This window comes from Strix aluco, chromosome 10, assembly GCF_031877795.1.
Source record: "Strix aluco isolate bStrAlu1 chromosome 10, bStrAlu1.hap1, whole genome shotgun sequence".
NCBI lineage: Eukaryota > Metazoa > Chordata > Aves > Strigiformes > Strigidae > Strix > Strix aluco.
The window spans coordinates 6,453,413-6,525,501 of NC_133940.1; the positions used below are offsets into that span (position 1 = coordinate 6,453,413).

General features: G+C 40.9%; 1 protein-coding gene across 2 annotated transcripts; it reads right to left on the reverse strand.

The window, feature by feature from the left end:
• Positions 1–17,569: 17,569 nt before the first annotated feature.
• SLITRK4 (SLIT and NTRK like family member 4) lies at positions 17,570–30,258 on the reverse strand. Of its 2 annotated transcripts, none has more exons than XM_074835129.1 (2): positions 30,165–30,258; positions 17,570–27,779 (listed from the first exon to the last, which is right to left on the reverse strand). In XM_074835129.1, exon 2 carries the CDS (start codon positions 27,727–27,729, stop codon positions 25,216–25,218), a length of 2,514 nt encoding a protein of 837 aa, XP_074691230.1. In that variant the 5' UTR covers positions 27,730–27,779; positions 30,165–30,258; the 3' UTR covers positions 17,570–25,215. The 2 variants fall into 2 exon arrangements, with proteins under 2 accessions (XP_074691230.1, XP_074691229.1); XM_074835128.1 differs by lacking the exon at positions 30,165–30,258 and adding an exon at positions 28,115–28,132.
• Between the last annotated feature and the right edge of the window lie 41,831 nt (positions 30,259–72,089).

Consider the following 72,089-nt stretch of genomic DNA (forward strand, 5'->3'; position numbering starts at 1 on the left):
ATTGTTATCAGTCTAGATATTACAGTGCCCAAATGCCACCTCATCTAATAGGGGAGATGTTGGAACTGTGAAGCTTGGGTTTATTTTTACTGTAACAAATTAGTCTGTTTCACACGAACGCAAATCCAAAGCAGGGAGTCTTACAGCATGCAGGTAATTCAGTCTCACAGAAACCCCAGGTCAGCACAAAAGACTGGTATCAGTGGAGCCAGTCCTGCCTCACGCCTATGCTTTAATCAGTGACTAAGAGAGAAGGTGACTTCTCCTGCTGTTTGCACAGCTTCACCCCCACTGCTGTGTCTCGGAACCTGAACCATCAAAATAACTCAATATCGCAGAAGTGGCACGCAGCTCCCAGGGACGGGGGTCCTGTGCTGCTCAGCTGCCCGTGGCGGCTGCGACGTGAGGCAGGCTGCGGCGGTGGGTGACGTTGCACGGGCACTGCACATCTACAAAGGCTTACTACACAGACCTGCCCATTTAAGAGAAAACTGATATCCATGTGACTTCTGACTGTTATAAAACAGTAGATTAATGTTAACTATAATAATTAGGTAATATAGCCCTATTTTCAAAGGTGTGCTAGCCACTATTTTTAGAGCTAGGTGCTTGATGCCTGCAAGTACTTAAAGCACTTTGAGGATTTGAGTCTTGGTGCAGATCCACACAGCTCTTTTGAAAAGCGGTCAAACTGATGCTGAGCTCCCTGAATTGCCAGTGAGACCCAAGTTCTTTTAAAAATTTGATCCCAGATGAAAAACTGGTTTTCCCTACGAGAAAACTCTATTGGCAAGCAAATGAAAAAAAAAATGTACAGAGTACATGCATAGTACAAGAACATCTTCCTGTCTGCCTCCCCAGTCACTTTAGGAAAGCCTGAGCAATTTGGGACAACTTGATTTCTGAGGCAGCACACCCTCATCCTAATCAAGGAGTCTGAATAAAACAGCAATGGGTGTACATCCAGATATACATTCCAGACCTCTATCAGTTCAGTTCTTTGTGTTTCTTAGTGACGAAACTATTCAACCATAAACTCAAAGCAGCAGATAACAACTTCTGGTTTTGCTATGATCTGTATTCTGTTACTCTTACATTGATTCTTTAGGTGTTACATCCTTACATAGCTGATACACCGTACAGGTAAAAGTGGATTTACTGATGACAACAGTATACCATATTTGAGTTATACTGAAGCATTTCTATGATGAAGAGTTCCCCATTCAATTAACACAACAGATTTCATAGTGCTGCTGAACCTGTGTAAAGTTGGCAGAATCCAGCTGTGGTATTGCCTCTGCCCACGACACTACGGAGAGTTGGGAAGGGCTGTTGCTGAGGGCGTAGCAGTTTATGCTAAGGGCTGAATACTGGATAATTTATGCTGCTACTTAAACGCAAGATGCTAGCGAGCTCTCATTCCCATGAAATCGTATGGTAGTCTGAGCATTTGAACCAGTCTCAGGCACAACTTCAAAACTCCAGCTGTTTTATTCTCTAGTATTTTTAATGTTTCCACATCTGCATATGCTTATGTGTCAAGCACACACATTAGTCTTATTAAAAAGGTGCTATATAAACCAGTTTCACTATTGCTACTGTTAAAAAGTATGAGTTGTAATTTCTTTCCTGAGGGGAATTTAACGCACAAGAAAAGTACCATTTCCCTCCATGTGGCTTGAAAATTTATAAGGACTGACAAGCTTTTGTCTGTGTATCCTTACATTTACAACAATGTGATCCGTTGCTCAGTACGATTAGCACGTACCAGATCTACAGCCCTGACAGGGCTTCTTTGTTCATTTCTTAGAGGACATAAACCATCACTAACATGTGACTTATCATTCTTTATCTGAGTCCATTTCTGTGAAGTCACATTAACAGCCACCCTGTATAAAATGCACCTAGCTACACAGATATAGGGGCTTTTTAGAGTCCCCTATGGTGCTGCATCTGACAGTCTAGAGGATGAGGAAAAATAAAAAACAAAATACAAAATATTGATCTATTTCTGTTCTTACAGTGTGTGTGTGTGTGTGTGTGTGTGTATTTCTTGGTGTATATGGATTTTTAAACCAGAATAATTACCTTTGTATGCAAAGGAGTTAGTACTCTGAATTCAAATGAGAAAGCAAAATCCACTCCCATTTAATTTACTAGGTGATGAAATTATATTGAATTATGTCAATTCCTCTTCTCCCTCTTCATTTCAAATAACATGTTCTGTTTTAATAGGGTCAAAAATGGTCAAACAGCCACAACTGGTACCCACTGCTAGGCAAATGGAGAGCAACAACGTGAGTGAGCTTGAGAGGTTAACTCTGGTTAACTCTCTGGAGTAGAGCGGGGTAGTGATTCGCGGAAAAAAGACTCTACAACTCGAATAGAGTTATAAAGCAGGTATGTTTACTGCGGCGCCGGGGTGCAAGGGGATTTCTCCACAAAGCTTGCACACCAACAGCACCTTTTACCAAAACCTTAAAGAGTGTGGATATACATATTCATTGGATTACATAACACAAACATACATATGCATGAGTAAGGCTGGGTTAGCTCTAGAGGCTGGTGTCAGCAGTTTATGTTCTCTGTGCACCTGCACATTGCCTCCTGGGGGGGGTCTTTGGGAGGAGGCTCGTAGTCTTTCTCACCTTGTTTTTTCCCCAGAGCATGCGCAGATTCTCTTAGCCAATTTCTTGAACAACAAAAAATATTTTTCAGCTGGTTTACTCATCCTATCTTATTTAATGGAACCAATGAAACTTCTACAATCCGTCTATAGCTATCTTTACTCATTACTGAGCCCCAACTAGTTAGAGCACACCTGTTCTTCAAGGACAAAAACATGATATTTTGCTGAACACTGCAGTTCTTGGTAGAGTTTCACAGTAAACTGCTTTGTTTTGATGGACACAGCAGTCCTTGGTAAAATTCCACAGAACAGTCTGGGCAAGCAGGATTCTTAGCAATATTCAAAAATACTATAAGTAATACTATAACTTGCTATAAGTAAGGAAATAAGTTGCTAAGGAGTTTTCTATAAGTAAATAAGTCTTAAAACAGTAGAGGTGTCAGTATCTGTCCTACATCTTAGCAATCACATAAACAGGATTTTGTCCACACTGAAGATGGCTCGTCTTTGTGTGAATATAAACTTGCCACAGAAAATATAAATATGGAAATGGGAACATGCAAATTTCCCAGTTATGCATGGAACAAGAAAACGTTTTTTGCGCACCTAAAAAGTGTGCAGTCTAGTAACTGACTTATAAAAAATGGTCCTACTTATCTAGTTTAGGTGCAGAAACAATACCACCTGATTACAAAGCACAGAGGATTAACACTTATTGGCAATCAGCTGGAAGGATAGAATTCATTCTCACACTTTCTCAGTTAACAGCAGTGAATAAGAAATACATCTGCAGAAAATCAAAGCCTGCATTGATAGGGTTCAGAAAAAAAGCTAATTTTATCAAGACAAATAATTATAAGTAGCTGTTATTTTCAGCAATCTACAAAACAACCAATACATTTTTAAAGTATATTATTCAGCATATCTCCTAACCCTTTCAGTAAAAATCTCGCCTCAATCTGTAAGAACCTTTTGCTCATTGGCAGCATCTTTAAATGACTAGCAATCAAGAAGGTTGAGCTACATTACAAATCTAGCCTTCTGGTTATGGATTTTTAATTACTCTCAATTACTCTTTCTCTTTTTTGATCCCTTATTACTTGTTTTTGCCAAACAGGATCCCAATCCAACAACCATTCAACTCAGCAGGAGTCATTCCATTAATGAAGTTCTGATCTGTAGCAGCTTCTTTCATTTGCCCTACAGACTATCAGGATCAAATCATAGCCAAATGATGTGGTAAAACAAATTGTCTCATGAACAGCAGAAATTATAAAGTCTGGTTTCCAGATAATTCCTGTCCTACTACCACCCCCACCGCATCTCCCCCAATAACTCCCGTTTCCCCACAGCTCTATCACAGTGGCTCTGCCCTGCACATTCCCAGCCCCACTGGTATTATTCTCCTCTCCAACAGCAGCTCGCTTTTGTCCCCAGGCCCTTCCTCTACTATATTCTACGTCAAACCAGTCATCCTGCCATGCTGATAGCTCTGCCTTGTGCTATGCAAGCGAGGAGTTGCCTGAAGGGTTAGTGGTTATACAGCTGCTATAAACCCAGCTGAGAGCAATGGAGTACTCCCTGCTTTTCTCTCACTAAGGGCTCTTTCCCATTTATCCAGCTTCCAATTTTAACAGAATATGTAGGAACTTAACATCTTCCAGATCTCTCTGTGCTATCAGATTAGTTGGTATTTGCAAATTCGGTTGGAGTTTGCCAAAAAAATCAAAAGCTGCTAGCAAATAACTGACACAGAGACGTGGACAATGTCATCATGAGTAGTGTTTCCTTAAAAAGCTAGACTAAATGTTCCCAGACGAAGGTTACAGTCTTATAAAATCACAGACCAGGTATGAATTACAGTGCACTGGCAGCCAAATCACTTATTTTCAAGAATAGGGTCATAAAAGAAGAGTTCATTTGCTCACGAGAAGTAATTCTGATGTACATTTGCAGGAGAGTGCGTAAAGCTCTCAAGGTTACTGAATCTGCAGTGGGGGGAGACTTGTATCCAGCTCCCAGACAGCAGGTCACTGCAATCCCGAGCAAGTAATCACAGTTAAATAGCTAATCCTGTTTATTCTAGAGTTTAGCTTGAAACAGAACAGAAAATCTCAACTCCCTTGAATTTTGTACCTGGAAACTGAGCTGAACATTACCATGTAGGCATATGTCTTGCAAGACTGAATTGCATTCTGAAACCTGAAATGCTCTGTTTTAGGGGGAATAATTTTCATTTTATCTCCAAAGTTTACTTCCCCCTTCTGCTTTTGTAACAGGAAAAGAAAGTGAGCTTTGCTCACCAAGAGACCTCATGCAGAAAGTCAAACCATTGTCCTCTAGCTACACATTCAACAGATGTTTACATCTGCAAGTTCCACTGGAGAAATAAAGACACTGAGCACAATGTTGCCATCAGTTAAAATACCATGCTGTCTCTTCACAAGACAGACCGTGCATGGCTAAGCATCAAAATATGTTCCCGGTACTCTTATTATTACGATATGACCAAATAGTCTTCACATTTTAATGATGTTATCTTCTAGAGCGATGATAATAATTTAATCTGCTTCAGTGGAGACAATAAAAAGTCTTGTACTTTTACACATCTCCCTGCTGTCAATATTGGAATTTTTCCACATTTTTCTTTATGTAGAATGAGGAATCATTTACCAAACACAAATAGCAACTAGCAAGATGAGATAACCCCCAACTAAAAATGATTAAGATCCTTGCCTTTTCCTCCATGTCCTTCAAACAAAAACTCTTAAAAGTTAACAAACTGAATTGTCTTTCTGACAGAAACACCAAACAATGCCTGAAACACTGCCCACATCTGTGAAACTATATCTAATCAAATTCACGCCTGCGCTGGTTGCCTGGGTAACAATCAGACAGTCACTCATAGGAACAAACTGCAAACAGCAGAAGGAAATGTGCTTTAAGTGGAAGCATCCACTTCTCAGAGCTTGAGCCTTGTTAATTTATGAAATAATCATATAATATGATCTTATTCACAAGGTAGTGGATGAATGAAGGGGGAATATTATGTACTGATTGGCTCGCTCATGAGGATAAGGAAGACGTGAAAGGTTGTGAGCAATTGAATTTAAAAGCACAGTTCCATTTTTATCATTCTTTCCTTTTCTTCTCTCTAAGAAGCACAGCATGGCATTTGGATGTAACTATATGCCGCTGCATAAAAGGGTGATTCATTACTTGTTTTTCAGCACATGGTTTAAGTTATTGTCTACCTTTTCCCCTCATAGCACAGCTCTTAATTGATCTGCTTCGTTTTAGACTCCTCCTAATGATATACAGAAGAGATGGCTCTTCTGAATGTATATAGATGCAATAGCCATTGCAAAGGCCGTCGTTTCCACAGCAACAGGGACCATGTGGGAGCTCTGAGCCAAACTTCATCTTCACCCCATCCCTCCCCCCTTACATCTGACCACACAGGTTTCCTTCTTCACACTTACCACAGCCGCTTCCGGGAGAATCCAGCTACATTTGGGTGGGTGAATGTCCCTCATACAGTTAAATGGAGGAGTTGTATAGACAAGTATTGGCTTCGGGGCTTATATGATTTTCAAAGAATTCTAGTTTGTTGACTTCAAGCATTCAAAAATTAGGTTTTAAAAAGTAAGATTTACTTAAATAAAATCTTGAGCCTTGAATAATGAATAACTTTGCATGCAGTTTAATTTGACTTCTGGGTTATAAAACTTAAGCCTCTTTTCATACTGAGGTTGGCTTCAAAGTTAGAGGGGCATTTATTGGTGTTGTTGCTTTAAATTAATAAAATGTAAGCTTCTTACAAAATAACACACCCATGACAAAGAGGATCTCATGTAAACAATCATTATTATAATATTCATACTAGCATGCTATAAATTAAGCATATTACAGTTCTGCTGTAACACTGTTTTTTTAAAAAAAAAAAATAGCATGTTCAAAGTGATGCTCCTTATCAAAACCTGCATCACTTGCCTGCTAAAAGTAAATACTGCAGAGAAACATATTTTTACTGCAGATTCCCCACACTGCTATGTACAGCATAAAGCCCCTAAATAGTGTCTTACATCATGGGTTTCAAGTTGGTAGGTGTAACTGTAAAACTGAAATCATCAGTAAAAATCAAATATAAATATGTTACATGGAAGCTAAGCTGACATCCTGGTCACAGTAGCAGAGCTAACAGAAACAAAACTAGTGTGGGATGGTTACTCACTCAGCCAGTGAATAAGCCTGTTGCAGTAGCAAGGATCAAATGCTGGCTTTTCTTCACGGTCAATTTTCCCACCAAGTTCACAGCTCTGTTTATTCTGGGGAGTTTGCTTTGCTCTTAAGCAAGCAGTAGCCATGCACTACATAATGCTGCACTGTTTATATGGCACAGATTAACAAAAACCAGCTGTGAAGTAAATGCTTTCTTCCCAAATCTTTACACTTGTCACGTTTGTATGGTAGAGAGTAGATTTTTGAAAAAAAAAAAAAAGGCTTCACCTCTGTGCATGGGTCTGCAGGCATGTGTGCACACGTGCGCCTCCTTCTCGGTACAATCAGCTGGCAGGGAGATCCCAAATTGCTTAGACCCTGGTGTAATTCTAAGTCAAAGAGAGCTGCTGATCATATGGCGTTGAAATTTAACCAGAGGGACTTTCTAAAAGGCCGATAAAGCTAAGGGGAAGCTTTCTGTTCCATCAAGAGCTCTGAATCGGGTCCATGGCTGGGCGCTAGAGGAGAAGGGGAATTTCTGTCTCCTGGTGCTTCAGTTTAAAATTACTTTTTTTTTAAGATAATGTCATGCTTTTAATCAAGAGCAACTGTCTGACAGTCCCTCATCTTTTGCCTCCTTTTCAGACCACAGACTACTTATGTGTACATTAAGCAGATTGCAAAATAGCACGCCCAGGGTCGGAACAGCAGCAAGAAATGTCTCCTGCAGCTACTGCAAGCACTGGCCTCCGGCTACTGCAGTTCCAGCTTTGATCAAATGTCTTGGAACAGTTGACTTCTGTGGCTGATAGCTCATATGCTTTTCCATATCAAATTAAATACTGAGGAAAGCATACAATATAAAGTTTGAGCATGAACAAGCAAATAAGGAACACGCCATAAATTCAAGAGTAGCCCACAAATCCTCAGTGTTGGAGCTCCACCACATATGCCTCTGCTGACCTTACCTAGAGGATTTTGCTAGGTAAGATGAGGAAACTGCCATCTGTGCGCACTGAAATCTGTAACATACTGAAGTGTTACAATTTTTCAGGACTGCTTTGTTTGGTTTTTCTTCAAACTCTGGAAAAATGCGGAAAATCTTCAATTTCATAAAAAATTTCCCTATGGGCTTTTGCACATATATCAACCTGAAACAGATTACTTGGTTTTCAGCAATGAAAAATGAGATTTTTTCCCAGTGGTTTAGCAATACACTTAAACATTATTTAAAGCTTATTGCAAAGCAAAACATTTTAATGTTTAGTGTAGTTTGTGGAACATTTTTTTCCTGAGATACATATTTTTTATCCCTTCCCTGCCCCCATACCATGGTTTTCCAGCTCGAGGAAAAAAAAAAAACAAAACAGGTTCATGATGATACTGGTAACTCTCTGGGAAAGCATCAGGAAAATGAAAGGATCTGTTGCTTTGTGTGACTTTTTCCTAAAAGGTCTGGGGTTTTTTGTTTGTGCATCTTTACTTATTGCTGAGGCACTTCATAGCCTTAGCTGGGCATCCTTTCTCAACTAGTTTGAAACCAAATGGTTAAAATGAATGAATGAGTGAACGAATGAAGAAGACATTAACCTGGGAAGTCGAAACTGAGGCAACCGTATGTTGTACTCTGAAGGAGTACAGGAAGAAACAGATGGCAATTGTTGATCCTAGAACCAGTCATTTTGTCTGAGGAGAAGAAAAAAAAAATCTCAACATACTAGTTCTAAATGAAAGATACCTTTAGCAAACAGCTATGTAGGGAATTGTTTTAAAATACAACAGGCATAAAGAGATAAAATACAATACACATAATTGATAGCATGCTATGTATGCATTTATTTTTGCTTTAAAAATAATATTTTTGTGGTTGAGTGTATTATTTGCACTTACAATAAATAACCCTGGGGCATTTAGTGCCTATATTACATTTTTTTTAACCAGTGAACTCATTAACAGCCTCTACAAAGACAAGGTTCTATGTCAGCAATTTGTTGCCCACTCCACCTGACATTAAATACAAAATTCAGCCATCAAAATCTACCACAGCCACCAAAGCCACAAACCCACAGCCATAAATGTCTACTATAGTCACAACAGCTGAAAGTAGAACATCCTACAGAACGCTTTCATAAAAGTAGAAAAGCATTATTTTTACTTTTCATGTCCTGCACATATGTCCTAGGGAGAACTCACAATCTGTGCTTCCCATTTCTGGAAACAATGCACTAAACTTTGTAAACACTGGTCTTATGCATCATTTAGGTATCCGTGGTTACACGGATGTAAAGAGCTCTTGAATTACATCCTGCCTGTTTGCTAATTTCTATGCCAGTGAGAGTTGCTGCAGCAGCAAATACCGTGGGTCTGAACCAGAGTCTACCATAGTTGACAAGAAGATGTCATTAAATTACAAATCTGAATATCTAAATAAATTAGGCAGCTGGTACAACCCTGGTTGGTCTCTGTTTATATGCAGAGTAAGCAAGAAGAGGGGAGAACAGGCTTTAACTAGTATAAGGCATTTTATAATTTCAAATCATGGTATCCACTGGAAAAAATGACACTTCTTCTACCACATTGCAGTTCCATGAACACCAGTGACACTGTGGAGCCTAGCTCCATTGGTAAAAGTCATCCTAAGGCTACTCAGGTCAGTGGAGTTCTGCTGACTCCATTAGATGCAGGAGATGGTACCAGAGGGTTACTCCACGCTCCCTGCTAGTGAGGGCTGAGTTGACCTTCTCCACCCCCACAGTGAAGGCAAGGCTGAGAACATCCTCAGCTCTTTGTCAGGGAGCAGTTGGCTCCCTGTTGACAGAGCTGCCCAGAGGCTGAGTATCCTGCAAGTCATAAGATACAAGCAGACTTACTACTGATGTCAGCGAAGAGCAGGCATGTTTGCCTTGATGATTTTTATTTGGCAATGGTTGGTCTACGTGCCCTCGAAACAAATGGTCTCTCTGTTCCTGCCCCTCAGTTGTACTCTCTGCAGAATGGCAGTTTTCTCACACCACTTCCAGCTAATAGTGCAGGATCTGCTTGAAAGTCAGAGCTAATGCTAGCACTAGCACATAGCACACAGAAACACAAAGCACACAGAAAGAAACAGGACAGAGCCCCCAGCACCTGGTTCTGCAAGATAACACAGATGTCAATCTTCTTCCCTTCCATTGAACTATCTGTATGAACTCAGTGCAACAAGCTCTTTCCTGGACACATTCTGTGCCTTCTGCTAGACATTTCAGATCAGGCGTTCCTGAGAAGTCATCACAGAATGGTTTGGGTTGTAAGGAACCTTAAAGATCATCCAGTTCCACCCCCCTGCCATGGGCAGGGACACCTTCCACTAGCCCAGGTTGCCCAAAGCCCCATCCAACCTGGCCTTGAACCCTTCCAGGGAGGGGGCAGCCACAGCTTCTCTGGGCAACCTGTGCCAGGGCCTCACCACCCTCACAGGGAGGAATTTCTTCCTTATATCTAATCTAAATCTGCCCTCTTTCAGTTTAAAACTGTTACCCCTCATCCTATCCCTACACTCCCTGATCAAGAGTCCCTCCCCATCTTTCCTGTAGCCCCCTTTAAGTACCAGAAGGCTGCTATAAGGTCTCCCCGGAGCCTTCTCTTCTCCAGCTGAACCCCCCCAACTCTCTCAGCCTGTCCTCACAGGGGAGGTGCTCCAGCCCCCCGAGCATCTTCGTGGCTTCCTCTGGACCCACTCCAACAGGTCCATGTCCTTCTTGTAATGGGGTCCCCAGAGCTGGACCCAGCACTGCAGGGGTGTCTCATGAGAGTGGAGTAGAGGGGGAGAATTCCCTCCCTCGACCTGCTGCCCACACTGCTCTTGGTGCAGCCCAGGACACGGTTGGGTTTCTGGGCTGCAAGCGCCCATTGCCAGGTCACGTTCAGCTTCTCATCAACCAACATTGCCTAAACTCTGCAAACTGACAAAAAGTGATTTTTTTTTTTTTTCCCCTGTTGCACCCCTTCCCTTCCCCAGTACACATCCAGTGACAATTGGAAAGATGTCCACTGCTGTCCTCTAAGTGGTTACAAAAAATGGAGGATGAGACTAGCATTCCATATACACCCTTTGCTGCTCACTGCATTGAACCAAGGGACTTCACCATTCGCATACCAGAGTAAATTACCTAAAGAGAATAAAGTGCTGTGAAGGGGCTGACATTCACTGTTGTTACAGCGTTAGACATGGAGCGGCTCATTTCAGGCTACGGTGTGCTAAAAATGAAGGTGATCTGTGTTCTGCCACCCCATTCTGCAAATTGCTGTTTAGTCTTGGATCAGAGAAGAGCTTGACTACACCTTGCTGTAAAAAATCAAATGATAGATTTGGGTCTGCATTTCACAGTCCCACACACTGATCTTTGATATTTCTTAGGCAAACTTTCTGTTTGAGGTTTGGAGATGTTTTTATTGTTTTTCCTTACCTAGCAAAGATTTGTTGCTTGTATCCAACCCCTGAAATCTCTTGCACACTCCCTGTCATACTTTTTTTAAAAACATCACTTGATCTTGCAGAATAAATAGTATAAATAATTCATGAGAAAGGCATTTTAAAGTCCAAATTCCAACCTTCCTTTCTTCCACGTACATTTTCATTTGGCTTTAAAACTATCATAAACAGGTATATTTTGGTAACAAGCTAGCCTCCCTGTGGATAGCAGGAGTATCATCAGTTACAGAAACCGAACCACGCACACAAAAACCCTTAAATAAAACATTGGAACAATAAATATTGCCAATGCAGTATTGATTCAGCCTATTCTTGAATTATGCTAAAGCTTTTAATTCCATGCTCACTTGCTGTTTTTCCTTAAGACCATGTTACATTTAGTCATATAACCTTTTTTAAGACCTTATACTACAGTCAGGGCATTTGAACATGAATGTCAGCATTAGCAGCGTTTTCAGGTTTGTGAATAACATTTACTTTAAAAACACAGGTCCACAAATCTGCATTCCGAGGCTAATAATTTGTTTCATCAATATGTTGCATAAGCCATTATTTAATACTTTTAAAAGTATGGGACATACTGCAAAGCCTTAAACTTATCATATTGTTTCTTGAGTGATGGACAGTGGTAAAACATTTTATACCAAATTCTAAGGTATTAACATCTGTCTCCAAAATCTTTCAATCCCACAGCATGGCAAATTATACTGGCTGCTCTTTAGTAAAAGGGAACAGCTTTAAGGATCCATCAGCAGTTTTTGTCCCCTCTGGCTCATTAGGAATGCCATCAGAAGAGGAGTACACTTCTGTTTCAAACATCCCACAGCAGAGACTGGATAATACGACAGAAAAAAGAGCCCTGCTCCCTGCATACAACCCAGCTACAGCTGTTTCTTGGTGACAAATAGGGGACGACTGCTGTTCCTTAGCTCCCTTCCTTGTAGGTACTTGAGACAACACTAGGAATGACTAGGTGGGGTGACACTCCTTACTGAGAGGGTGATGCTCTTCCCTGGAAGAGGGAGAGGAGGGCAAGCACCATCCCCAAATCTACAGCTTCCCAGGGAACTCAGAGCTATCTTGTGGCCTGGAACTGCTTAGATCTGCCCCTGGCTTGCTTTAGAGTACACCTTTTGTGTAGATTGCTGCTCTTACAGCTCTCCTGAAGGCTCACAGAAGAACATCAGGGTAAACTAGCCCATCTGTTTTCATTTGGCAGGGATTCAGCAAAACACAGTTTAGCAAAGTGCTTAAACAAATGCTTAACCTTAAGCTTGCTGTTAAGGACCTAAGAAAATGCTTTACTGGTTTAAGAGCAAAAACTACTGGAAGAAGAAGAGGGTGTTCGTGATCTTGTTGCACAGTCGGAGGCCTGAGAACGGAGAGGGAGACTGCTTTCAAGATATGCCAGGATTTGTGCATGTGGTATGGGACATAGAGGGTGAATATGGTGGCCATGCGTGACCACAAAACAGAAGAGGAACTGTGGCATGGAGCTTTCACACGCCATTTTCCTGAAAAAAATAAAAGGGAAAGATTGCACAACACTACTTTTTGACAGTGTTTCAGCTCTAGTGGCTTGTGCCTTGGGCTGCTTCACCCTCTAGATGTTAGTGGCACAAATCCCAGGGATTCACAGAGGCAAAGGCCTTAATTCCCAAGAGTGCAGAGACTTAACTGCACTGCCCATCAGTGAGGGGGAGCACAAGCACGAGGATGCTGCGTAGCCCCTGTGTCTCCCTTGCACTAGGGCCTGTGCTAATATCTCAACTCCTCCCATAACCACTGCTCCGTCAGCCATGGAGGTAGAAGCAAACAGCTCAACTTTTCTGTGATGATCCAGGTGGCAGTTTCACTACAAGTTCATAACAACTCTCCCTTTGCAATAAAAATACTGCCTGCTGGTGTTTATTCCTGCCTTTTTCTAAACCGAGACAACACATTTGCACATGACTATTCTCTTCACAATGCATTTTACCTCCTGCAAACTGGATATAAATATAATCATTTTTCAAAAGACGGAGACATCTGCCAGATCTTTATATACAGGTTCTTGTAGACAACAAAATCCATCACCTTTCCATTAAAGAACTATACAAAATTAAATATTTAATAAGTGATAAATTAAATATTAATGGCCAATGCATCACAGAGATCTCTAAAAGTTTACATGAGTATGTAAGTTAGAGTGCTTATTTTTGTAGCATCTCAGCCTGTTCCCACCTAACTCATTAATTTGCTTGCTACGTGCTTCACGGGCCTCTAAGCAATCCCATGGCCCCAAAGTTGCCTCTAAGCAAAAATACCAGCTGTAGACCTCTAAATCCAAGTTGTTTCAGTTCCTCCTTCAGCGTCTCTCAAATATTGCCTTACCTAACCATGAGCTTCTTGGCTTATTTGTGTCTGTCTCCACACTCACATTCAGTTTTACTGTAGTTGAAGGTTGCGGTGGCACAAATAGAAATAATTAACCCCTGGTTTCATTCACACCAGAACAAAACCAGCATCCTCCTCTGCAGAGGGAACTGCAGAGCTTTTCTAGGAAGTTTTGAGCTGGCAGAGGAGGGGAGGCTGAGGAAGATGCAGAACTCAGGCAGCTGGAAAGTGCTGTGTGCAGGGAGAAGCACCCTGCAGGGGTAATTAAAGAACTACTACTGGATTTATTCCAAGATCAAGGCCCTAAACATATTTACTTATTTAACTCCCATATCTTTGAAGAGCTGCACACAAAGGACTTCTGAAATGCCTGTTCCGGGGGGGTTGCGGGGGGAAGAAGACCCCAAGCCCTAGCCCCAAAAGTACTTGCTATGAGTCCCAGCAGCTCTTAGGCCCTGCACCTACAGTGATGCTGCAGAGCTGGGGTTTAGCAGCTCAGCTTTTGGCCAGTGCCTGAGGACGGTCCGCACACTGGCTTCCACTCTGTAGCGCCAATGTGCGATGCAGCCAGCTCCAGTTTCCCAAACAAGCATTTCTGTGTCTATTTCTTTGTGTCCCCGCTACAAGCCTCTCATGTAACATCTCTCCCTATGCCCCGCGTGGCTGTCATCCTTCCCACTGAGCAACACGAGCAAAGACAGCCTGAGGAGGTTAACACCACTCATTAATCGATCAGCGGAGCCAGCGCCAAGCGAAGCGAAATGCTGTTTTCCCTCCCGCCCACCACGCCGGGCTGAGGCTGCTGCTTCTGAAAAAATCCCTACTGGGAGAAGGAACAGGGACGCCGATGGATCGAAGAGCCCACAGAAAGGGATGCTCAGCGGCTATGGGGTCGGGCCCTTAAACTGAAAGCAACACCTGGGCCTTTTGCAGAGGTTTTTCTAAAGCTCCGCAATACGTGTCTGGCTTTGCATCACCCCTAACAGACAGAAAAGCCGAGCGTCTCTCAAACAGCCTAAGCATTCCTCTTTCTGCAGCCCTGGCATATTAAGTACATATTCTGGGAGTTTTGAAAAAGTCAGGCACCCTCACCCCGATTTGGCTTGCTGACAGAGAGTATTTGGTCCTTTGGGGCAGCTGCTGTCTCTCGTGGAAATCAGTGGGGTTTTAAATCCTGCATTTTTTTCTCAACACCTGAAAAAAAGCCCCATGGTGGCAGTTCACACAAATAGTTCCACTGAGTTCTCAAGAGCAAGGCAAATCCTAAAAAGAATGTCAGGTTTCCATTTTTAATCCTCTGCAGAATAGCTTAGGTATGTATGATGGAAGTAGCTGTGAGAAGTAATTGCTGCACAGGGGCCCAATTACATATTGCAAAACAAACCAAAACTCCCACCTGGTATGAGTGAAGGGCTTGAAAAGACTGGATTAAGAAATGGGTAAAAACATCATTTCAGACCTATATAACTGTCAGTATAAATTTTTCTTTACTTTCTTTACTTTTCATTACTTTACTTTCTTACTAAAAATTACCATTAACCTAACTATGACTTTACCTGTCACTGGTATTCTTTGTATGTGTGTGTTTGTTCATTGGGTTGGATTTTTTGTAACTTGAAGCTCCTGTTTCACATGAATAAAAGCCTCCAAACTCTACAGGAAACTGAGTTTTGGAAGGTTTGTATAATGCAACTAATACCATAAAGCCCTGCCCTGGGGTCCAGTAGGTGTTTAGAGACCTCCTGCAGTGTTAACGTGCCTTAATATGGCCTGTAAAGGTTACAGACAAGGAGAAGGGATATCCTTAACAGAAGGGATTTTGTTACCTTCCTTGGGTTTTTTTTAACAAAAACACTTTCTGCAAAGATCAGTTATAAACTATTCCATGCAGTTCGGGTTGAGTTGGAATCTCCTTGCAGATAAGTCTAAGTGACAGAAACACTTCTCCAGCCTTAATTACAGTAGCAGTGTCGGGTGCTGCTGCATTAAACTGACCTTTGGCTTTATGTTAGCAGAGCTAAATAAATAAAAAAATCATAAATTCCCAGCAACAAACACAAGCATATCTTATCATTCACAGTGTGAAGTTGTTACTACAGTGCCATCTTCAGTGCATTACATAAAGTGGAGTTTTCCTGTAGCGGATTTTTCATTGTTTTTTATGGGTTGGAAATGGATTAAAGGAGTTTCTACCGCACAGAAGAATGGGGGGAAAAAGGTGAAAACTTTCTTTGTTAATGAGAAACAGAGCGATGTGATTCAGAAAAGAAATAAATTATTATATCAGAAGCATGTGTAATTATCAAGGAAAACAATCTGAGTCTGGCCACCACAACAGGATTTGAGGTAAAAAGTGGTTGTCCCCACCTCCTGCCAGTGACTCTTAACAATACTGCATGGAGATGAGTGTTGCATGTGAACATGCATTATGGGTAGTACATTGCAGAATCGTTAAAAGTTGTTAAAGCAAGCTTGACTGTACACTACTTACAGACAGGGAAAAAACCATACCTCTCCACAAATCTGCCAGAGGATCTGATCTAGTTGTACTGTGAAGGACAACAGATTTGGTCAAACAAGCTCTTCCAGTCTCATCCCAAACTTCAGAGTTTAGACTCTAGGCAGAATTGAAGATGGCTTTTCCTGTTGCAAAACAGACTAGCCCATCTATTGAAGTAAAAGTCAAAGAGAGTCTTGCATTCTTCATTACAAAGCTACTATGCTGTTCTGGTACTGTTACTTTGCTTCCCTGCAATGTCAAAACAAGGATGTTACTGAGCCCTGCCTTGTTCCTTGGCCCTATCCATGGATGTTCTGGGCCACGACACAGAGGTCTGCTCCAGAGGGTATAAGAGAAGACATTTTAGCAAAGGTCATTGCCATGCTTCTGTTGTCCCTGGGGACATCTTGTTTGTGAGGCTGGTGGCAAACGCCTGTATAATGTATGTCCACAACATGTATAAATACATGGTGTTGCTTCAACGCCATATGGCACTAAGAGACACTAGGCAAACTGACCTCATGCACGTGTCATGTCAAAAGGGGTATTTGTGTGCAGAAAGGAAACAGGAACCAACTCCAATTCTGCATCTCAGTCCCACAGTTTGCCAGCATAAGCAAAAACTGCCAGAGGTCGCAATGTTATTGAAAAATATGAGTGATTTTATTATTATAATGCAGATGTTCTCTTCGGAGGGAACATATTTGCTTGTCTTTCTCAGGCTTATATATTTTCAAGCATATGGCTCAGAGCTGTATTGTTCTGTATAGAGGAAACAAGTCTATTTAATGGTTGAAGGAGAAAAATTTACAGAAAGGAAAACCCAGCTTATTCACTTTCAGTGATATTTCTCAATCTGAACAATAGAGTACAATGGTATTCCCCTTTTGAAATGAATTGTATGCTGATAATACTCATCATTTGCATACTGCTTTCATTTTGAAAGCACATTACAAATGTAAGGGAATCCTTACCAACACACTTTACAATATGTAATCCTTACTATCTTTGCTGTCATATGCTGAAGTGGTATAAATTAGTTGACAAAGCTACACAGAGAATGCGTCACACTTGTTCTTGTTGACTGTTACTTCTGCTAGTTACTAACTGTGTATGCAACTACTGCAACAAAATCATAAAATCATGTTCGTGGCATTGCTCCAACTGCTAAAGTGAAACTCCAAATTCTCAGGGAAGCTACTTAAAAGATAAAACCTCTTAGTGCTTCCATAGCTTATATTCTTGAGAAAGGATTACAGAATAAGGACCTTATTTGTTGGCAGTATCCCAATTCTCTCAAAGTACTTTCTGAGTATTTCACTCAGTTCAGGCAAAAGTAATTTTCACTGAACAAAAAGAAATCTTAAATATAGGTTATTCATGATGTTGTTGTTCTTTATTTACATCTTAGAAAACCAAGAGAATTAAAAGCAAAGTTTTTTGCTGTACATTTGGATACAATCTCCTGATCACATTTGTAAAACTACCAATTTATTGAACTGATCCCAAAAGTAACAATCTTCATGAGGATAAAACAGTGCAACCACATGGCAATATTTAAGAAAGAAACTGTAAGAACCCCAATTATTTCAAAGTGTTAATCCCATCCAAAGACATCACCCCTTGTATGACATCTCGTGTTGCTAACTTCATCAAATTGTAGACACACCTCAACAGGAGCTTAAAGACTGGTCCTGAAGAACACTAACTGATGGAACTTCCATTCAAGCAAACACAGAGGGAATGTTCAAAATCTTGCATTTAATTTCTACCACACAAAAGGCAGCAAGACATTTAGGATGTATCTTTGCAGCTAAACTGTGGCCTGAGCTGCACATGTGAGTCCCTTGGCTCCCAGGGCATATACTAACCCAAGAATGGAACAAGTTGAAAAGCTGTATGCTAAAAATATAACCCCAACTGCTTTCTTTCTCTCTCTCTTAGTAAAATACTTCCTAAATTCAGACTTTCTAAATAAAGATATTGCCCAACAATGTGACCATTCTTTAAAATATCTGTATTTTTCTTTTTCAATCCTGAAAAATTCAGATTTGGGCCATTTTGCTTTTCAGAAAAAAATGAAAGTTCTTCTCCCACCCTTCTCCACAAAATTAATTTTGGGTATAAGCAAACACAGACTATACATATACCAGACTGGTGACCTGGAGTCTTATTTGTGGCGTGGAGATAAGAAGAATACTCTGCTGAGAAGGACTCACAGTGTCTATGAGATCCTCCCAGGGAGCAAGGAAATCTGCTGTATGGTTCATCATTTCCTGTAGTTTCTTGCAGTGAAGAGCTCAAAATCTGTCAAAACACTCCGCCCTTTGTGACTTGGCTCACTGAGATGTAATGACTGTGCAGCATCTCAGCTGTGAGCACTAATGTATCTCACAAAGAGAGACTCTACCAAAGAAAGTGCTCAACAAACATTACGTATGGACTAACCTCCATACCCAAATAGCATCCAGTGTACACACAAGTGTATCCACACCTCAGTAAAAAACCTCGTTAAGAAATATGTAAAACAGCTGGTTTAACCTAAATAATTTGTCCAAGACTCTTCAGTGAATAGTGACACCAAAACCTAGCTTGGCTAAGTGGGTGCAGATATTTACAGGATTTAGCCCACAGCCTGACTGTCAGGACTGAATTAACAGAATCCCATACACTTCACACTGTACACCTTACAGTCGGGGAAAGCCACGATTGCCCAGCTTCAAAAGCCCAGCATGAATCTTCCGAACGGAAGCTTAAAATATTTCCTACTCCTCTTTGTTTTGGATTGTACATCATCTGACATGACTCAGAAACCATCCGGGACAGTCTCCTACAGTTTGCATTTTTCAGCTGGTTTTTGTAAATTGACAAATCCTACTCCTTTGCCTCTTTGGAAACTACTATTAATCAGTGTCTAGACAAACATTCAGCTGTAAGCGACTGGGCACGTTGAAGGTCAAGTGAGAGCATGAAATGGAAGGATGCCCTGGAAGGTCATTTCTAGGAAATTACATGAAATTAAATCAAGAAATTAAATGCTTGTGGATGAGGGAAACTGAGGAAGACTGCTTTGCTATTGTACATATGCAAGATGACTACTAAGCCATATAGAGATCCTTTTGTTTTCTGGTTAAGCAAAGACCAAAGGGACAATCAGAGTTGATTTACAGTATTTTAAGCCTTCACGTACACACATACAAAAAAATCAGACTTCGTATCAGCTAGGTCTCTTTTTCTTACCTGATTATTATGTGTGCTTTTAAGAAATTATTTAGTGTTAAATGACTACAAGAATTCCCAGCAAGAGAATGAAAAATCAACATAATACAGCATCAGTCTGTTACTCATAACTGGCATTTCAAGAATATGACTGCTCAAAAGGTACTGTTTTCAGACATATAAATATCTCAATATCTAATGAATATGAATAAAATTAAAAGTAAAATAAAGATATTTCAATAAAGTCCCTACTTAATGAGAAAGAGGAGCAGGGTAAGTTTGTTCCATTATAGGGAGAAAATAAATTGTATTGTTAAGATAGATTTTTTTATTTTATGTGATGTATATCCCAAGTCTATGTATGAAACCAGAAATACAGATAGTTTTGTATCCATAGTACATCTACAGGATGCCCACAGCTGTTGAATCACTGTAGAGTTCCACTGCCATCAGACAGACACAGGACTGCACCTACTCTATGTTCTGCCCTATAGTTATTTGAAACTAGTAACAGCTTTACCACACAAATCAATAGAGCATAAAGCAAGATTATATTTTATTTCAAGTAAAAAATTACTTATTTTTTATTTCAATAGCAGATAGATCAGCTCACCTAATATGGTAAATTTCTGCTTTTGTGTTCACTAGGGTAAGGCTGATCTGATTCCATTGAAGTCTGTTAAGTCTGGATTTACATTGGTAAATTTCTGAGATTAGTTTGTCCCTGAGCATTAACATTCCTATCTTTATTTTTCAACACAGCATCAATCAGAATACAGAAGGATGAATGTGCAATTAGAAATAAAGATTAAATAATGGAAAAACATACTAACAGTGATCAAGTTCCTCTACATCCAGGAAATCGGTGCACACACGTTATTTTCAAAACATGAATACTTAGTCTTCATTCTCAAGTTTTTCTTTAGAAAGAAATTCTATGGAATATATACATAGGCCTTTTCGAATTAATGCTGTGCGTTTGCTCCTAACGTTACACTGCAACTGGCAGTGAAAAAAAATAATCTGTATCAAGTCCTGATTTTCTAGTCCATATCACATTCTTATTCTCATTCACCACCATTATAATGCATGTTAAATCCTACACAACGGGGAATGTTTAATCTAGATGTAATTCTGTTCCTGCTCTTCTCACCTCCCATGAAGACTTTTATGAGGCTTTGTAAAACATTTTTACTACCAAATCTAAATTTGGGAGTTAAATTATCTAAAGACATCTTTTCAACTTTCATTTATAAAACTAACCTAACCAATTGAAATGCTATATGGATTGATATTTTTCTTTTTGCTAAGGATAAACAACTTTTCTTTCCTCTGAAAAACTGTCTTATCCAAAATGATTGAGAAGGGAACAAAATCAAAACAAATGCCCCTAGCATTATGTGATTGTTGCTCTAAGCACTTCTGTGCTGAAGATCTCCGAATCCAACTAAAAACTAAATTCTGCTTGTGTTAGTAATGCAAAAAAATGTCACTGACTTTGGAGGGACTACTTGTATAACATAGGCAAGGAGGATTTTGGTAGACAACAGAAGATGGGAAAAACTGCCACAAAAAATAATAACAAATTGTCAGGGTGATTAGAAAGCATTACTGTTTAACTACTTTATAGATTCTCTTTCATACATATACAAATGATCCAAAAGAGAATATTACAGGCACTTTAAAAAGTCTAATTTCAGAAATACAATAGTACCAAACGATTTTATTAATGTTTCATACAAATTTTTAAGCCGTTGGCTAATATTTTGATGTTGCTGAAGGCAAACAAAATTCATAAACAATAACTTTCTGTGTTTTACATTAAACTGGATGTTATAAGTAACTATCTTAATTATAAACTAACCTAGAATAGTAATGATCGAAGCAGGGTAAAACCAATACATTTTGTTTTCTTTACTTTATTTCAAAATAGAGTGATTATAAATACATTCTTGTTATATTTCCTTCCTAACTCTTTGGATGCAACCAAAAAAAAAAAAAATCTCACTGTGCTCATTTCATACAATATCAATGTACAAACCATGCAAGAGATATTATAGATAATATACCACCATCAAGTTCTGGATGTGTTTTGTTGATTCTGAAACATTTGTTAACATTATTCACAAGGCCATGCCTTTTATAATTTAAATTGTCATTATGGCTTTAAAAAAAAAAATTAAAAAATATTTTTGTACTAGATTTCTATATTATTGTCAATCTTGAACACTAAATGCAAAACGTAAATCATCTGATGGTCTTGCGTTCTTGCACCATGGTAGTTGCTTTCTGATAAAATTGCACAATTTTTTTCTTTTTCAAGGAAACGATTACACTTTATTGATTTTATTTAAAAATGGAAGCTTCTTTAGAATACAATGAAGACAACAGATTATGTTAACACCTTCACTAATGTAATTTATGTCTATGGGTCTTAACAGCCATTTTACAAGCATGGCCACTCAAACCAGTATCATGAACAGACGGATCTGTTAAGTCACATCCGAAGAGTCACCTTCCCAGACAGACTGACTATAGATTTGAATGGACATTACACTAAAACTGCTGTGCAGACACATACTCTGTTTCAAAACACAGAGGAAATAAAATGGCTTTCATTCAAAGTAACAATGTCACAGAAATAGAGTGTTTTGCCAATTTCTGCGTTCTTCACTCACACTATTATGCCTACGTATTGCACCATATATGTAAAACACTTGGGAACAATTTCTACAGGAAAGTCCAGATTGTGCAACCTTTACTGATGCTGGTGAACCTACACTCAACAGCATAATCCCAAAAGAGTCACTGGACTCTATGTGTTATATACAATGTTTTTGAGCTGGGCTTTTTTGAATTCAATGACAAAACTCTAAGCCCCACTCTTGGGCAGGTCTTTAATTATTAGCTCATGAACAGTACCTCTGCACATGATTTAGGTTGAACTTAAATGCTTTACTGGATTGGGACTTCAATGAGCAGGAAAATCTGACCCAGTGTAATGGCACAACATAACGGTTCAGTTCTTCCTCTTTTGATCAGTGAACAGAAGACCTCACCACCAAAAAAAAAAAAACCAACAACCCAACCAAACCATGACAGAAAACAAAACCAAACCCCTCAATTTGTTAGCTGAGGAAGGTATGATCATTTAGCATTGCTCTTTGAACTCAGGGCAACACGCGTCACAAGCACATCAGTTTTAACATCACTTACAAGTATTAGCTCATTTGCTATTTTCACTGTTTTTAACACATGCCTCTCAAGAGTGGGGTATGGGACTTGATAGTCTCTGACAATGTACTGAAGCATCAGTAGCTTTATGCTTTGCCAAATCTCAGTGAACCTTTACACATCCTCAAAGCCATGCAGCACTGTTTAGCGCCCCCATTATTCTTAGCCTACTGCTGGAGCCGCTCTAAGTCTATCATGTCAGCGCACACTCTTTAATCCACAGACTCTTGACACAATAAGCTCAAGTTCTTATTCAAATCTTGGCCATGTATTGCATCATTGGTCAACCAAAAACTTTTTATGCTAGAAACATGTATGGACGTAGAATCCATGTCCTGAAAATCCCTATGACATCCTGAATGAAGCCAATTATTGTGCATGGCTAGCAGCAGCTTTTTGAAAGAAACTCAGCCATTAATTTATCTATTATAATTTTATTATCTGAAATCATGTATATACTTTGTAGTATGGAGAAAAATAATAAAACAACCCTATTTTTAAGTTACAAGTGCATAAACAAATTCTGAAAGTAGAAAAATGTTGGTTTGCTTTCTCTTAAATATAGCAGTGCTTTTTTTTTTTTTTTTGTAAACTTTGCTAAAAAATATACTGCAGGCTGTTTGCCAAATATAATTCCAGAAAAAAAAAAAATTCACAGCAATGTCATAAACCCCTGAAATTAGAGGTTTATAATGGAAATAGCTGACACAGCCTTCTCCACAGTATTATTATTGGGTCTTGCTGTAATATTTGCTAGTTTCAAATTCATTAGAAACGTTCATGTTTATACCCTACTAATCTTAACTGATTTATGTATTCATTATAAAAGGTACGTGTGTGTGGGAAGGTTCTGGAAGCAAAGGAGATAGAGGGTCTTACACAAAACTCCTTGAAATGAATGAAAAATTTCCTTTTCAAGTCAAAGAACTTTTGTTAATCTCACAGTATAGATTTGCTGTATGGTGCTTTACCAATATATCTCCATTCTAATCTCAAGGTACCATCTATCACTGAGATACAAGTGTGGATTTTCCATTCTCCTACTTTTTTTTTTCCCCAGCTATTCAGATTCAGCTTTCACAAAGGCAAGTTTTACTCTGTAGATATGAGCTACACAATATTCTGAACTGAGACCACTATATTCATTTTACACTGTGATTTTAAACAGACAGAATTTGCCATATTGTTCACTGTTCTGATCAGTTTTTTCTGACTGACAGCAGCCAGACAGATAATAAGAACAGAAAACTTATGCATATACAATTAAAATATTACCCTTACCATGAATTCCTGTAAATACTTGAAGTGAAAACTATTTAGATTAAGCTGTAGAACCCGGAAAAGCAAGACAACTGATGGCAAATAATTGCCTGAGACACAATACTAAAAAACTAATGAAATCTATTTTAAAATGCACCATTGGTAACAAATCTGAAATAAGATAATATGCTAATTTCACAAGAATAGTACAGAACAATTTTATTATTATTATATCTGATCACTTAATTCTGGATAATTCTATACATTACAGCCCCAGTTTCTGTTTGGTATATTGTTCTGGTTTTATTTATACTGAATGACTAATGCATTGTGATCAGGAAAACAAGTCAGGCATATTAAATACATATTAAGGAGTACATATTTTTCCTATTTAGTATACAAAGTATTTCATAAATATGAATTATATTACAAAAATAATTTCTGCTACGCTCACACAGTAAGCACTTTGACAATTTTGGACAACCTGTTGGGGTTGCAAGTGTTTCACATAACTGAGAAGGAACTCTAGTTTTAGTTGGAGATAAGTCTTACAGCAGATTCTGCATAAACATCAAATATTTTCTTCAGATGCCACAAATACTGCAGAAGTCAGGTTGAACTACTTTCTTTCTTTTTTTCTTTAATTTTATGTATAGACATGTATGCTTCAAGTGGTCAAATTTATTTCATAGGTATGTAATGCATGGTATATTTTAAACAATATTTGCACAATTTAACATTATAATTCCAGTGGTTTCAAGATGCAGGCCATAAATGTAACCAATTTACACATACTATCGAATGTTCTCTCTTTGCATGCTTGTTACTTTCCAGATAATCTTTAAACAGTGCCATTACAACACCACAAATCAAAGGATTACTCCAGTTCCACCAACTTAAATCCACGTGCAGGATGAAGGACCCAGCTGAGGTACAAATACCAGTACCAGGTTTCTTGTGTTTGTTCTAACAAATCACAAGGAGACGATGGTTTTGCATTTAAGGTACAAAACATATATGCCTCTTGAGGTTAAATTCAGTGTAACGTGTATAAAGCATCCCTTTGGCAATAGAGTTTGCAGTATCCCTACAGGATTCCACAGGGCATGAGCTTTATGTAGAAATATCTATTAAGGAAATTCTCCTCTACTTGAGAAATCATATGCAGCTACAGTTAATCAGACACCCTTGGATACACCTGCCTCTATGCCTATCAATATAATATAGTATTTGGAAGTTAAAAGTCAACAAAAGGCACTTTCATCATTAAATAAATGTCCTCTGTAGGCAATAAGATTGTATGACCTATATTTTATTCAAAGCTGTTTGTTCTTCAAGGACTTGTAGGTAGTCTGGTGAACCTTGAAGTTTAGCTTTTAGTTCAAAATATTCACTTTTTCTTTGTTCTACTACAATTTTACTATGATTACCACCTATTAGAGACTTCTTGTTTTTTTTGTCTTGTAGTTTCTCTGGATAACGTATTTCAAAGCCACTGACCCCTATGCTGTTGTATTCTTTTTTACTTTCAAGAAAATTTTGAATAAATACATTGGAATCCCTCCCAGGGAATAACTCATCCAGTTCATCGATTGTGCTAAGTCTTTTTCTGGTATCCACATGCAATAAATCTTTCTCCTTGTCATTAATATTTCTCAGAATGACTTTCTGCCCTGGTGGGTCAGCAAACGTGAAGCCCGTTTCAGACTCCTTTAAGCCACAGGTATGACTTTTGCTCATCTGCTCAATGGTTTGCGGAATGAAGGCCTCTGCACCTAGTCCATCTTTTTTGTTTGACTTGTGATCGTGCTTTCTTAGCTGCAGTTGCATAGAACTGCATTCTTGATTTCCAATCCCTTCATGCTTTACAGTTGGTTTTTTGTTGCGCCGAAGCACAAAAACAAGAAGACAAAAAGCAACAAACACTGTTAAAATAAGCACAACTAATATGCTTAAGATTAGGATGGACAATGGAACTGGGCCACCAGGAGGACTCCGAACTGGTCCCAGTGGTGTTGTAAAAGTAATAGGGGGCATAGGACTGGTGAACAGAGCAGATGGCTTGTTTAGAAGTTTAGGACAGAGGATCTCATTTTTCAGAGACTTAAGTTCAATGTTAGCAAACTGTACAGGCGTTTCACATTTCAATTCCTTCACTACAATACCTTCATTTAGCTTTTCAAGCCACAGTTTTAAAGCAACTAAATCACAAGTGCAGTCCCATGGATTACCTTCCAAATCAATTTGCGTAAGAGATTTTAGCTGATCGAGAACGCCACTTACAGGTAAATACATGAAATGATTGTTCCTCAGATTCAGCCTAGCAAGTGGTGCACCAGCAAAAATGTACGCTGGCAAGCTTCGGAGAAGGTTGTTGTTCAGGTAGAGCAACTGCAAATTTGGCATTAAGTCAAAGGTGCCTGCTAGGATTTCTTTGATACCATTGTATTCCAAATACAGATATTGCAAGTTGTGGAGGCCAGCAAACATTTCTGGGCTCAGACGCTCTATCTGATTGCCATTGAGATACAATCTCCGTAAATTTGTAAGGTTGCGGAAAACGTCTCCTTTTATCACCGAAATCCGATTGCTGCCTAAATGTAGCAAATCCAGCCCCTCAAACTCAATGAAATCTGTCGTGTCCACGTCCTTAATATAATTGCCATTTACGTGCAGTTTCTTGGCATTTAAAGGTTTTGGTATGAGTTCGGCCATTGACTCTATATTTCTTTCTTGGCAATTTACACTTAATCCCAAGTCTGAAGGATGCGTTTTGCAAACACAGGGGACTGGACAAGGAGTTAAAGGAGGCACCCTGGTCTGGTAAGAGACGATTTGACTGAGATTGCGATTAGATAGCGCTTTGCCTGCTACTATCCCCGAGATCTTCGAAGGATTTGTAGTCTTTGGCGGCTTTGTGACTAATCTGTGCACTGATGTTTGAGTGGTGTGGCCGTTCGGTGTGCTGTAACCGGGCTCCAGCTGCGAGGGAGGCAGAATGCGCACATCAAAATCACTCCCTGTCCCCATGGAGCACAGCTCTTGCTTGTTGGTTTCTTTCAGCAGCCTTCCGTACAAGTCACTGGGTGTCTCACAGATCGCTTCTCCAATGTAGATGTTATAGGGCATGTTCTCCAGCCACGCTTTCAAAGGCAACAAATCACAAGTACAATTCCAGGGGTTGTCTTCCAGCTGCAATTCGACGATGCGACCAATGTGTTCCAGAACTCCAATGTATGGAAGCTTCTGTATTCGATTCCCTCGTATATCCAGATGGGTTAGAGAAGCAAATCGAAAAATATTATCGGGAAGGAATGAAATCAGATTGTCATTAAGGATCAGGACTTTCAGCTTGTGAAGCTTATTGAAGGCTCCCCGTTCAATAAACTTGATTAAATTGTAGTCAGCTTGGAGATACTCCAAGTTCTCTATGCCAAGGAAAGTGTCAGCTCGGAGAATCTTTAATTCATTGTTGTTCAAGTGCAACTGTTTTAATGCACTGAGACCCATAAAGGCCCCTCCCTCAATGTTCTGTAACTTATTATTACCCAGTTGCAAGGACACTGCATGTGTAAAATTAAGAAAGGAATTTGGATATAGAATAATTAGCAGGTTGTTTTGAAAGTTGAGGTGGTAAAAATTAGACCATGGTGGTTTAAGCTGATTTGGTCTGTAGACTGCAACCTTCTCACAGTTGACATAGAGTACATTCTCAACTGACACACAGGAGCAAACATTGCAAATTTCCACAGATATATCAGCATCTGCAGTTGTAGAAGAAACTGGAGATGACAGAACCAGAAAGAGCCACAGAAACATCTTCTTGTGATCAGCAAGCAACCTTAGGCTCCTGAACAAAGATAAAGAATCTAAAGAAGAAAGAAGGAAAGAAAAAAAGAAAACGTTTTTCAGTTGTCATTGTTCCAAAACATCATTTGGGTTAAAAATTGTATTCCACTGAGCTACTGTACCTGCCAAGGATTATAGATAAACTACAAGCACTGAATTTAAAATAACATGAAAGATTTTAACGACCAAATACACAGGAGCTAGAGTGATTTCAAATACGGAATGTAAATTTCTGTAGACAAACACAAATAACTCTGAGGTCTGTCAAATACATTTCTCTCTCTCCTACATGCCAAACATGCATAACTAACAAAGTAAAATAACCAAAGGAGATTCCAATTTTATGCATATTTACTCTCCTCAGTCCTGCACTGCTCCTATGTTGCCGTGCATTTCAGGGGTATTAAACACAAATGCTGATGTTATGCATGCCCAAATGTTTGGGCTGGGATAGCACGATACAGAAAGGATGAAGATGGAGACAGAAAAAGCAATGTCAGTACTCAATGTATGTATCTACAGCACCAACACACAGAGATTATCACTATGATAATAGTGAGATTCACTCGAGGAATACACAGGCTTGCACACACATTGTTTCTGTCACTTACTATAGCTAGTTTAAATAAATAGGTGGTAAACTGATTGCAGAAATACAATGAACTATCCACAAAACAAGAAGATCAGTTCTGGGTGACCAATGGAAGCACACCGATACAGAAGAAGCATGCACAGGCATACAGCCCCATCCCCAGTAATAACAACAACACTCTGACTTGCAGGGCAAAACAAAGCCACAATTCAGCTTGACGTTACTGAAACCTGAGAGGAACTTTTTTTTTTCCCCAAAACATTATGTAATTTGCTCTTATCCCTGCACTGATATAGAGGTGGCTTTCAAGAACCCTTCATATATAGTCAGGCCAGCTGAGCTGCCATTTTTTACGCAGAACTGGAGCCACAGCATTTCCCCTGAGTTGGAAGGTAGCTTTTTTTTTTTTTTTTTTTTAAAAAAAAACAACAAACCAGTCAGTAATCAATACGTTGCTCCCCCCCACCTTCCCCATTCCCCCAATTTCCCAACTTGTCCCTTTCATTTCCTGCTGTGGGAAGCCACCGAGTTGGCAGGAGGGAGCCAGGATGGAAGTGGAGAAAGCAGGAGCCAGCTGGAGGGAGGAGAATCGGGCTGGAGGGAGCCGCAAGGAGGGGAGGATGCGCCGGGGGACCTGGGAGGGAGGGCAGAGGAGGAATGAGAGAGGAAGGAAGGGAGGACAGGAGGACAACAGCGAGAGCGAAAGCTGAGAGGAGGCAAGGAAGGAAGAGGGGAAGGGATGGCTGAAGGGGTCAAGGAGGCTGCGGAGGGGGGGGCACGGGGAGAAGAGGAGCGGAGCAGCCGCTGCTGATCCCCGCAGGCTCCCGACCCTGGCCGCGGCGAGCGAGCCCACAGGAGCAGCCCGGTGCCCCCGCGCCCCCACGGCTCCGTCTCCCACCCCCTCCCCGGCGCCGTCGCCCCGCATCCCTGCCTCGCCCCGGCTCGAGTCGCCTCTTCTTCCGCGGCCCCGCGGCCCCGGCCGCTGCCGAGCGGGGAGGCTGCGGGCGCTGCGCGGGGCTGGCGGCGGGTCGGCGAGCCCGGCCAGGAGCGCAGGCACTACCGCAATTTTTTGCCGCAGCCGGCTCGGCTGGTGCCGGCTCCCCTCTGTGGTGGGCGCCCCGTCGCCCTCTGCCTCCCGGCGGGGGAAAGCGGGAGGGACGCGGGCGCGCACACTCCGCACGCACATGCCGGTGGGAACGGGCACGGCGCGGCGGTGCAGCCCAGCATCCCGGCCACCCCCCCTCCGCAGCAAGGCACGACCGCGTTCCCAGCCGCCAGCTGCCTCCCCCCCACCGCCTCAGCCCCTCCACCGGCACCTTTGCAAAGTCCAGCCCGCAACACATTCACGCACCCCCAGCCCCACTGCGAAGATCCTGTCCCCCCCCGTCCCTCCCACACCTCCACCGGCTTATCCGGGCCGCCCAGCCCCGGTCCCGGTGTCCCCCCCCGGCTCGCCCGGAGAGGCTGGGGGCGGGCAGCGCTGCGCCGGGTGCCGCTGGCCCGGGGCTCCGGGAGGCGACCGGCTGGTGGGGAGAGGCGAGCGCGATGGCAGAGAGGCTCCGGCAGGAAGCCACCGTCGCCTCGTCTCCCCCCCCCCCCCCCCCCCCCCGCGTCACCCCCCCTCCCCTTTTAAAATAACAGCAGTAATTATTATCGCAATGAAGAAACCCCACCTCCGGAGTAATTAAAAGAAATTAAACCGCCAACGTAACGGCAGCCCCCTCCCCGCCCGCACTCACGCCCGGCGGGGCGGCCGCGCGCCCCCGGCGCTGCTCCCGGCGCTGCTCCGCGGCGAGCCCGGCACCGTCCCTACCTCGGCGGCCGGAGTGGCCGCGGCCCCGCTCCGCCGCGCTCCGCCGCTCCCCCGCGAGGTCTCCGCGCCGGCAGCTCCGCGCCCGCACCGGGGGTCGGCCCCCCGGGCGAGCACCCCCGGCCGCGCTGAGCGCCGAGGCGCGGAGCCAGGCGCAGCCCGGCGCTGCGGCACCCCGGCGGGCTCCGCCGCAGGCAGCGACCGCCCCGCTGCGCCCTGCCCCGCGGTGCCCCGCACGCCGGCGGGGAGAGGATCCCTCTGCAGCCGGGCGCCCGCTCCCATCGCACTGCTCTCGCCCACCCCCCGCACGCAGGGAGAGCCCCCCCCGCGCCACGCGCACACCGCACACACATACGCGCACGCACCCAGCGCTGCTTGGGGGGGGGGGGGGGGAAGGAGGCGCCGCTCCGGGGGAGCGATCCCCGCTCACCGCACCCGCGGAAGCCTCTCCCGCCCGCCCCGCGCCGCCCCGCCGTTACCTTTCCCGGGGAGATGCCGGGCTGCGCCCCCCGCGGAGCCTTACGCGGGTGCGGCGGGGCGGGAGGCGCCCCCCGGGGCGGTGAGAGCGGCGGGGCCCCGGTGCCGCGCCGGGGGCCGCGGAGCTGCCATGAGCGGCGGGCGCGCAGCAGCTACAAGTGCGGGATGGGGCCGGGGGGGGGGTGGGGGTGTGTGTGTGTGTGTGTGTCCCCGCGTCCCCGCTCGCCCGGGTACGCGCCGCTCAGCACCGCGGCCGGGAAAAGCGGGGCGGGGGAAGGAAAGGGAAGAAAAGAAGAGACTCTTCCCCCCCACCCCCCCCGCCCTCCGCTTGAAACAAAAGTAGAGGTGGAAACTGAGTGGGCAGGATGGTAACATTTGCTGCATTTAATGCGAATTGCAATTATGGAACAAAATCGCTGCGAGGAGACATACCCGACCCTTTCTTAAGACAACACAGCTATTTGTGTATCTCATTCTTTGTGCTTAGGTGAAATTCCTCCTCTGCTTAGGTAACAGCTGCAGTCTGCTGAAAAAAAAAAATTCTCTAATGTTATGCACTTGTGCAAAACAGATTCTCCTAATTAAGAACTCCTATTTACTCTTACCTTTCATAATATACTTTAAAATGGTAATGAATACCCCTAAACAAGGTGACATCTCTCTCCGAGGCAGAAGGGTCAGTTAACCAGATGAAATCTTCCAAGGGGAGTTCAGCTGCTTGTCCTTTGCCGTGAACGCTAACAAAATTCAGTTAGAAAACTGTTTATGTGTTGCACGCAGACCAGTTGTGAGTGCTCGTTCTGGGCGGTAAACATCAGGGAATGGAAAACAGCAACTGCTTTCTTCATTTACAGAAATCAAATAAAAAACTTGCTCCGAAGGCTGACTGCATCTAATTGAAATAATTGCAGAATGTTATTTTGCATTATGCGGATAGACTGATACCTGAAAACAAATGCAACTGAGACATCAATAATTTGCATATTACAACAGAGCTGAAAGTGATCTGTGATTAATATTCAACCAATTAAAAACTGAAGTCTTTAAAATGTAAACTCAATTATTGAATCATTAGCAAAGTACTGTTCACATAAAAGGGAATGCATGTATATAAAGACCCAGTTTAGAAGGACTTACATAGAGTTTAAGCTGAATTTTTTAAATTATATTTAAATAAACTTACAGAATAGAGAGTAAAGGTCTAGAAAAAAATTAATTTAGGAAGATATCTGGTTTATAAATCTATTTTAACAACAGGCATGGAAAGGCAGGTGTAAAGATCAAGGTGACAATTGTGTTTAACCAGCTATATTAAGCTGGATGTTAAACTAATTCCTTGCTTATTTAGTAGGTGAAAGATCAGATAGACAGTATCAAAGACAGATGACTACTCCCACCACCGTTCAAACAACTGCTTAGAGACCGAATCAAAAACCAAACAAGGAGCATAATAAAAGATCATATTTTAACCAAGTAAACTGTGAAATGAATAAGTATTTAGGAGAACTGAAATTGTACTGTAACTAAATAATTCTTGATGTTTCTATTGTAAGTGGCTATTAACAATGACGTATGTTTATGGTGTTGTAGAACTTATCTGAGAAGGAAACTTAGTTATGCAACACAATTTCATTATTAGGGTTTTAGTATGTTGTATTTTTATATTTATTTCTAATTTACAGTCATGAAAAATAACTCCTCCTCCAAATCTTATTTAAGTGGTGTCTAAGTTACTTGTCCTGATCTAAAACATGTCAAACTCACTAAGATTGAGGCTTATACGTCAGGACAGCAAACCAAACCAAACTGAGGATAATTTAAAAGTATAACATAAGCACAAGCTTAAGGTCAAGACTGTGATCCAAGACGATGACGTGCTTAAGGAATAAATCACTTTAAGGGGTTACATCCTAGAATCACTTGGTTGTACCCCTTTCTTTGAGATCTGGCTAGAAGTTCTGTCACCATCAGTAGAAATTTTCCATGTAGCCTGATGGTAGATAGTAATTGGGAGACAGCAGAGACAGAAAGGGCAAGTTGGATTATCTGGTCTGGTTCCCTGAAGTTTACAAGATTACTTCAGGCTACACACCATGCCCATTATTGTCATCTCTAACCTTTTCTTAAATTTCTTGCTGTGATGGAACCTCATTCGTCTCCTCTGATTTTTTTTTCTCTGTCTGTTGTTTGCCACAGGAGCATGTATTTTTCCTTCTTCAGTTGAGCAAAAGGAGAGCAAAAGCTAACAAGCAGATAGATTAGTAACGTGATTTTCTGCAAGGAGAAGTATCTATCTGAAGAAAAAGTAGAAATGTGAGATATACTACTTCCCACCCAAGGAGACACACACGGGGTGGCATTCAGTGATGGTATGATCAGCTTTTCAATAATATCTTTACAAGTAAAAGTTCTTGGGAAAGAAAGGTAATTTTTACTCTTGGCTACTGAAATTCATCATGCAATCTGCTCAGAAATCACAGAAGCCTATTTATATTTTGTTTCCTTTCACATTTTTGTGAGAGCTTCTAAACAACAGTTTTCTTCTAAACACACAGAGATGCTTGGTCACGTACCTCTCCTCGTTTACTTCTGGGCTAATGCAGGAACTTGAGACTGAAACTGCGCTTTACGTGTGTTCAGAGTTTGCCAGGAGAAAAACCTTCCTGTAACAGAATCATCAAAATACAGAGGCCAGTTGAGATGATGAATCTACTGCTCACAGCACGGAACCTTGGAGAGCATTTTCCTCAAGCTGTTCCACGCACATGCAAATAGGACTTCGGCTGAAGTCGAGGGGAGTTCTGCGCAATAAGTTGCTTTGTTTTTTCATCCACGGTAATTTTCTGGGTGAGAAATGAACTGACAGAAAATAGGAGCTAAACATCCTACTCGTTCCTGGGTATTTCCAAGTACAGTTTAAGATACAGTATCTGAACTCAGGCTGCATGCGGACACGTAAGTGGCAGGGACGAGGTGTTCTTCATACAATTGCCAACGTCCTACGTCTATGCTACCTCTGAATGCATGGGCATCCTACACACTCTTCCACAGGCACTGAGTTGCACTTGTCTGCTTTCTCTCCAGTTTGTCTGTTGTCATCCTGAAAATGAAATAAGGATTAGTCCCCGGTAGTTTGAACTACCCAGAGATACTGATGACCCACACACCCATGGCTCTTGAAATCAGATGACCAAGACAAGAAATTGCAATTGCTGTGACCAGCATGGGAGCGTGCTTTCCTTCTTCATCTGCCAACATCTGTACTGGCCAGCTGTGGGCAAGCCCTGTGTACCCAGCTGTCAAAAACACACCTGGCAGAGCAGCAGTGTGCACACAAATGGTTTTGGGTTGTTCTGTTTGAAGAGGTTCATGCTAGGAGTAGAAGAAAATCATGTAAAAAGTCTCCAGAAATTAATGGGAATCCCTATGGATCAGGATCTATTTTGTAATTATGTAAGCACTACATTACTCCTTCCTGTTCCCAAAGAATGGTAAAAATAGCCCAAAAGTTAATGTTGTGGCCCTTCATACAGGGCCCAGGTAGAGAAAGAAACTCTTCCTTGAACACATGGAAAGCTGGTTAACAATTCTTTGAATAGGAGAGCAAAGCTCCGTCTGTTTCTGGAGTTTCCATGGTTAAACAATTTTTGTTTAACAAGTCTACAACATGTTTCTGCTCCCAGATAGATCAGTAACAACTGCCATACTCAGTAAACAACATCCGACACAGCAGAATACAACAATAACTGTGCAGCACTGTCTTATAATAGGGCTTCAACTGACAGGACATAGCCTTTTGAGGAGACCAAAAAAGGCAGTAACTCCACCCCTTGTCCCTGTCTTCTATGTATTTTCCAGACTGTCAGTCAGAAGAGGGGGAGGGAGAGCATCCTTGAAAACCTTGTATGTACTAGAGTGAGTCCCCGCATTTGCATCCTTTTAAAGGTACAGTGTGATAGGAAACAGTGCAAGTCTGCAACACACTGAAGATGGAACCACTGTGAAAGAGTACTGTGCTAAATAAAGTGGAAGAAATGCTGTCAGATGTATGTCTCTGCTTGGCTCCGTATTGTTTCCACCTAACTCACTCCATTTCATCCAGGAGCCCTCTTCAGTGTGCAACAAGTAACCCATCACCTGCTTCAGGGAAGCATCACCTGAGGAAACACTGAAATGCATTCATCCCTTCAACAGGGATTGGCATGGATTTTTTTATTCCATCTTTTCCTTCTCATTTGCAATTAGTCATCGTCTTGAATGTTCTATAAAGTAGACATGATGCTGGTAGCTGCTCTTCTGACTAATTCTCTTTGTAAACTCTGCTTGCAGGGATGTCCAGCTCCGTAACACTACTCTTGTCAGATTTTACTGTCAAGGCACAGTGGGTAGGCATTTAATTTTACTAAACTGCAAGATGCCCAGTGCTTTACTTATTTTCTTTCTCTGTGCTCATTTACCCAGGAGTTGTTCACCCTCCAGCTCACTGTCAGAGGCTAAAGCCAAGCTTGGCCTATCCTCCTGCCTCCTGAGACAATGAAAAGTGTGAAATTGGAAGGCAAAGAAACTAATGAAAAAATAATGGATGATGAACTTACCTGGGATATTTTTCCGTAAGGTTGTATAATGCAAGGTTAAATGCAAAACCTAGAAGCAACTGCAGTTGTCCTACCCAAGTCTTTTATGGCAACTGCTCACTAAACTCTTTCCTCAAGAAGAGAAATATGTTTAGAATAAGGATTCTGTGCTAGAAAACTGACATTATTGAATACACCAAATCATGAAATAACACTTCATTCTCCCTGAGTGAACAGCCTATTAACTGAATAAAAGAACTATGCCCATGTACCACAGAGAAAATTTAAAGAAATTTGACTGTGGTTGGAGATGATGGAGGATAGGAAGGAAGGAGGTACTCTAAGAAGGAGGAAAAATCTATTGTGTTACAAGGCTTGTTTCTTTGTTTGCTCCTAATAACTTTGTCTTCAGCAGTGGAGCAGGGGAAATCTTTTATGCTATGAACACCATACCTGTCAGGCTTCCAGTCAGGATCGGATGGGTTGAGGTCACTTGCCATTAACAGAACGTGAATTTCGAATATTTTAATTGAAGATCTCACTCCTCCACCTCACACCAATAGCCTCACATGTGAGACTATTTCTTATCACCACCTGGAATTCCACAGAGTTAAATGGGGCTTCTCACCTGTGTAAAGGTCGATGGTATAACCCCCTCATTAAGCTACCTGCAAGCTGAAAAGTGTCTTTATTTCTTAGAAAGTTCAAGAATAAACTTCACAATAAAAGTATGATAAAAGAAAATAAAACAATTGTCATTCCATCTTTAGAATGAAAACCAAATACTCCATTTTTGCTGAAGTTTAAGCTGGTGCTGGCTCTTGGGCCAAGAGCTGTGACAATGTGGAACAGGGAATGAGCGCAGAGCAACTTGCCAGCTACTCGTGTCCCGTGTCATGCTGGGAGCTCCTTTGCTCTTCAGCTGAAAGACCACTGTGGTAGGATGAATAAGCATCTGCAGAAGAAACCATGTGCTTTAGACTTGTTGCTTGATTTAAGGAAGAAGTTACACTAAGGGGAAAATATCTGAAGCAAAATTAAGATGTTGCATGGGTTTGCTCATTGCTCTACTTTAATCTACTTTTGCTTCTGGGGTTTCTTTTGCAGCTGCCCTAATTTCCTCTACTTTTACATTTTCTATTAATTTCAATTAAGGCCTCCCTAGGCTTGTGAGCTAACAGGCTTTCTTATTATTGTTTTTAAAAAAGGCCTACACTATCTTTCCTATTGCTTCTAGACTATTGCAAAGGAATGTAGGGCTACGGTCTTTCAAGAGAGAAGAGAGAAACTGCAGCTACTTCAGTAACTGAGTGGTGCCATTTTTTTAACCTGATGATTAAACACCAGTGCTGTTCTGATATAAACTGGCTTCAGGGAAGCGATGCTGAAACAGTAACCAAAAAAGAGATGTTTGCTTTAACAACAAATATTTTGACACCATATCAAAATGATTAGGAAAGACATTGTGGTCTTTCCTAATGGACAAGATGGATGTCTCACCCTCTTTAAGAATTTCAGCCCTGCCTGGGTGGAAGGGGGAATTTCCTCTCATTATCTGGTTGCTTCACATAATTGTCTCCAAGGCCCAAGCAGCCAACTCAGACTGTTCCAAAAGCCGGTAAAATGAAATCTGCCTCATCTTAGCAAAGGCTTAAACAAAGCAATATGTAGAGGCAGCTCTGCTGCGTTCTGCACTGGATGGATGCACCAGGGAATGGGACCTGAACCATCAAAAGCAAGATGGAAAAAATCAGAAATATCTTTAAACAGTTAAAGTTGGGTTTTAAGGTGGGTAAAATAATTATTCAGGGCAGTGAATTCTTTCAAATTATTTTTTCTTAAACTTCCTACAGTTTACAAAGTATATCAAAAGAAAGAGAATTCTGACAATGTGATGCGACTCTTGTAATCACGGCACTCCTAAGTGTGTCCCAGCTTCTAGCAACGTGGCATGCCTTGCATCTACAGATAAAACTGAGATGGGAGCTTAGAAAACAATGACAGAGATGTAGGTATATTAGTAAGAAGGGCCAAGTTCTGTTCATTTTTATATTTATGGGGTGGTTTCATGAAAGAGGGAAGGACTAATTGTCTGTCCTCCCTGTTTCCCCTTATCATGTCTCTGCTACCAGTCAAAGGGTCTTGTCGTCCTCTTCCCTTGTGCCATCTCTGGCCCTTATAGGACCCTCCTTGAACCAACGCACTAACCTCAAAATAATGGCTTTTTTCTTCTCTTGGTTAGGTTAGTTTTTCAGCCAAATTAGTGAACTGAATTGACTTATAAAGAGCTCCAGTATGTGTCAAAGCTGGTGTATGATTAGTGGTGGGACTACCACCACTTACAGGTTGAGAGAGACTTACAGGGACTACAGCCACTTACAGGGTGAGAGATGGGGGGAGGCGTGAAAGGGAGATGAACTGGGCTGAACGGACAGCAACAGCACATGTTAAATGTTTTACAATGTCTTTCGTAGCTTCACAATAATGTAAATTCAATTTTAGTCAAAATTTATATAGAAAAGTAAAGGATAAAAGTAACTTCTGTAGAGATCCTTCACTCCACAGCAAGGTCTGGATTTTCTCACACTTGGACCTTTTAATCATTAAAAAGGAAATATATATTTTCTTTCTACATGTCCATGAAATCTCATTTTCAGAAGAAACATTTATGCGTATTTACTAAATAGTGAAAGAATCAAAGGCAGATTTATGTGAAGAGTCTAAACCAATGCCTGAATGATGGAAACATTGTAGTGTAAAGGAGAATTCTAGCTTTATTGGAATCCTCTTATGCCAAGAAGAGGATATGCTTGTAGACACATTCAGTATAACCAAAGAAATAAAAGACATTGTCTCTGCTTAATCTCAAGATCTATGACCTGAATACTCTTCTGACATACAGCATTTCAGGTCTTCTCCAAGATGCGAAGTTTTAACCTGCCAGACAAATCTGAAGCCAGCCTTCTCGGAACATAAGGGGAAATTAATTTTATTAAATAAGTGATTCACATATCAATAAGTGATTCATATATCAATAAAGATATTCAGATATTCACATATCAATAAAGTAAGTAAGAAGCATTGCAGAAGGATGAAGAAGAAAAAACTGACATATTGTAACAAGGGGATCCTAGCAGGGATCATGTTAAATAACTGAAGAACAGACTTGAGTGACTGGAAAGAGCAGCAGAGGGGATAGTTTTAGGAAGCTTGTGCAGAGTTTGGAAGGCTGGCTAGTGCATGAATAATATTCACAGAGACCTTTATCCACTAATGGAACTGACAGAAGCTGACAATTATGACAACGGTAATGAACCTGTCTTATCTATTTTAAGACACCTTGTACGAAGAATTCAGAGAGAAAGAAAAAAAGGATTATTCTTTGGTTGGTTAAAATACTATAACTTCAAGGGATTCCCTTTCTGTTCACTCTGCATGGAAAATATACAAAAGCACCATAATTGCAGAACATTTAAATAGGTCATTTAAAATAGATCCTACAAAGTGAGAGAAAAAAAAAAGTCCACCCTACTTTAAAGTAATTTTTTAAACAAAATTAAAGAGGATTACTTTCTATTATCTTCCATACTTTAGAAGACCAAGCAAGCCTATAGATTTACTTTAGAAAAGCCTGTAGATTTACTTTATATGGCTGCTTTGCCTTGAGATTAGCCCAAACGTGATGTCTTGATGTTTACAGACTCCAAGGGATCTAAGACATCTCATTTTCCCCCTTTTCAGTCTGTTCTGAAAACACGCTGTATCAACTTCATGCCTTTTTCTTACGCTATTTTGTGCTGTTTCCTCTATCTCCAAGATCATCGCCATTATTGTATTTATTGGAGGATACTTTCATTGGAATTGCAGTGGATGTAACTATATTTCCTTGCCAGCATTCCTGTTAGTAACCCTGTGGTTTTCATTGAGGTTGTTGAAGTAATTTTTGGACAAAGTCAAGGTGTAATGCATCTTTCACTGAAGCCAATGAAGTCAAACTCAGTTTTATTTAAAATAAGGGTTTCTGATGCTTTCCCATTTTAGTTAAAAAATTCCATGGTGTAATGACTGTTTTGAAAATAAACTTTACTTCCATGGGCAAATCAGCATTAGCTGATACTATAAATACAAAAGCCAGTTAGCTAACACCATGAAATGCTGTCCAAGTATTGTTTCTCTCCTCAGGTTGTAGCTTGTTAGTTTTGACAGGTGCACAATGAAGTATAATAGAAGCTGAAAAGGTCTTTATCTGTATCTCTTTGGTCCTTTAAAACTGATGTATAGCTGGCAGGTCAGTACGCAGACATGCATACAATGGCCCAAGTTTCAGCTGAGGTCAGTGGTCAGTAGCCAGTGGGAGTGAAGCTGTCCTTCAGGTCTCAACTTAGCATCTAATTTTTTCGGCATTGCTTACCAGCATTTAATAGTACTTCTCTACCTGCACCCAAATATGGTTGGGCATTAAAAAGTGCAATTTAGGAGCCAGCCTACAAAAAAATAAAGTCAAACTCATAATGCTCAGTCAGACTATTCATTATCCAGTTTTTGGAAGTGGTTACTCACTTGCATTATTGTTCTGCTTAGCACAAGCCTTGAGGCCATATCTTCTATTTATGTCTTTGTTCATGTGTTTGTTTTCTAAGTCACGGAAGAAGACTATTTCAGTTCTAGAGATTTACTGAATAGGTGTTAGAATGTGGACATTCTTGAACCTACCGAAACCAGTATTATTATTGTAGTCAGAGTTGAGAATCGATATTCCCCAAGTGCCACATAGAGGCTAACAGCTGAATTTTGTGGCCTTTGTTCTGTCAGCTTCTGTCAGCTTTGGATTTCTGTCATGAAGTGACATCTTTATCATATGAAAAATCCCTACCCAACATTTAATCATTTTGTTGTATTTCCCTGATGACTTATTTTTTAATTAAAATAGGTATATTTAAAAGAAATGTTATTTTTGAAAAACTAATTTTCAGCCATACTTAATGCTAAGCAGAGCTGATAATCCTAAGGTAGAAATGTCAGATATGAAGTACATGAGAACAGAGTAAGGAAACCTACCCCGAAACATTTATCCTGGAACTATTACACTATGGGCAGTTCTTTGATAAAGAACGTTAAAGGTGAGGTTCTCGGATCCTTTCTCCAGACCAATGCAGAACAGAGCTACCACAAATGAATGGAAAATTGAACCTTTTTCTGGCTTTATACATTCTCAAAACTTTCTGCATCTGAAAAAAAGTTAAGAAAGCAAAAGGACAAACAAACTGAAACAAGCAAGGAAACCAAATTCAGAAAACACATTGATAGTTTTGCATGGAATCCCCCCCAAAATCATTAACATTTGAAAATGTGCCAAAATTCATAGCTGAAATTTAAATTTTAGAAAACATTTCCACTTGCTCTGACAATAAACATTACACACAACGTAACATTCATCTCAGCTGATAATGTTCTTTATAACACATTTTATGAATCATCACAGTTCTCTCTTTTTAAATCCCTATCACCGCTTGTCAGAAGGAAAAACTGAGGAACAGATCTTGAGCCTATTTTTTTAAAATCATGAGTCGGGACCCTTTTAACGCAATGATCTTTGGAATAGACTCTGATGTGCAAGTGTCTCTAGTTGCTTAACTCTTATTCAGGTGTGTAATTTCATTAAAATTAATGAGAATTAAGTATGTGTTTTCTTAATTGCCTTGTATAAATAAACACTGGATATGGTGGTATAATTTGATCAAGGATTTCAGTTCTCAAATTCCTATCAAAGCTTTGTTCAAGCCATAGTTCCCACTACAGAGCTGCACACATCTGCCTTTCTGCTGGTCTGTCTGACGAGAAAATCACATCACTTTTCTTTGTGAACTACTTCGAAGGTTTCAAATGACAAATAACAGGGACTTTAATTCTCTCTTTTTCCAAACAATTTGTAAATCAGAACCATCAAAACACATGAGTGAGAGAGTACGGCCTGTGGTTTGAAAAACATTATGGTTCACTGCATCTCTGAAGTACTTTGAGCTTACATGTCTTAGATTTTATTTCAACACCTCTCTTGTATTCTCTCCAGCCTGTTTTTCTGAAGAGTGAAGCCGCAAATACAGATATACAGACTAGCACCTGATAAGACCATTTGTTAAATAAAGTTCTCATCTCCATTACAATCTTGCAGCTTCCTATCATTATGTCTAAGTTAATCAAAGACAATTACAGAGCCCCAGTGAAGCTGGCAGAGATCTATTTGGATGCACAGAGGAAGCCCATATTAATATACACCAAGAGTAGTTTTGCATCCTTTCAAATAATTATATTCTCTGCAAAATCAGGTTTTGAGAAAGGGCAGGCAAAGATTTCTTCGGTGAGTTGCTGTTCGCTTAATGGCTCCTTAAAAACGATAGGTTTTTCACACTGCAGAAATTAGCCTGCCCTTGTACCTGTGAAATAGTATTACAGCAGTCTGGAAAATGCCCTGGAGTGTTGCACTTGTGTGCAGAACACAGTGGGTATCTGCATATCACCACGCAGGGGGGGCCCGGAGACTCTCCCCATGACCTGAATTAAGCAATGAGCAGACAAGTGGATGTGCATTGCCAGTGTACGGAGCCATCACGTACATGATGCATAGTCCATGTGCAAGGCATCCAGGTGGGTAGGAGGTGATGGGGACAGGAAGCACATTTTGCTCCTGGTACAGGCAGAGCTGCTCCAGTTTTACATCTGCTACTGAATCCCTTAACCTGACACTTGAACACCACACGAGAAGAATCCAACCTTCACTCTTAGATCTAAGAAAACAAAAGCTCTCTGCTTACAGAGCACTGGGTTTGCTCCCCATTGGTGTGCAGGATCAATCAACACAGATTCATGGCCCAGGGTTGTATCTTACTATGCCTAAAGCTCCTCCTGACCACAGGAGGTACTTCACATTAGCAAGCCATTTCCCATCCCCCTTCTAGCTTCACTTAAAATCATTATTAAGTCTTCCTGATGTTTTGTTTTTGTGGTTTTTGTTTGTTTGTTTGTGGGGATGGTTGTTTGTTTTGTAAGAGGAGAAGAGAGAAACTGTATGTACAAGAACCAGTTCGAAATAACAAAAATCTCTTAATTAAAATTGTAGTCTACGATACTATTGCAGACCGCAGATTCAACTAATGTAAAGCTGTGCTATTTGTAAACACCTTTTCATTGCCTGGGAAAATGGAACAGAACATGCCAGACTGCCAAGGGCTGGGGGAAGAGCGTTATCTGCAAGTACTTTATCCTGTCGCCTCTGAGAAATGGAGGAACTGTGGTGAAAGTCAGCTGAAGTGAATGCAAATATCTGTTCTTTCCAGCTGAAGAGCCCTCGGAGCTGCTCCAGGTTGGATTGTCATTAGCCCAGTGCCATTATTCCTTGCCTTCTAGAGAAACTGGAGTTGGAGGCCTGGAACATCTCTGGAAGTGAAGTTGTGCATTTGGGTCACTGAAAAGATGAGGCTCGGTAACTGAACATGCTGATGTCACATTTTATGTGTCTAAATCTGCTTTCTGCAGCCACCCCTATTTGGGAACCTAGGCCTTTTCACAACACCACATGCTCCACACTTCCTGGAGGGCCATTCCTCTGGCCTTCAGCAACAGGCCGACACTCATCGGCAACTGGGCTCCAACTCTGAGCGAGTCAGAGATGATCACAGATCTATCTTAAAGCCTTGTTTAGGGTTCAAGAACAGAATCACAGAATCATCTAGGTTGGAAGGGACCTTGAAGACCATCTAATCCAACCATTAACCTAGCACTGACAGATCCCAACTACACCAGATCCCTCAGCGCTGGGTCAACCCGCCTCTTGAACACCTCCAGGGATGGGGACTCCACCACCTCCCTGGGCAGCCCATTCCAACGCCTGACTACCCATTCTGTAAAGAAATGCTTCCTAATATCCAGTGTAAACCTTCCCTGGTGCAACTTGAGGCCATTCCCTCTTGTCCTATCACTTATTACTTGATTAAAGAGGCTCATCCCCAGCTTTCTGCAACCTCCCTCCAGGTAGTAGAACAGGCTAAGTGGCCTGTATAGATATATGAAAAGTAAATAAGGGCATTTAACTCCGCCCCCAAACTCTTTACTCTTAAAAGTGCCTCTTTTGAAAATATACCTTCACTGATTTGGAAACCTTACTGTCTATTTAACTCATGCATTAATTCCCATGAAGGACTATGCAGTCTACTGTTGCAGTCTCTGCTTTTGCTCTCACTGATGTAGTAGCAGTTGGATCAAACCCATACTTTGTTACATCAAGGAAGAGGAATTGACTCATTGGTGAAAAGTGTTTTCATTGTTTTTTCTATAGAGCTGACAAACTGAGGAGTGCTTAAAACATCAACGTTTTCTAAAGAGCTTTTTTATACATTGTTCAATTCTGAATCTGGAATAAGGTACCTGTATTTCAATGTGCTAATCACCTGACTTATCAAAACAAATGACTGATTTGGTAAGACAGCTGGCATTACTTCTAAGCTGCTCCATGGGGTAAAAAATCGAGAGCTTTTCAAATAGCAGAATCATTGTTAATTAGATAGGAACTTGTAAGAAGGCAGCAGTGAAATTAAAATAATAACTTGGTCTAATATATTTGAAAGTTCAGACATTAATAGCTGATAGGGAGAAGCTCTGAATTACATTGAAGCAAGTTCCAGAATTGGCTTCTTATTATTCAGCAGGCAATCTATATGCAATATTTAACAAATCAGGCATTTGATGAATAATTGTTGACAGATCTTGTCTGCTTCACTGCTTTTCACAGAACTGCATCAGCGAGACTAGACGCAGCATATGTCTAGGAGGTTCCACAAACTTTCTTACAGTTTTGTATACTCTCTTTCTGAAATCCACCAAGGAACGATTAAAATTGTCCCTTATACAGAATCACTTGTTAACAGGATTAGAGGAACCAGAAATCTGCTGAACAGCTCCCTGGTGCTGCTATATGGAACTGTTAGAAGAGCTCTGTATTTGATTTAAGAGTATATGTTGACCTAAATTTGTCTCTCATCAAAAACAAATTAATGATCATCTGAAGGAGTGCAACACACGGGATGTAAATGGAAGTAGAAACTCCCCCTATTAATAAGAAAGGAGGAAAACTACTCTTTGCAACTTACTGTATCTGTAATACTTTATTCATTAATGCAATTACCCACAGCCTATTTTTCAAGTGTACAGCTCTCACATATTATTCAGCGTTTGGTAACTTTTTGTGGATCCATCTGATAAGAATCTACTTATCTTCAATTTGCTGAGATCTTGCAGAGTGTCCTCAGTCAAGATTTCGGCTCTGGGACAGAGAACAACACAGTTCTGTCGCTGATTGATGGCCCAGCAGCTAATTGACTTTAAATTGCAGGGACCTTCCGGCAAATAAACAGCAGCCCACTCCAGGGACAGAACTGGAAACTGCGGAGCTAAAGCAGCATGGCCCGGACTACAGAGCTTGAAGGTGAGTAGGCATGGGGAAGAGTATGAAGGGCTACCTATCAAGCCAGTTACAAACAGAGCAGCTCCTCAGGGCTGGCCGTGAACAGCAGGGGAAAACAGGGGCTTTGCTAAGTCAGTTTTTAAGCAGGAACTGGCTGATTCTACATACCTAAACCAAACAGCCCCCAGCCCCACAGTGCTTGATGTGAGCTGGCCATTCACCCTGAAAGAGCTTTGAGACCTGGCACAGGGATTTTAGTTTTTGTGGGTTCACTTGGATCCAAGCCCTTGTCTTTACTGTGGAATAGGAGAACATAAAAATCATTTCACTCTCCCTGTAAGAGGAAAGATAGCACTCCCCGTGAGCAGGCTGGCAAGGCTACCTGTGCCACTGGCCAAGAGAAGAGCTGGACTGACTCTGGGTGAGTGCAATGTTTCATTCCTCAGTGAATCAGCTGAATGTTTTGCAGCATCAAGTTGTGGAAAAGGTGTAAAACATGAAGATGCAGAGTATTTTTTCAGTTTTCATTTGATATCCTAAATTAGGAGCTAAGCAGTTTAGTAAATTAGGCTACTCTGCTTTGTTCACACCGCAATTTGCTTTGTAGTGAGATTAATTTGTTAAAGGTTTCACTGGGGACCTGGGAATTCCAGTGGGCTAAACTGCAGTGCCCTTACTTCTCACAAGCCAGCCTGTTTGTCCTTCACTCATCAACAGTTTGAGCTAAAAGAAGTCCAGATGAATTCATTGGGTCTGTTTGGCATCTCAAAGTGCAGTTAGATGACATAGCTGGGCCAGTAGATCTCGAAAGGAGCTATTTCCTTATTCTCCCTATGCACACACACACAGAGTGATCAGGATTTTTAGCCTAGATCTCTCCCCCAGTCTGCTTTACTACACAATGCCAAACAATTGTATTAGCACTACTGATGTAGAAGTGAGTGACAGGAAAAAATGATGCTTAAACCAGTTCCCTGAGGACATGTGTGTGAAATGGCAATTTAAGATGCTCCTTTGGCCATGATCTGATAGTACAGCCTCAGAGCCTCGAGTATCAGATCAGAAACACTGTAACCACAGCAAAACGCTATTCCCACCTTGCAAAATGTTTAGCTCCCTTTGCTGCTTCAAGTTAGTTCAGGACATTTCTGTTAGACTGAACCTCATGCTGACCATTCAGGCACTAATAATCTGTGCCTTTCTTCCCACAGCCATCAGGATCGCAGAATAAAATCTCAGAGCCAACATACGCTGTGTGTCATGTGCTGTAATTTAAGAGAAATGCATATGACTCTATGTGTACACCTGATCTGGATTGGTTTTGTACCTTTGGGTAACCTTTGTTTTGTACCTTTGGGAAGGAGTGAACGGAGGCAAATCCATGCTCAGGGTGGCAGGCGAACGCCCTCCTTGCCCACCTCACCTTCCCAGGTGCTTCTGTGCAACAGGTATGAGGCTGTGGATGTGGAAGGCCAGTCGATGGATGATGTGGATGACGGTCCATCTACACCAAAGGTGTTGCCAAGGTCAGAAAGACCTTGTATTCATGACCACCTCAACGAGGAAGAAGAAACAGGTTATAGTTGTAGATTACTCCCTTCTGAGGGGAACAGAGGGTCCAACACGCCAGACAGACCCTCCTCTTAGGGAAACCTGCTGTCTCCTTGGAGTCTGGGTTAAGGATATCACTAGGAAACTTCCTAGCCTGGTACGGCCCTTGGACTCTTACCCATTACTGCCCTTCCACGTGGGTGGTGATGAAGCCACAATGTGTAGTCCAAGGGCAATCAAATAGACTTCAGGGCCCTGGGACAGCTGGTAAGGGAATCTAGAGCACGGGTTATTTTTCCCTCTATCCTTCCAGTTGTGGGCAGCAATACTGGAAGAAACAGATGGACCCAGTCTATCAATACATGGCTCTGTGGCTGCTGTCACCACCACAGTTTTGGGTTTTTTGATAATGGGATGACTTACATGGCACCAGGCCTGCTGCCATTGGATGGGATTCACCTTTCTCAAAGGGGCAAGAGGGTCTTTGCTAAGTAGGGATTATTGACAGCTTTAAACTAGGCTTAAAGGGGGGGAAGGGGATAATATCAGACTTGTCGTGACAACCTGTGCAATGATACGCCAGGGTTAGAGGGACGGGGTGCCAGCAAGGGCCCTCAGCCTGTTGCTCTGAGATGTGCTGGGTACACTGGAGCACACTGGAAGTCCTACAGAGATGAGCTAATAGGAGCTAACAGAAACACTAGTGAAATACCTCAAAGGAATTCAGGTGTGTTCCTCTAAGAACGTGACCATAGCCTAAAGCCCAGCTGAAGTGCCTCTACACCAACGCAAGCCACTCTCCATGATATTTGAAAAGTCATGGCAGTCAGGTGAAGTCACTGGTGACTGGAAAAAGGGAACCATTGCACCCATTTTTAAAAAGGGTAGGAAGGAGGACCCTGGGAACTACCAACCTGTCAGCCTCACCTCTGTGCCTGGGGAGATCATGGAACAGATCCTCCTAGAAGCTATGCTAAGGCACATGGAGGACAGGGAGGTGATTTGACACAGCCAGCATGGCTTCACCGAGGGCAAGTCCTGCCTGACCAGCCTAGCAGCCTTTTATGATGGAGTGACTACATCAGTAGACAAGGTTAGGGCTACAGATGTCATCTATCTGGACTCCTGTAAGGCCTTTGACAAGGTCCCCCACAACATCCTTCTTTCTAAATTGGAGAGAGATGGATTTGATAGATGGAGTGTTCAGTGGATCAGGAATTGGTTGGATGGTCGCATCCAGAGGGTAGTGGTCAACAGCTCAATGTCCAGATGGAGATCAGTGATGAGTGGTGTCCCTCAGGTGTCTGTATGGGGACCAGCACTGTTTAATATCTTCATCAGTGACACAGACAGTGGGACCAAGTGCACCCTCAGCAAGTTTGAAGACAACAGCAAGCTGAGTGTTGCAGTTGACACACCTGAGGGATGGGATGCCGTCCAGAGGGACCTGGACAAACTTGAGAATTGGCCTATATGAACCTCATGAGGTTCAGCAAGGCCAAGTGCAAGGTCCTGCACCAGGGTTGGGGCAATCCCCAGAGTCAATACGAGCTGGGGGATGAAGGGATTGAGAGCAGCCCTGCGGAGAAGGACTTGGAGGTATGGTGGATGAAAAGCTGAACGTGAGCTGGCAATGTGCACTCACAGCCCAGAAAGCCAACCGTGTCCTGGGCTGCATCAAAAGAAGTGTGGCCAGCAGGTCGAGGGAGGTGATTCTCCCCCTCTACTCTGTGCTGGTGAGACCCCGCCTGCAGTGCTGTGTCCAGCTCTGGGGTCCTCAGTACAGGAAAGACATGGACCTGTTGGAGCCGGTCCAGAGGAGGCCACAAAAATCATCAGAGGGATGGAACACCTCTCCTACGAAGAAAAGGCTGAGAGAGTTGGGGTTGTTCATCCTGGAGAAGAGAAGGCTCCAGAGAGACCTTATTGCAGCCTTTCAATACTTAAAGGGGGCTTCTAAGAAAGATGGGGACAAACTTTTTAGTAAGGCCTGTTGTGATGGGACAAGGGGTAACCATTTTAAACTAAAAGAGGGTAGATTCAGACCAGATATAAGAAAGACATTTTTCGTGATGAGAGTGGTGAAACACTGAAACAGGTTGTCCAGAGCAGTGGTAGATGCCCCATCCCTGGAAACATTCAAGGCCAGGTTGGACGGGGCTGTGAGCAGCGTGATCTAGTTGAAGATGTCCCTGCTCATTGCAGGGGGGTTGGACTAGATGTTCTTTACAGTCCCTTCCAACCCAAACTATTCTATGATTCTGTGATCTGACACGGCACTGATGTAGTACTGATAAATAGTGCAATCACAGGCAAAATCTGAGCAGAGGATCAGATTTCAGTTTACAGTTTAGCCATTTACTGGAGCTGGCCAACATTGAGAGAGAACAGAGAAATCTATGTGTGTTTGTGATTCTACAGATAGAGTGTATTGAATGTTATGATATGGTAATTCATCTCTTTTTTAAAAACTAATTTATGGACAGATTGCACAGAAACATGCCTTAAATTTGTTATCAGCTATTAATAGGCAGGCATTACTGATTTTGTCTCTATTCCAAAACTGGATTAAAACATAAGCTATGGGAATGTTCTTAATCATTCAGACTCTCTCTAAATATAAGTTGTGACTGATCTTTACTGGCATCCAAAATATTATAATTAACATACCATGATAAAAATGGTATACTTTCCACTATGGGAAATTGTTCTCTATTAATAAACCAACCAAGTGAAAATCTACTGTATATTAACAGCAGCAGAATTCAAAATAGTATGCACCAGGGAAATACATGTTCGGGTTCTACCTGCCCTCCGGTACACTCCCAGTATGGTTGTTGCTGTGTATCAGAAGGGAGGGAGTGTAAAAAAACCACCAAGTGCTTGTGCATGCAGCTTGATATACAAGGTCATATTTGTACACTGTGATTCCAATCAAACCAGTGGAGAAAAGCGAGTCCATTTTATTAGGAGTACAGGTCTTCTTTATCCACGAGATGGCACTCTCTTTGCCACTTCTGTGCTAGACAGGGCTGAGTACAGATGAAGTATACCAGGAGAAAATGAATCCAGCCGTAGAATACAGAAAAATAATGTTTATCTTCATTCTTAATTTATTCAAAGAAAAAGTAATTTCTCATCAATTTTATAGCTGTCTATTTCAGCTGTATCAAACTCACCTTATAAGGGACTGAAGTGGACATTTTTCTTCAAGCAGACGTCTCAGTCATAACACAGCATAAAAAATGATGAGCCCTAGGAAAGAGGTTTTGTTCTTGCTGGAGTACCGTGACCCACAGTGATTCCTGAGCAGTATTCCACACAGGTCAGCATCACAGCGGCGGTGCTGGGCATGGTGGGGCCAGTTCTGCATGCAATGTGCAGGGGAGAGTGGTTGTGCAACGCACAAGTGTTGGTATATCAGGGATGATAATTGCTGTCAGGGTAAAGTGCCACACAATGACTTTTCTTGAGGAAGGCACCTCATGCAGTCACTCATGGTATAGCCTGTGCCCTTCAGGGTGGGGAGGAAGCCCAGACCCCCAGAAGCATGCCCATGGCAGAGCAGCTCAACAGGACAGGCCAAGCTGAACATGGCAGCCCTGGTGACAAGGGCCTGATGGCTGCTGCCACAGGATGGGATTGATGGGCTGGGTGGGTTTCTGAAATGGGAGTTCCAGGGCAGGGGATTGCAGAGGGACTGGGAGGGATGGGGACGAGGACTGGGATGTGGGGAGCCACAAAGAACAGCCACCCCCCTGCACACCATGACCATTACAGTGCTGACAGCAGCAGCCATGAGGGCATCTTTCCAGGCTTTGGCATAGACAAGAAGTCCCAACAAAGTGTCAGCTCATGTGCTCCCTCTGTGGGTGCTCAAGCCCTGGCACCTTCCATGGCATAGGTGACCATTTCTAGAGCCCCAGTGCAGTGGTGATGGGCCCATCAAAGCAGAGAACAGGTTTCTTGATGGGAAGGAAAATGTCAGGAGCCATGAGCTGTTGTTCAGGCAGCAGATATGAAACTGCTGAGCTGCTGCTGCTGTGCATGGAGCTGGGAGCAGGTACAGGCTGTGCAATACATGGATATACCCTAAATATCACACAGGTAATAAAAGGGCTTCTTTCTTTGAGCAAAGTCACGGTGGAGCTACGTCAATATCTGCAGTATGATACAGAGGAGACCATCATTCACGGCAGTGCTAAATATCCATGGGAGGTTCCCCAGATTTCTTGTACTTATTTAAACCTTTAATGTATTTTTGGATGTCTCTGTGTATGGAGGTCACACACAGAATGCTTAAATGCAAAGGGGGAGCAGGGAGATGTTAGGAGCAGGTGTAAAGACAATAAAGACACAAGTATTTTTATTTTTCAGGAACCAAACCATATATTTCTTAGCAATTGTTCCTGTATCTATTTAACTGACTATTGATACACATGAACCTCTTCTGAAGATGGGAAGAAGATGTTTACAGCTGAGGAAGAGGATACGAGAGTAAGCAGAGAAGTAACATGAAGGGAGAGTTACTGGGGTGGGACCCTGAAGCAAGGGTTGCCAAGCCTCAAATCAAAGCACTGCACAGAGACACGAGGCAGGAACATTGGTGCAATAGTTTTGGGGGTAGAGGTTGTTCTTTTTTGTTTTTTCTTGATCCTCTGTCAGCAGGTGATGGAACATTGGGAACACCCTTGTCAAATAGCAGCTAACTTAGCGTGATAGGCGTGAAGCAGAAGAGTTTGTCACACCAGGATTAAGCAGTGGGAACTGGGGAGAAAATCACCACCATGCACTGCTGATGTCACCTGAGTTACAGCTGAGTCTAAAGCCAAGACACACTCTGACAGAGAAGAACCAGTGTTTTTTCTCCCCGCAGTGGCAGGGAGGTCCTGCCTGCTCTCACAGGTACCTCCATGGCAGGAGCAGCTGTGCCCATGTAAAACTCTGTGCAACCAATTAATCCAGTCAATGAGAACAGCATCATAAATATAATCTAGGTTATGCAGTTTGCATATATTTAGTATAAACTCACTTTCAGAACTATGCTGGCATAATTCCTTTTTCACGATTGCTGTGTAAGCAGGAAACGCACACATTTAACATCTTCAGTTGAACCCTAACCTTCCTCTGCATTGCTCCCTTATTCTGAGGAAAAGCTCTGATTTGTCTAACTCTACCAGCCAAGTACTGCTCCCTAATGACCAGGATTAGGCACAAATCCATTTTCTTCTATGGAGATTCCAATCCCTCAAGAGTTTGTAGTCTGCTTCCCCCCACCCCGCTGTAACTTTGACTTCTGGAGTCTAATCTCATACTGAACTCTGGTTTTGCTTGTTGCAAGGGAAATTTTTTCTAATTTTAGCCTGCTTCATTTGTGTCTTCTAAAAGAAATCCAATGCAAAGATGGTTAGAAGAAAGATTATGAGAAGCTGACTTCAGCTGTCTGTGGAAGCTGGAAATCACTCACCATTCTTGTTAGATTATTTTTCACCTTTTTTCTTCCATGCTAGCCTGCATAGGAACCAATAAAGTATCCTATAAGAGTTCCTGCAATCCCAAACCTACCTGCTCTTCCGCAACAATAATAAAAAAGAAAAACTATTGCTTTTTATATCTAGTAACTTACATTCTGTTCCTTCCCTGGAGGTACTGTTGAAGTTTGCACTGGAGTACAATATTTTGCATCTTTCTTTGCTCTTCTCAACATTTTTCTCTTCTGCTTACAGACAATTAGTAAGAGAAAATTCTTCCAAGAGGGTTGAACTCAAATGTTCTGTGCCTTGGACTCTGACTGTGCTCTGTGATGAAAATTTTGGATATTCTAGATTTGTGGCTTCAGAACACTTGTTTTTGTTTTCTCCTTGCTTTACAGAATTACTGCTGCAATTCTGGTGGACTAGCTGTCAGAGGCATATACTTCGTTTGATATTTTAATTCTAATGAGGGTCTCAAATTTAGAACAAGCCCTTTATAGTGACAGTGAATGATGACTCACTGTATAAAAGAGTCTCCTAGACAGATAATTATTTAGGCATGTATTTCAGGGGATCATCCATTAGGTGTCTCAGAGGAAGAGATTATTTTTTTATCAACAGGGAAGACAAGACAGTGAGTTAAATTACCTTGAAGGCAATACTGACTCATGAGGGGTAATGGGAAGTGATTTGAGTGATACATATATGTCCTGGCTAAATCTGGCTTTTCTTATTTAGTATGTGGCATTTGAAGCTGGCTAATTGTCAAGATTTTCTTGAGTATATAGCTATCTCAGACTATCCACTAGGCCTGATTTAAGAGTTTGTTGCTTAAGACTTGTTGGTCTCAGCAGTGACTGTGGTCTGACATTGACACCCCAGATCCCTCCTTGGGAAGAATTACGGTTGCAAGCTCAGAGGAACTACATAGGGTAACATGGTCCAGGCTGACGTAAGTCGTGACTACAAACTGCTAGCAAAGAAGCCAAAATAGCCCCAGGTTATATTTATATTTCATTTCATTCATCCTGAAAGAAAGCATCACAGGCTGGAGGAAATTTATGACACTTCTGAGGTACTTGAAGATGGACTTCAAATTGTTGGCTTAAAATTGTAGCCTGATTGATTTGACCATCACAGTGACCTTACTACATTTAGATGAGCTCTTTATAATATTATCTGGGGGTTTGACTCTTCATATGGGGTCAGACTTTATCTTCTGTAGTAGCTCTGGTCAGCGCCCACTGCAGCAGACTCAGGGGTGTTTACCTGGAGGAATTATGGAGGCTGCTTAGGACAGAGCTGGCAAGGTATACTGGGAAGTGTGAGGCAGCATAAATGGATGAAACACAGGGATTTCTGATACAAGACAAAATTATGCATTTTTGAAATCCCTGATGAAAACTTCCCCTTTCCCCATGACGCATATGAAGTAATCTTCCCTTGAATCTTGTATCCGTATGATCTTACCTTCATAGCTTTTTCCAGCATTACTCTTGCTACAAAAGTGCTGTAGGTCAGCTATCATAGCTCAACTTATCATTCAAATACTTATAATTACTGCTTGCATCAGGTAGCCAGCAAATTATTTCCTCTTGGCCCTGAATTTGTGCTCTTTCAGGTTCTCCATAGAGCATTAGAGCATTTCCCTAGTGATCAGTCTCATAAAATGACCCTTTGAGAACAACCATAGGTTTCAGTAGGAGAAAAAAAAAAAAAAAAAAAGGTGGTTTAATGTGAAAAAGCATGAACAACTTTCTTACTGGTTAGTTGCCCCGAACAAATGCTGCCCTTCTGACATGGAGTCAGCGGGTGGCTGTCAGGTGATGACTGTAGCATCCAGGGCAAATTATGGTTTTAGAGCTGAAAGGTCATGTATCCCCTGACCACCTCATGCCTGGAGCTTCTTAGAACTACTACCCTGTTTTAATTTTTACATTAACAAAGACATAAACACTCTTCATAGGGAACTAAACCCATTAGATAGGGCTCTTCATGTTTGGATAAATGACTGTATCCTTTTTAAAAAAGAGGAAAATAATGGAGAACTTCCTACAGATGTGAAAATTAATGACATTCCCTTATGCAGCCTTTGATACAGCCTTACTCTGTCTGGGTTAACTTGACTTAATTTTAAATGCTTGCATGATCCCATATTCTCAATTTTTTTATCTAGTGTTCACATATTTTCCCAACTTTGTTTTTAAAGGAAGAAATCTTGCTTATGCTAAAATAGCTCCATAAAATAGCTCACATTTGAAAATAAAAGCACATTTCTTTTCAAAGACAATGCCAATAATTGGAGCAATTATGTAACAGAAAATGCTGGTATGTGCAGACAGCTATCACAGATCAAATCCAGGAGCTTCACTGCAGAATAATCACTTTGCACCGTGAGACAGCAGCAAACCATAGTGATATTAGAAATGGATGAGAAAGAGAGGAATGAAGAAAGCTATATGTACCAGTGCAGTCCCTAAATACAGTGGTTAAATTAGTACAAATCCAGCCTGTGATATTATTTGGTGTACACACAAATGCAGTGTATATGGTAGATCCAAGCTACAGTTACAATTAAACAGATAAAACTTGTATTAAAATCTGAAACTAATAGTTCTATTAGAGGTGTAACAGAGCTCTCTAAGACAGGACGAACAAATCTTACATCACTACCTCGACACATTTATATGATGGTCACTGTTGGGTTTGCCTACACTTGGGTCCTGCTGAAATCATTGTGAATACCAAACAGCCATTGCCAGCCACTGAGCAAATAACTATTTTCCTGTCTGCCAACCCTTTCCAAGCCACGATGTCTCTCACGAGAACTGAAAGTTACCTAGCTATGCACATTCTTGATAAAAAAACAAAACAAAACAAAACCTACAACAGTGTGTTTTCATGGAAACCAGCCTCTTCATGTACTTTAAAAGAACAGGATATTACTGCTTTTCTGTTATTATTTGCATTGTGAAATTTCAATACATATTTCTATCAACGCCTTGGCCTTGGGTATATTCTAGCTCTAGATTTAATTTCTGCAGAAAGTAATTTCCATTTTCCTTCATTTATGTAATTTTAGTTTAGTAGTTTTAGTCAACGTGTACAGCCATGAAATTTCAGTAGCTATGATTAAAACCAGCAAAGCACATTTCCATTCGTCCATCTTCATATTGGGGAAAGAAATGTAAACAGCCTTTTCCTCTAGGGAGATTAACAATCAAAAAAGTTGCAGAGAATTGCTGTTAAAGCATACATCCAGAGTGAAAGTACTAGCAATAACTACCACTTTCCCAGTGTAATGATTTCCATATCCCCTTCAAAAGTGCTTGAAAACCCAAAGGATTTGACTGAATATAGATGGGTTGGCTATTATATGATTTTAGTGATTGATCTAGCCTGCTTACTTTTTGTCACTCATGCTTCAAAAGAAAAGGGATAATGATCTGCTTGCCTAAAATCAGATGCATCATTTGGATGTTCTAAATCTTTTCTTAAGAAGAACCCTTGAAAGGAGTTTACAGTGTTAATAACAAAATAGCAAAATGAGATTATAGAGAGTAAAAATACTAAATCACACAAAACCAAACTATTTTTAGCAAGAGCAAAAACCTAAATAAACAAAGGCTGCTCTACATTTTCCAGATTCTGAAATTTTGATCAAAATATGGAAACTTAGAATTTTCATGAGTAAATGAAAAATGTCATTAGAATATAAACTAGACTATTTCAGTTAGAAGGGACCTACAATGATCATCTAGTCCAACTGCCTGACCAATTCAGGGCTGACCAAAAGTTAAAGCATGTTGTTAAGGGCATTGTCCAAACGCCTCTTAAACACTGACAGGCTTGGGGCATTGACCACCTCTCTAGGAAGCCTGTTCCACTGTTTGACCACCCTCTTGATAAAAAAATGCTTCCTAATGTCCAGTCTGAACCTCCCCTGGTGCAGCTTTGAACCATTCCCACATATCTTATCACTGGGTACCAGGGAGGGGAGTTCAGCACCTCCCTCTCCACTTCCCCTCCTCAGGAAGCTGTAGAGAGCAATGAGGTCACCCCTCAGCCTCCTTTTTTCCAAGCTAGACAATCCCAGAGTCCTCAGCCGCTCCTCACAGGACATGCCTTCCAGCCCTTCACCACCTTTGCTGCCCTCCTCTGGGCACATTCAAGGACCTTCACATCCTTCTGAAACTGTGGGGCCCAGAACTGCACACAGTATCCGAGGTGAGGCCGCACCAGCGCGGAATACAGCGGGATAATCCCTCTTTTGCCCGGCTGGCCGTGCTGGGTTTGATGCACCCCAGGATGTGGTTTTCCCCCTTGGCTGCCAGGGCACGCTGCTGGCTCCTAGTGAGCTGCTGCCAGCCAGCACCCCAGAGCCCTTTCTGCAGGGCTGCTCTCCAGACTCTCCTCTCCCAGTTTATGCGTGTGCCTCTGTCTTAAGTGCAGAATCCAGCATGTGGACTTGTTAGATTTCATCCCACTAGTCATAGCCCAGAGCTCCAGTCTATCTAGATCCTCTGCAAGGCCTCTTGTCCCTCAGGAGAGTCAACAGCACCTCCCAGTTTGGTATCATCAGCAAACTTGCTAAAGGTGCATTCAACTCCTGCATCCAGATCACTGATAAATATACTGAACAGAGTTAGACCCAGAACTGAACCCTGAGGATTACAGCTGGTGACTGGTTGCCAGCTGGTGTAACCCCATTTGGTACAACGCTTTGAGCCTTGCCCTTCAGCCAGTTCTTCACCCAGTGCACTGTGAACCCACCCATCCCACGGTTGGATAACTTGTCCAAAAGGATGCTGTGAGGGACAGTATCGAAAGCCTTACTAAAATCCAGAAAAACTATAGCCACTACCTTCACCCTACATCTACTAGGTGGGTGACCTTATCATAAAAGGAAACCAAATTAGTTAAACAGGACTTTCATTTTATGAACCCACGTTGACTGTGCCTGATGACTGCATTATTTTCTAAATGCCTTTCCATAATACCCAGTATATTCTCTATACTTTTTCCAGGAACTGAGGTTAGACTAACAAGTCTGTAGTTCTCTGGGTCTTCCCTCATGCCCTTTTTGCAGATTGGAATAAAATTTCCTAGCTTCCAGCCAGCAGGGACCTCCCCAGACTCCCAAGACCTTTAGTAGATGATAGAGAGGGGTCCTGCAATCACATCCACAAGCTCCTTCAGTACTCTGGTGTGAATCCCATCAGGCCCCGTGGACTTGTGAACATTCAGCTGGTACACCTGGTCCCTTACAATTTCAGTGTCCACAAATGGAAAGTCACTCTTAGCACACTCATGGTCCTCCAACTCAGGGGACTGGGCAGCCCAAGGTCTATCAGTATTATTAAAGACTGTGGCAAAAACACATTGAATGCCTCTTCTTTTTCTTCATTCCTATTAGTCAGAGGACCTTCTTCAACAAGTATCAGTCCAATGTTTTTTTTAGACCTCCTCTTGCTATTAACATACTTAAAAAAGCCCTTCTTGTTATCTGAAACAACACTGTCCAGTTTCAGCTGTAATTGAGCTTTGGCCTTTTGTGTCTTCTCCCTGAACAAATGAACCACAGCTCTGTACTGATGCTGTGAAGCCTGACCTTGCTTCCAGAGGTTTCTTTTTCCTTTTTGAGCTCCATGAGGTGTTCCCTGTTCAGCCAAGGTGTTTTCTGCCCTGCTTGCTTGTCTTATTACACAGTGGAGTTGCCTGCTCCTGTGCTTCTAAAAGGTGGTTCTTAAAGACTGACCAGCACTCATGGACTCCTAAGCTCTCAAAAGCAGATTCCCAGGGTACTCTGCTAAATAGCTCCCTGAATAGCTTAAGTCCAGGGTAGTGTTGTGGTTTAAACCCAGCCAGCAGCCAAACACCACGCAGCCGCTCACTCACCCTCTTCTGCCCTGGAAGATTGAGGAAAGAATTGGATGGGTAAAGGTAAGGAGGCTCATAAGTTGGGATAAAAACAATCTAATAATTGAAATAAAATAAAATTATGATAATAGAATATACAAATGAGTAATGCACAATGCAATTGCTCATCACCCACCAACTGATGCCCAGCCCATTGCTGGCCAGCGATCCCAGAGGAGAAAAAATTCTGAAACTGCAGTCCTGGAAGAGAGGTAGCTAGCTTTCCAGCCAACCCTCATCTATATACTGAGCACGATGTTGCATGATATGGAATATTTCACTGGCCACTTTGGGTCCATTGTTATGCCTGTGCTCCCTCCCAGTTGCTTGTGTGCCTGCACAGTAGCAAGACATGGGAAACTGAAAAGTCCTTGATTTCTTAGCAACAACTAATAACATCAGTATATTATCAACATTCTTCTCATACCAAATCCCATACTGAATGTAAACCAAAGCACTATTGTAGCTACTAAGAAGAAAAACTAACTCTATCCTAGCTGAAATCAGGACAGGTAGCAGCTCTCCTGTCCTTTTTTCTTGTTACACTGAAAATATTAAAATCAATTATTTCATGATCACTGTGGCCAAGACAGCCATCTACTGTCACATCCCCCATGAGTCCTTCTCTATTCACAAATACCAAGCCTAGGAGGACATCTTTACTAGCTGCTGCTCTTTATGTCATTTTTTCCAACTAAATCTTGAGTTAGCAGATAATTTTAAATCAGTCAAAAAAAGTAATCAGAAAAGTAAAAAAACTGTAATGAATTTTGTTTTTCAACCCTGATGAAATGAATAGTACTGCAGAACATCAGGGTTGAAAATGAGCAGCAATCTGAAATGTGTCTAATGACAATTTTTCACCGAGAGCAGATCAGGAAAGAAACTATGAGTGTGAAACTATGTTTATCTCACTGACACTGTGTTTAGAAACAGAGATCATATACTCAGTGGATGAAAACCATATCAGCACCTTGAAAAAACTATATATATGGATATCTTCGTATCATAGGAAAACTGAAATAAATGTTTGAAAAATGTTTGTGGGTGTGTATATATGTGTATACGTATGTATATGCATGTATATGCATGTATATATGTATGTATATACACAACAACAAACAAATTAAATTAATAGCTAAAGACAAGACAAAGAGTAATGTGAAAACTTTCTGGTCAGCAAACACCATGGGTTGGCATGATTTGTTTGTGTTCGTACAAGATAAATTATAAAAGCTGCAAATAAGTTACAGACAGACACCAGACAATCAGGAAAGACTTGAGAATTGTTAGATTGTGGACTTATATAGCATATTATTAGCTGTGGAAATTCAGATTTAATTCAACCAAAGAAAGTTCACAGGTAATCATTATAACTTGGCAATAGAGTTTAATCTAACAGATCATTCTAACTCGGCAAGAGAATTTAATGTAACAGATTCTTCCAGATCATTTCTATATCTTCTTTGTGTCTTGTATTTATGATATAGGTTACCATATAGGAAACGTAGAACTGCTGCAAAATTAGAAACTGAAGATAAAAATAATTCAGTGCTGTACCTGACGAACCACTAGAGTTGTTTGCATCATTTTAGTTCAGTGGTTCTGTAATATTCCAGACATTTGCATCTTAATGCTTAACTAGATGACCACAAAGCCAAAGCTGAGCAATTCATTACCTTGTGTTTCTTTTCATTTAACTTCACTGAAACTTCACTTATCCTTGCAAAAACATACACTGAAACCCTGCCAGAAATGGAATAGGAAAATGCCAAAGTAATCAGCCACCAGAAAGACGTTTGAACACAGTGGGAAAATGTCCTTGAGCCTGAACAGAAGACAAGTACGTCAATAAGTGTGCAGATAACAAGAGATATAGAACTTGGTGAACACTATACTATTCCCTGCAGTAAGCAAAAGCTCTCTTTTAGATGCATAGTGAGAGAGGGGGAAAAAAAAAAAAAAAAAGGATCATCAAGAAAGAAATACTACACATTTCAAGAAATGTTGAAATGTTGACCAGTATTTGTGGTCTTTATTGTGCTACCAGGTATTGTGAAGACATCCTTGCTGAAATAATCACAAGCAATCTAAATGCTGTGGGAGGAACCTGTTCCCTGTTAGAATTGAAAAAGATTTCACAGAAGTTCAAAGTGGGAATAAGGAGATTTAAACCTCACAGTGGTCCTCAAGCATGTGAAGCAATGGTCTGTGAAATTCAACAATCTACCCTAACACTCTAAGGTCCCACTCCTGATACCTGGGAAGTCAATGACAAATTCAAATAGAGTCCAGTGAAAGCAAGGCTCAGAGTCCTCATAAATACAAGGAAGAAAAAAACTAAATTTGATGAACAGCTCTTTGATGGAAACTTCATATACAATTCTCATGTGTTCACCCAACCTTTGGCCTGACATCAGAGTTGTGAATTGTTTTGTAACAAACTGATGATAATTTTAATTGACTAAAATATGTCATTTCTTAAATGAGAAAAAAGACTTCAGCAATCTAATAAAAGTAATAAAAATTCCCCTCTAATTTGTTTTGCTGAAAGCCTACTACATTAACACCTGTTAAAAGGAAATGTACTAACAGGAGTCCTAAAAAGAAAAAATAAAAATGAAAACCAGATTAAACCACCGCAACAATCTCCTATTTTATCAATGTTCTTTGTACACAATGATGTAGTTCTGCATAATGCAAATGTTAAGAGAGAATATATTTCCAAAGGCTGTATTCTGTAATGTGATGTAAATTTTCCATAAAATTCCCTGATGCGCTGTTATATATACATCTGGTAAAACGGGCTTAATAAAATCAAAAATATTTGTTATCTGGGAAGAACGGATTCTTAACAATTGATTTCAAAGTAGCTGGGGGATAATTAGGTGATAAGAACTGAGATATATGAAGAACTAATTATGTTAAACCAATCTCTTGCTTCTTGACACTGTAACCAATATACAACATACTGGGTAAGAAGGAAGTAGAAGTGATAAAATCTGTCTTCTTTTTTTCATTAGTAATGTTTTTAAAAAACTAATGGGAAATGTGTTTGTATGAAATTACCATACTATAAGTGTACAATTAAAAGAAAAATATCATAGAATCACAGAATCATCTAGGTTGGAAAAGACCTTTAAGATCAAGTCCAGCCATTAACCTAACACTGCCAAGTCCACCACTAAACCATGTGCGGAAGCACCACATCTACACATCTTTTAGATATCTCCAGAGCTGGCGACTCAACCACTTCCCAGGGCAGCCTGTTCCAATGCTTGACAACCCTTTCAGTGAAGAAATTTTTCCTAATGTCCAATCTAAACCTCCCCTGGTGCAACTTGATGCCATTTCCCCTTGTCCTATTGCTTGTTACTTGGAGAAGAGACCAACACCCACCTTGCTACAACCTTCTTTCAGGTAGTTGTAGAGAGCAACAAGGTCTCCCCTCAGCCTCTTTTTTTCCAGATTAAACAACCCCAGTTCCCTCAGCCACTCCCTATAAGACTTGTGCTCTAGACCTTTCACCAGCTTCATTGCTCTTCTTTAGACAAGAAAGACAAGTGAGGGGCCCAAAACTGAACACAGTAATCAAGGTGCGGCCTCACCAGTGCCGAGTACAGGGGGACAATTCCTTCCTTGTCCCTGCTGGCCATGCTATTCCTGACACAACCCAGGATGCTATTGGCCTTCTTGGCCACCTGGGCACACTGCTGGCTCACATTCAGCCGGCTGTCTACCAACACCCCCAGGTCCTTTCCCACCAGGCAGCTTTCCAGCCTCTCTTCTCCAAGCCTGTGGTGTTGCATGGGGTGGTTGTGCCCCAATGGCAGGACCCGGCACTGAGCTTTGATGAGCCTGGGGTCATCAATCCAGCCTGTGCAGATCCCCCTGCAGAGCCTTCCTACCCTCAAGCAGATCAACACTCCCGCCCAACTTGGTGTCATCTGCAAACTTACTGAGGGTGCACTCAATTACCTCATCCAGATCATTGATAAAGACATTAAACAGAACTGGCCCCAGTACTGAGCCCTGGGGAACACCACTTGTGACCAGCCGACAACTGCATTTAACTCCATTCACCCCAACTCTTTGGGCTTGGCCATCCAGCCAGTTTTTTACCCAGTGAAGGGTATGCCTGTCCAAGCCATGAGCAGCCAGTTTCACCAGGAGAATGCTGTGGGAAACGGTGTCAAAGGCTTTACTAACATCCAGATAAACAACATCCACAGTCTTTCCCTCATCCAGTAAGCAGGTCACCTTGTCATAGAAGGAGATCAAATTGGTCAAGCAGGACCTGCCTTTCATAAACCCATGCTGTAGTTCTCTGGATCCTCCTTCCACCCTTTCTTGTAGATAGGCCACACATTTGCTAACATCCAGTCAACTGGGACTCCCTGGTTATCCAGGGATTGAAAGTGGCTTGGTGAGCACTTCCACCAGCTCCCTCAGCACCCTTGAGTGGATCCTATCTGGCCCCATAGACTTGTGTTTGTCTAAGTGGTGTAGATGGTCGCTAACCATTTGCCCTTGGATTATGGGGGCTTCAGTCTGCTCCCTGTCCCTGTCTTCCAGCTCAGGGGACTGGGTACTCAGAGAACGACTGGTCTTACTCTTAAAAACTGGGGCAAAGAAGGCATTAAATACCTCAGCCTTTTCCTCAGCCTTTGTCACTATGTTTCCCCCCACATCCAATAAACGATGGAGATTCTCCTTAGTCCTCCTTTTGTTGCTAATGTATTGATAGAAACATTTCTTATTGTCTTTTCTGGCAGTAGCCAGATTAAGTTCTAGTTGGGCTTTGCCCCTTCTAATTTTCTCTCACATAACCTCACAACATCCTTGTAGTCCTCCTGAGTTGCTTGCTCCTTCTTTCAAAGGTCATAAACTCTTTTTAGCCAAGTTCCAGACAAAGCTCTCTGTTCAGCCAGGCTGGTCTTCTCCCCCACTGGCTCATCTTTTGGCACATGGGGATCGCCTTCTCCTGTGCCTTTAAGATTTCTTTCTTGAAGAATGTCCATCCTTTCTGGACTCCTTTGCCTTCAGGACTGCCTACTAGGGACTCTATCAACCAGGCCCCTAAACAGGCCAAAGTCTGCCCTTCTGAAGTCCAAAGTAGCAGTTCTGCTAACCACCCTCTTTACTTCCCCAAGAATCAAAAAACTCTATAATTTTGTGATTGTTGTGCCCAAGACGGCCTCCAACCATCACATCACCCACAAGTCCTTTTCTGTTTGCAAACAACAGGTCCAGCGGGGCACCTTCCCTAGTTGTCTCCTTACCAGCTGTGTCAGGAAGTTCTCTTCCACACACTCCAGGAACCTCCAAGGCTGTTTCCTCTCTGCTGTGTTGTATTTCCAGCTGACATCTGGTAAGTTGAAGTTCCTCACGAGAACAAGTGCTGTCGTTCATGAGAATTTTCCCAGCTGCTTACAGAATGTTTCGTCTGCCTCTTCATCCTGGTTGGGTGGCCTATAACAGACTCCCACCATGATATCTGCATTGTCGGCCTTCCCCCTGATTCTTACCCATAAACACTCAACCCTTTCATCACCATCATCAAGCTCTAGACAGTCAAAACTCACCCTAACATACAGGGTTGCCCACCGCCTCTCCTTCCCTGCCTATCCCTCCTGAAGGTTTTATAGCCATCCATTGCAGCACTCTGGTTGTGCGAGTCACCCCACCATGTTTCCATGATGGCAACTCTGTCATATTTTTCCTGCTGCACAGTGGCTTCCAGCTCCTCCTGATTGTTGTCCATGCTGCGTGCATTGGTGTAGATGCACTTCAGTCGGGCTACTGATCCCACAATCTTTTTTTGGGGAAAAAGCCCTTAATATGATAATAAGATTAATATAACAATAATAATAAACTTAGAGTAGATATGATTGGTTCATTGGTAAAGTGGGATTTCAAGTGGAAGTCCCTAAGGAGGCCTGTCCTTTCCATTATTCTAGTCAATATTTCATTAATGATTTTCATGATAGAATAAGGAGACACTGTCTTTAGGGACTGTGTTAAGCACTTATTAATTTATCTTCAATTTTCATTTTCAGCAAAAATAATTTATATTTGATATCCAGAAAAAGCTTTCTCTTCAGAAGATTAGTGAACCAGTGAAAGAGGTTACCAAGGTGCTTTATCAAAACTCTTAAACTACAAGCTTTAAAACACAGCTTCAAGTATAGCATAAATGTAATTATCACCTCAGCCCAGGGAGATGGACAAGATGACATCTGACAAGGTGGTGTCTGTCAGCACTTCACTCCTGTGGTCCCCATGAGGGTTCTTCACATCAAAAGTATACAGAACATGGTGTCTTTCTAAAGTACAACTAAACGTATTCTGGATATTAGGTAGTGCTAAAGCCTAGATGCAAGAAAGTGGGGAAAATCAAAAGGATAATTTTAAAGGCCAGTGTATTGGCAAAACTATGTGAAATCCGTATTTTAAAATCTACTATCAAGCACAATTCACCTGGTTTGCAGGCTGTCAATTTTTTAAATGGTTCTTAGTATTGAGATTTGAGCAAAATTTATGATAAAAAGCACCACTTACATTAATTTTCCTGTGTTACTTTACTGTCCAGAACTACACTTACATAAGAGAGATTTGTTTCTTAAGTCAGTTGTCTAAATAAAACAGCTGTCATAATGACTGGCATTCTTCTGGCATCCTAAGGAAAACACAAGTTATGATGTGATAATGGACCAAACAGAAGTCACTGTCATCTCGAACAGCAGATACTTGTTTTCTTGCACTTGGAATGAACTATGAATCTGGCAGCCTTGCTGAAACGGGGAGGTAAAGAGAGGGTACCAAAAAAGTCATGGGTTTTGGTCTGCACAGGACAGAAATTCAACAGAAATATGCAGCTACTTGCTGCTGTGTATTCGTGAAAGATGTAGAGTTATTCGCAACACGTGAATAGGCAAATTAAAATATCATTTGCTGTGACAAGATATCTTACTGCGTTTAGAACAGGACATACTGTACTCCAACAGTAACACTGTTTACAAGGCTGAATTTATAATCTCTTTCTCTCTGATTTCCAAAATTGTTGAAAAAGCTTTAATTTCACAATAGTTTTTCAGAGTACCATGATAGATTTTTTTGTAAAGACAGAAGCAATGAATGAAAATGACATGGTTGGGACATTCTCCAAAATTAGTTTAATGCAGCTACTCACTAAATAACTCTTTTTAGTGAATGACTGAGATTTGCTTTGTAGAAAGTTATGGCATTTGCTAGATCCTGAAGAATAATTTGAATGAGCCTGAGCAAAAAGACTAAATAAAATTCACTGTGTTTTGACCTGAAATTAATAAATAGTTCTAGTCCAGTGCTTAGGTTTTCTTTGTATTCTTAAGTCCAAGTCTCAACCTCAAACACAGGTGATGTAAAATCTTTTAAAATGAAACTAAAGTAAGTTTCAACCCCCTTCAGACAAATATTGCCAAAAGGTGGACAGCTAAATGTCTATCTGCACATTACCCTGTCAATCCCTACCAAACAACTTTTACATCCGTTGTCCAACCTCATCTAGATTTGGCAGAGATACAGAGGTCTCATAGCTGAAACTCCTATGTGAAAATCTGCAGCTAACAGGAACAGTAGGACCATGTTCACCGTCCAGTCAGGATAAGACAGTAGTTATTTTTTTTGCTTGCTCTCCTCCTCCCCAGGCAGCATGCAGTTTGCAGGGACCCTCTCAGCACCCAGCCTGACTTGTGATCAGCAGGTCCCCTGCATAAGGAATGGTGAGCAGGGAGGTATAGTTTAGAGGATATGCTTGTCAAGGAAAATAGTTAAAAAGAATATGGTTATAGGGAGCTTGGGAGAGAGATGCTTTATTATAATAAGAGAAAGTAGAAGGATGTAGTAAGTGAATCAGTAAGAAATCAGATTTCATTCATTCGCTGAGAAGCTTGCCTATTTGTACAAACTGATTTCCTCTATGAAGCTAACTGTGAACTTCAACAACAGTGATTGACATATATGTACATCACAGGAAAATGCTTGTAAAACATTGTTTGAAATTTTCACACCGCTCTAGAACTCGAGTAAATGTATCAGTGGAAATGCATGAATCAATCAGACCTCATCTCTCACGGCTGTCAGGATTTGCTCTGGCACTGGCCTTTTTTTATCCCATATCTGAGTGTATGGCCACTGGCTTCACACTTTGCAGACCACAGTCGTGACATCTCTTCTTGGCATGCAAAGTGTGATGCCACAGGCCATGAGAGACTCTGGAGTCTGTCTCTCTTTCTCACTCTTTCCAAACTTGTGTAATGAAACTGGCAGTTCAGCAGTATTTGGGGCCTCTCCAGCCTATGAAACTGGGAAGATTCTTCCTTGCATTGATTTAGAGCATTTAGCTACTACATCTATTAGATATCCAAATTACCTATGGAAAACTAAGGTATTTGAACACCTTCTGATCTGCTACACCATGGATTCAGACAGCACTGAACTGCTGTTACTCCTAATTCTTTCAGCATTGTGCTGAGGAATTTGCTTGCATTGGTAGTGTAATCATTAGCCTATGGGGATTGATGGATTTCTTCTTGTTACTTTTAACACTCATCCACAGTGAAAAGTGCTTGATATTATTGTACAAACATAAATTAAGACCTCAAATTTGCATTTCACTCCTGTGATCTCTTATCGTTAGAGAAGGATTAAAAGCTAAGCCTCTTTACCAAAATCACCAAACATATTAATTATATGCCATATAAATAATTTAATTGCACACAGAGAATAGATTTTCTGAAAGTTTCATACATACTTCTCTTTATATCATGGAAATTATTGTCAAACTAGAGCAATTTTTCTCTTAATACTTTTCATAGCGAAAATCTATCCTGATTAACTGTAATTTATAATATGATAATATACAACAAAAATTGCTAATGCTTCTAGTATATAGAAATGGGAAAGTCTATTAAAAGTCCAGAATAATGAAGAGGTTATGATCCTTAGGTGCCTCTTGTTGACTGATAAGGTCAGACCATCAGCTGCTTAACTCTGACTCCACTAGTCAATGTAGCCTCATCCATACACCAGAACTGAGGCTTGCTCACAGTGTTAGCTGAGTCACAATAAAAACCTTTGCAAGAAAAACTTGGCATAGTGACTTGCCCCCTGCAAGTCTTGAAGTGTACCCATTAAAAACTTTTAAAAAGAGTAACCATCAGTATACCCCTGCTAGCTGGAGAAATATGTGAAATATATCAGAGTTGGGGGAGTAGAAGGAGATGGAGAAAACATTATGGCCTTAATGCTGTAAAGTATTAATATTTCTAATGTAACCAGTAGCCTTTAGTTGCCCTTAAATCACATGGAGATGTTCATACTCATCAGTCATTTTGTAGACATATCAGGTTTGCGAAAGCAAGCTGCCCAGAATTACTTTTCTCAAACCATCCTTTTTACATAAATGATTATAACTTTGTGGTGGTTTTATTTTCTCTTGTCTTACTTATGATTTTAACTTCTGATACTTTCTGGAGCCAATTTACTTGTAAACTCTGTCAGAGTATGACTTGTATATCTTGAGATTTGTATATTCTTATTTTCTGGATTTTTGGTCTTTATTTTTGCAGACTAGAATTACTGCAATGTAAAGGAAAAGTTGCTCAAATAGTCATTGTCAACTGAAGGAGGTAGAAGAAAAGAGACAACTGACAGTTAAAGATACCGAGACAGATTCTTCTCATGATTATGCCGATTTTACAGTAGCATAATGCTATTGACCTCCGTGCAATTCATTGTAGCTATTGACTTCGGTGCTATTGACTTCTATAGTCCCAGTTTAGAGTGTTGTGAGGTTAAAATGAGGGCAAGTGTATTAGTCTATGAGAAAGAACAGGACCACTGGATCCTACTGTTTTGTTAACTCAGCTACAAAGTAGATACTACAGATATTTATATATGAACTTTAGCTACCATTTGTAAACTCCTTTCATGTTTTCAAACAGAGGATGTTAGGTTCTTACCCAACCCCGAAGTTAGAATTTCCACTCTGAAACTTACCACAATTACTTAATTAGGTAGGCAAATTACATTTAGACATGTAAATGACCTTTTTTTTTTTTTTTTCCTGAATATTCCTTGAAAATTATAAGATATGTGAATACTATACCTAAGTGCTTTTATGCACATGCTGGTTTTGTGACTGGAAAAGCACCATAGACACCAAAGGGCATATTCTCCTCTGCAGTTCCCATTGACAATAAGGGGCAACCTGCACACAGATAGAGGAGAAACATATTGATGTATATTCATATAAGTAAATTAATACAAAGATCACCATTCTTTTTTCTCCAGAAGTCGCCAACTTTTTTTCAGCTGCAGATATTCAATTTTCTTCTGTGAATGTCTCATAAGCCAGAAAGTGCTGTGGCAGGCCAAGCAGTAAGATGGAAACTGGCCATGAACCAGTCTCATAACTGTGTGTCATCTCAACATAAGGACACAGTTCTACCCTCTTGAAGCTGTGAAAGAATTTTCTTAATTTTCAGCACAAATGTCCATATTAAATCTCAGATATGCATATTTTGATTAACTAAAGGGATTTGGCAGATCTAGTCAAAACATTTATTTTCTTCCCCTGACTAAAGCACAATAGCTGTGTAGCACTGAACAGCTGTTGAGCTTTATAAAAATGGATGATAGCTGTGTATGTAAACATGTCTCCCTCCTCCACTGGTTGCTTAAAGAATAAAGAAAAAGGGATGTAAATATGATATATGTTATCAATAAACAGCAATTTCCCAATTTTTATTATCCCATTCTTTCCTGTGTCCCTGTCAAAAATGTGAAAATCACCTATCATTTCCTCCAAGCTCAAAGAAATTATAATAAAAAAGAACTTTCCCTAAAGCAGAGTTGCTAAAAATCACTTGAACATTTTCAAATGATCACCAGAAAAATGAGGTGCTCAAAATACAACAAAGATAATAAACTTTTCCTTTTATAAGACATTTGTAAAGGATGTGTATTCTTATTGTAATTTTTACAAGTGTAACTCATAGTCTCTTCAAGGTTCTCTTGGTATCATACAATTATTTTCCTTCATGTAATTTTGAATGATTTCCTATCTAGTTTATTGTTAATGCCTTCCCAGAAGTGTGAAGTATGGACTTATGATTTCTCTCTATAAAAATGTAATGGATCTTCTCCTTTGTAACAATTCTCTCCAGTAAATGGCTTAGTGTAGCTGCTGCTTTACTAGAAGACTACATTCTTAAAGCTAAGCGTACTTGATTTTGAATTCTGATGCTTTGCATAGTATATGAATGAATAAACACAAATCTGATTATCATGCAATATACACAGCATCTAATCCATATCAATACATCAAGAGACTTCAGAAGGAATGAGATAAAGTTTTAATCTTATTCTTTCAGACACTTTATGCAGTTTTCCTACTAGATACCTATGAGTTAAAAAATCTATTTCTTCATAGTAAGCACAGTATCTATCATGTCAAACAACCCCCTATAATTCTAAACAGCTATGTGTATAGCATTTATTTTTCTCACTCATCCCTTGCAACAATGATTTTTGCATTGCTGTGATTTTTTAAGAATGATGCTGATTTGAGAATTATGTTGCCCATTTACTGGTAAGCCATTTCATTGATATTAGCGTTGTATGTGGGAATAGCACTTTATAAATACAAAGACAGGACTATGTCCTCTATGGATTTTATGATCTCTCTTTTCCGATATTTTGTGCAACAGAGCAAAGAAAGATAAAAATGTTACACTGGATAAGACCTGTTATCTGTATGATACCAGTACCCTGACTCTGAGATCATTTTCCAGGATACAACGGCTTTAGTTTAAACATTTTTCGTCCTTGCTTCCCGAACTGGTAAGAGATGACTATCCGAGTGCTCATACCAGAACAAACTTTGTAATGCTTCTGTGAGAGAACTGGACCTGAGTCACCAGTTATAAGACAGAGCAAAAACAATCATTCGTCCTTCCCACATATGAAAAATGGTTTCCATTCATGACCTGCATAACTTGTTTGCCCAGATCAGCAAGAGCAGGTGTATGGGTAGGGAAAAAATATACGGATAAATAATGCTGAGCATATAATAAAATATTACTCCCTATTGTTTCTCCTATACTATTATCTTTTTCTCACCAAGATGCTTCATTCTGTCTAATAAGCATAAACTCATCTGAACAGAGGCTCCTGATTTATATGTTCTTATAAAATACCGTACCTGGGTAACTACACTCAACCTGTAAGTAGCATTACTACTTCTGCAAACAACTCCATGGGTGTATTTAGTGAGTGCTACTGAATAGCTAGTAAGAAAATAATTTCGATGACAAGCTCAAAGCTGGGATTTAAACAAAAATTTTACTTATTTGAATGGTCTTGTTGACTTCAGTGACCAAGTGATATTTACAGAATTGCTCCCTTGAAGAATCGATGGTCTTAACATTTTAAGCATTCATCCCACTGCACTGCACTAGCTGATTATTTATTTTTTAAGAGACCATTTTTTTCCTCATTATTTATTGGAGTCTTCCTACCATAGGCAAGCGAAATCAATGAGCCTTTTGTTTGGAATTGAAAAAATGGAAAGTGGAGATGTGATAAAAGGCCAAATTCTAACAATGTGCCTGCAGCTATGTAAATCACTGCTTTTAGATTAGATGCAATCCCCGTGTCACAGCTCTGTGATCACTTTTAATGCTAGGGTAGAATTCATACATTTGGTCATCCATGACAAACCATATTTGTTAGTTCTATCGTTATTTCTTTTTTTTTTTTTTTTTCCTCCTCTATATAAGAGATATAAGAGATAGACAAGGGATGCATTTATTTTAGTAAACGGAATACGTTAATCTCAATACATTTTTGAAATCCAGAAAGTTTAGAATTTTTATTGTTGCTTTTGCTTCATAAATCTCATTCGTAGTCATGCTTACTTGTGGGCATAAGATACTGTTAGCTACAATTCAGTGAAATTTTCCAAGATACAAGAACACTGAACTGTCTCATTCAATAACTGCATCCAGTTTATTCTTGGATAATGAAAATGTCTTTTATGATTCATTACAACTTTCATTTGTTCTTTATACGATATCAAACCATTAGATGGAAATGATCTGAAACTATTGCCTGCCAGCAACTTGGAAATTGCTGGGAAAAGGCGAGAAGATCGAATGCACAACCCATATGGAAGGTCTCTGAAGCCATTCCTATGTAACTCTGGCATCATAAGATTATTAAAATACAAAATAATTAATGTTTATAATATGACTTAAATTTAGCAATATGAGGTGTGAACTTGAAGAATAGCTGAAATTTCTTTGTCAGGACCCTCATAGACAGAGAAGTAAAGAAGTGACTGCATTGAATTAAAAAAACCCCAGCAGCTGAACATATGCATGTAGACCTGTTAAGTCATGTCAGTCAACTTGCAGAGTCAGATGTCAGATGATTTTCCACCTAAGTATTATTTACTTTAAAAAAGTGTACTTCCTAAAAATATTTTTTTTTCACGAGATGTTAAAATATTCAAAATACCAAATCAATTCAAAACTGATTGAAAAGCAAGACTTGTGCAGTGGGGTTTTGGAATGACTTAAAATATTTACATTTCTTGAACTAAACCAAAAATTCTAAATCTGTTCAGCCTTAAACTGAGCCTGCTCATGATGCCCCAGTATCTCATATATGTTGTAATCGGGGTTCATGCCTCTGCTTCTCTTGAGGGCCAGGACTCTCTCTGCAAATGGACAACATGCTTTTCTCTTTGCTCCTTCATAGGTATCAGATGTACAGAGTTGTACCTGTGCTCTTTGTTGAGACTAGCATCCATGGGCATTGTATTGGTTCTCTGGGGACAGCTCTGTTAATGTGTCAGTGATTTTGAGGTGAAATGCAGCTTAACATGCTGTGCAGCAAAGTCCAACACATCATCATTGACAACTGCTCGAGACAAAGGGTAAATGTGATAAGCCACAAAGAATTTGCAGATAAATAGTATTACCAAGTCAGCATAGGTTAAATTCTCTTTGGAGTAAGTATCAAATTCCAATTTGATAGCTTGAAAAGTGCAGCACTGAAAGTGTTTCAGAAGCTGTTAAACATGAATAAGATTTTTCTGCTGCACTTTGGGGTGTATTTTGCATTGCTTTTAAAACCTGATTTTTTTTTTATGAACTTGAGCTTCTATTAAAAAAGGACCTCAGAAGGGAATTAGGCTTTGAATGAGTTGACTGCACATAAGGCAGTTCTCATTCTAGCAAAAACCAAAGAAAAGTGTGCTGTGGAGACACAGGCTTTGCTGAAGTCAGTAGCAGTATGTCTCCATGAGTGTAATCTCATACAGTAATGGTGAAGGATTTTTAGTTATGCTGAATATTAATAATACCCAAAAATTAATTACAGAAGCTGAACTCCCATCTAACTTTACCACACAAAGTACAGGCCTTGC

Coding starts and splice junctions, on each gene's coding strand:
- SLITRK4 (XM_074835129.1), bottom strand. CDS start 27,729: ATGTTTCTGTGGCTCTTTCTGGTTCTGTCATCTCCAGTTTCTTCTACA.